Genomic DNA, 72,089 nt, shown 5'->3' with positions numbered 1-72,089 from the left:
GATCTTTCGTTTGACTTTCTTTCTTTTGTCATCCATAGTGGCCATTCTGAATGTGGAAGTATTATGGGCTCTTGTCATGAGTAAAGTGTTGTTTCTATCATGTTAAATTTGAACCTTTGATAGTATGTGCAAGGGAGGACACCACAGAGAAGTGCACTAGACTTAAGGAACAATTAGATAATGTTAGTATCGGTTGAATAAATGAAATATGTTAATGAGATGAAATGTACCAGTAACTTTTAGGATTTTATGGAATGTTAGATAGAAATGCATTTGGATTTGAGAAGTATGTAATATATGAAATAGTTTAAAGGGAAATAATTGTTCACTTCATACCTTCAATGAGTGCTTATGTGTATATGTATCATGCATAATTAATGGATTAGAGTTCCTTAAATAATTTGATTGGATGAAAGATGCATGAATGTCTGTATCAGAGTATCGTAGCGGAAGTGTGGTAGAGACTAAGTAGTTTGAATACTGTAAATCCTATTTTTTTTGAAACTATAGGATCTAGATTTTGGGTAATTATAAGATTCTATTGATCTTATTCTGTCTGGAAGGAAGTTTATTCAAATTTTCCTCATATAGGTGTACGACATGTGACTTCTTAAATAATATAAGAATGTGCCTATGAGTAAAATATTGTGTAAAATGCATATTTATCTTCTTAATTGCGTGTAACTAGATGTTAAAGGACTGCTGCCATGCTTGAATGGTGTGAGTTATTGTGATTTTTGTTTATAGATGCTAACTCAGAGATATGAATTATAGTTTTAGTCTTTCAAAATATAGTTAAATAAAGTTCTCTTCAAGATATTTTAAGGATTTAGCATGCTTATTGTAAATAGTAAGAGTTGTGTGACCTGTTTTATCTCTTATGTAATGCATTCCCTTGAATAATTGAAGCACAGTAAGGAAACTCTTGTTGTCATTATCTTACTTTGGGCTAGGAAATGTTTGAATTAAGAAGTTTTGGGTTGATGTGTGTATGCTTTCAACTTAACCCTTGATGATTTCCACGAGTAAGTCGAGCCCAAGGGGGGAGAATGTAGTGCCCCTCCCCGATTCATCTTGTCTTTTTGTACATCAAAGGAATATATTGATCTAGCTTAGTCTACTTTATGATGTTTTGATGGTTTCATGTTATGTACTAACCCTATTTCATGATTGTATTGGATATTATGATGGATCTATATTTGATCATTATTTATGATGGATCATATTGTTTATGGGATTTTGATGACATTATGATTACGCTAACCCTACTCTATGATTATGATTACTAAGTTGATGCAACGATGTTTGTGATTATCTTCTAGTGTCTTCGTGATTAGAGATGATGTCATACCACTCATTGTGAGCACGATATAATGTAGCGATTATCTATCACTTGCCTGATCATTTATGATGTATATGTGTTGTATATATATATATATTGTGTGTTTAGTGGTGGATGCAAGATTGCAGGTACCAGACATCGACTCCACCTGGTCTCACAGGTTTGACCATGTCTTTATCCCAACGGAAAGTTGTTGATGGCATGTGTTTCCCTCTCATACTCTAGGCTTAAGTTGATACCCTTTTGAATTAGTGTCTTGGCTTGAGTTGTTGGTCTGTGTCATGTGGTATGTTGTTCAACCTTATGTCAGGTTGCCTTGTGAGTTTGCGATTATTTATTAATTAATAAGTAACCGGTTTATATAGTTTATCAATATTAAATTAAATCAATGGATTACATTAATATTTAATATTAATGTGCAATTATTATTATTATTATTAAAGAATTATTATTCATTAATGTTTATTTTATGGATTTATATTTTATTGGTTTAATGGAAATTAATTAATCAAATTACTGCATATAGCCATTGACGTAAATTATTAAATAATGGATAGTACGAATACAATATATTTATACATATTTATTTACTGGGAGTTTATAATTAATTAATAATTAAATTGGTGAAATTATATTAATTGAGTATTTATGCTTATCAGTACATCCATCTATTTATTTATTATATATTTGATTATTTTATATGTATTTGTACATTTAATTATTTGTTTATTGTTTATTTGTTTATTTATTTTTAGCTCATCTATTTATTGGTTATTTATTATTGATTTATTATTTGAGCTTTTGATTTATTGGATTATTATTTATTTATTTATTGTTTAATTAGTGGATGGGTATTTCTATCTATCCGTACATTTATTTATTTATCTTCTTTATTGTTTATTTATTTATTTATTGTTGGATTATTTATTGTTTATCTAATTATTTATTGTTTTGATTATTTATTTATTTGCATTGTTTTATTTATTTGTTATTATTTATGTACCTACCCCTTGTTATGATTGGCCCTCTTGGGAGCTGTGATTGCGAGGATAATATTATTCAATTATTTATTTATTTATTTAAATTATTTATGGTTTTATATTTAATTGAAGCATTTATTTATATTGCCTTTGATTTATTTTATTGGTTGAGATTTGAGGGTAAGTAAATAATATTATTTTATATTCTTACCTCGATTTTTGGAAGGGGGTTGGTATAGAATATATTGTATTGGAATATTTTGATTGGCATATATTCTTCTGTAGTTTTGAATGAAGTTCTATTTATTGGCTTTGTGAGCATTTTTGTGGGTGTCCTTCAGGATATCTTTCTGCGACTTTTGGATTTTAGAATTGCTTGTAGTGAGAATTGTTTGGTTGGGTTGAATTTTGGAAAGCTTGTTGGTTGGATTTTTGCTCTTCTACGATTGCATTACCATCACTCTACTTCCAGGTTGGAGATCTTTTTCCATTCTTACATTTTGATTTTTGAAAAGAGATGTTTTCTCTGTGACTGCTAAAAGATTGTTTAGGGAGATTTGGGAATGAATGATTACTCTATTATCAGTAATTGGGAGTAATATTTTGGAAAAAAAAATTATATATATATTTTGAATCTGTGTGTTGTATTGCCGGAGAAGGGCATTTGTGTATGTTGATTATAAGTTGGCTATGAATGTATTGGGGTAATGGTTGGTTTTGTGAGGTTTATTTGTTGTTGCATACCCTGTCTTATGTCCATTTGGTTTGATTAAATCTGGAGTGGCTATGTCTGTAATCTTTTCTATGCAAGTTGTTTTCAGTATAAGTTTGAATTCTTGGATGCGTTGTATTGTTGGCCTTAACAAGGCTTTGTTTTGGTTTCTTATTGGCTTTTAGTGACTTCTGGATCGTATTTGTGTCATTGTAAGGCTCATGCCCGAATCTAGGAAAATTTGAGTATCTTTGTATCCCTTTTTTTTGTGAGTTGGTCCCTTGTTACAATAGTGCTAAAACAAAGAATAATAGCACTATTCTAGACTATAATAGTGCCAAAGTAGTGTCAACAGATTTTTGGGTTAGTTTTTGAGTCCCTCAGTTGATTTCTCTGTGGGGTCTTCATTCTAGAGGCTTGTTGTAGTATGTTTGATGGTTTTGTGGCACCGTGCCATTCATTTGTGATGTGTGTTAATCCATTTGGGCTCTGGCAAGTGGTTTTGTGCTTGTCAGTTGAGGTTTTGATATGTTGCTTCAACAAGTTGAGTGATTCCTTACTGTTGAGGACAGTTACGTTGTGCCTCACTGTGGAGGATCATTCTATGTTATTGGATTCATGTATTTCCCCTATTTATGTGTATTTGAAATTCTTGAGGCTCTCTTTATTGTTTCACTTTGGCATTATGATCTTATGGCTTGATCCTTGCTAAGTGTCTCTTGGTTGTATGTTGATGACTATCTTTGTGATTCAATTGTATATGTTTTGTAATGACTTTTGGATGCTTTCCATATTGAGATTCATGTTACTATTGTGTTGTATTTTGTTATGTGATACCCTATGGCTTGGCATATGATTAGGGGGAGTGGGCTTCCTTGTGATGACCGAGGTCACGTGAGTTAGGTTGCTTGGCACCTAGACCACCAGGGCACATTGGGAGTTTTCCTTTTTGTAATTCAGTGATAACATTTAATAATTTATTGGGTTTGGATTTCACCTAATAAGATAATTATATTTAGTTTGGGCCTTATGAGATGGCAAGCTGATCTCCCTTGCACTCACATAGGTTGAGATGGCTCCACATGTCTATTAATGGATTGTTTTCACCCTTCTTTGGTGAGGGTAACTTGTATGTCTATTAGGAGTATGGATTTCTCTTCTTTGTGAGGATAGCATACATGTCTACTATGGGTGTATATCTACCTTCTTTGTGAGGCTAACACATAGGAGCGTGACTAGTAAAGATGACCATATTCCCTTCTATATGAGGACATCATGTGATGACACTCCTTTGCTACATGTGACCATGTCCATATGCCATGATTTAGTGTATGCCTCTGGAAGAGTTTATTGTTGATTTCAACCTTGTGTTGTCATATGATTATTGTTGTGTTGTGTTCATTATGCGCTATGTTGAGTCCCATGATTGTTAGGTGTCAACCTAGGTTTTGAGTGAGTGTTGGAACCCCATGTCATCTTCTAGAACAAGGGGTGGTTCCTATTTGGTTTCACATGATCAGGTGGTTTGATGCCTTCTTCCATTAATATATTCTTCTTCTTGGTTGTTAGCGTGCATGGATTGGATTCTTGGATTCTTTATTATGTGGATATTCTTTGGTGCCAATTTCTATGTACTTGGAATAGAAAACATTTTATCATGATGATTTGTATTTGTAGATGAGATTATGTGCCCCTAAGTTATGTATCTTCATGTATTTGTTGATGTAAATTGAAAGGGAATATGATGTAGTAGTTTAGGAGGAGTTCTCATTGTATATTAATTGATGCATTGGATACTCGTTTATGTAATGTTAGAGTATAGTTTTATGTGAACTAAAGAGATAGTATTTGTACATTTGTATTGTGTGAAATTGTAAGATGAAATTATATGTATGACCTTAAGGATAATTTAAGATGAAAATAAGATGTGTTAAGATTTTGTCAAGTAGTGAGGTTGAGATACCCTAGGGATTGTATTTGCATTGTATGAGTTTATATAGATTTATGTTAATGGTTAAATGTTTATTCCGCTTGTGTAATATAATTCTATTGTTATGTTCTTATTTATTTATGTATTCCTGTATATAGTTAACGATGCATTAATGAATAATGGTAGTAACATTGCATTAATAGCGTAGTTGTAATGGTTATGTTAAAAGCAAAAAAATATCTCTTTTTGTTAGTAGATTTTGGTTTATTTCTCTAGGGTATTTTAGTGGGCATTACACAAGCAATTGAATTGAATTATTACATAATGGAAAGAAAAAACACACGCTTTGGTTAAAGCAATAAAAGAAATTCGATCTTATTTGGTTGGGAAAAAAATAGTTGCATACGGTCCACATGTTGTGAAAAATATTTTCACACAATAGAGTTCACATGATGAATATGTAGATGGATCAACAAGATGCAAGAGTTCACTTGATGCAGTCAAGGTTGGAGAGTTTAGAATGGATTGTCCAGCCTTGCAACTCAAAACCACACACAAGGCACAATTGAAAATGAATGCAAAAAAAAAAAAACTTTATTTGAATATAATAGAATGATTACATGCCCATAAACACTCACATGTCAAATACATTCATCCCATTGGCCCCATATGATGGCACATAGGCCACCATGAGATTATTACAAAGCAAATACTAAAATGGAAGTCTTCCAAATCTACCTTCCCATAACTACTACTCCCTAACTAATAATGATCATCTCCCAAGGGTCTTAATGTGTATATATATATAAATTTTAAACACTAAAAATGATTTGCATCAACCTTCCTAGGGTTCTAGGTCCAATAGTTTTTGTAACATGCGTGTCAACCCCAGTTGCTTGAAGAAGGTCCAAAACTAGATGTAGATGGGTGTAGGCCCATATGAAGTTTATGTAGCTCCATATCCATCATGTGACATATTGTACAAGCTTTGAAAGGTTCAATAAGGTTCTGCACACTCTCTCCTTTAGGTTTAGTCTCCAGCTCTCCGGGATTCTCCTGATTAGACCCTCAAACTTATTTGAATAGTGTGCCTCACATACTACTAGTTCCTAATGTAATTTAAATCACTTAAGGTTCACTTCTGAGATCCACATTGAACCTTTTATCGGCTTACCCTTCCACTTGCTACTCTTTATACTCCCTATTCCAGGTGTCGGGTCTAGTCCTATTGTCTAGAATTTTTTCTATCTTCTCTAGCGGTACTTGTGATAGTTGGTCCTGAAATGATTCTTATGTGTCATCCTCTTTTTTCCATATTCCATGAAACTGGTAGAGATCCATGACATTGAATATCGATGAGATGTCAATGCCTTCTAGTAGCTCTACTTCATAATAATTCTAAGAATAAAACTTTAAAATGATCTTAAAAGGTCCAAACTTCTTCATCTTTAGCTTGTTATATGTACCTACTAACCTCTCCTTTCGAAGGTACACCATGAATTCATCTCCAACCACAAACTCCTACTATCTTCTCTTGATATCCGCTTGTTCCTTATTATTCATGGCTTGCAGATGTTACTTGACCTCCTTGTAGATGAATTCTATGTGTTCTACAAAATCCTCAGTATCTACACTCCTATGTTCTAGGTTGATGTCTTTGGGTTTGATTACTCCTTTAGGATGAAATTCGGTAACAATTTTAAATGGTGTCTTTTTGGTACTTGGGTTTACTAAGTTGTTGTATGCAAATTCTTCCTGTGGTAAGATTATGTTGGGAAGTTCATGGTTTTATCTCCCACCAAACATCTCAACAAGTTCCCCAATCTTTTATTCCTTGCCTCTATCTACCCATTGGTCTAAGGGTGAAAAGTGGAGTTGAACTTCAAGTTTTGTTGGGTGAATTTTTTTTAAATTGGGGAAGTTCACAAAATTGTGGTTTTAACCATAGTACGTGGGATTAAACCTCTCCTAATTATAAGGGAGGGCTCCCCCTTTTCTTACTACTCTTCTCTATTTAGAACAAAATTTTAACTATGAATCCTAATCTAAACCTAGGCGGTACATCATCTTATTCTCTCTCTTTTTAAAATAGTTGTTATTATTTTCTTTCTTTTTTTTTTTTCCAAAAAAGAAGTTACAATTTGAGTAGTAATAATTTAGACAACTTCAAAGTTACTATGGAATAACTCAAAGTACACTAATAAAAAATACAAATATCAAGAAGCAAAGTTTTCATGAAAGCACAAAGTCTCATGTTGCTTCTTGGGGATGAGAAAATAGCACTTGAGCTCAAAGTCTCCAAAACACTATAATCCTATCAACCTTTAATCAATAACTTCTATAACCCAAAATAGACTTTCCAAGATAACAAGATAAAGCACAAAGTCTTTGAATTGATACCTATTTAGAAATTTATAAATTTTCACTTAAGATAACAAAGTAAAGCCCAAAGTCTTTAAATGGTTATCTACGTACTAATTCTACCTTACAAATTCTGAAATGTAACACAAAGTTTACAAAAAAATATTTGTTCTACTCTTTAATTATACTTTCCACAATGCTTTTACTCAACCAAAATAAGATTTTACAAGAAAAATGACATAAGAACAGTCTCACCATAAACCACAATGACTCTAATAGAATACTTGAAAGCCAAAGATGTTCTCTTATTTGATCAAATTTGCAAAATAACAATATGAACTCAAAGCTTCACTTTTCTCTTCAGTTCAACAGAGTTTCATTGCATAAGATTAAAGATGAAAATTACAATGAGAACCCTCATATATATAGGAGAGTGGCAAAGAGCTAATCTAGGAAAGCTACAACAAACTATGACTAAGTAAAAATGAGTCCTACTTGATTTAGAACTTGTGCATATTCTAGATGCAAAACATAAATACAAAATAACACTTGAAGTGTCCGATACTAATTATAAAAATGCACCTACAACTTCAGAAATGCAAAACTACTAAGTGTCATCAAACACTCCATTATGATCTTGTTTCATGAATTTCTCATATTTTAGTAGGGTAATCTTCATTTGTTCTTTATGAGGTCCTTGAGTATGACTCGTGACAACTTTGAATCAAGTGATAGAATCTCCAAGGCCAACATAACATATTTTATGCTTCTTCAGAAGGGAAGCCAAGTTGTGTAGATTAACCTGAATATTTATCAATTTATCAATTGAGGACATAGAGAAAATTTATTTATCAGTTCCTCTTCTGCAATGAGCAAGCTGAATTCTTTGATGATAACATCTTCATGAAGAGGCCTCTAATTCTCATCAAGGAATGTACAGGGAAGTTCTAATACTTTTTCTATAATTTCCATCCCTTTATCATTACATTCTTTTAGTGTCTTTTGCATATGCTTGATGATAATTTCCAAAGTGTTCATTTGATGTTCTAATGCTTCCCTTTGTTCAATATGCATGTCTCCTGAAGGGAGCACTCCATTATCAATCAGAGCATCAAATTGAAAATCTTCTAACTTCAACCATGAGTTGAAGTCTTTCTCTTGCATCTCCAATTACCGTGAGAGTAGATCCAATGTTTTATCTACCTCATACTTAACACCCTCCAAATTGTTAATCAAATTAACTGCAAAGTATAAAATATGTGTTCCTTGACTCAACATTCTGTCCATCCATTCACCCACTAATCTCCCTCGTGAAGTAACCTGCTCAAATTGTTTGATGACTTGTTCATCAACTAATGAAGTAACTAGCTCAATTACCTTTGAAGACTTTTTTATCTTAATTAATATAGAGGTGAGTTGTTCCACTTGTTTCTTATGTTTATCCTTCTTTACCTTTTCTTCATTGTACCTCGCCACAAGATTATCAAAAGATGTTTAAGCATCCTCCACAGTTCCCTCATGAGTTTTCTTGCCCAATTCAATTCTATTAATGACACAATTAGAAGGTTGAATCTTTTCAATATTGTGTCTAGAGGAGGTACTGCAAGTTCAACATTCTTTTTCTTTGATTTATCCACTTTAACCTTAGACAAATTCAACCATTTTTGTAATCTTGGGCTTGATAGGAACCAGCTGGCTAAAGTCAAAGCCATCTAGGGAGATGGCTTGCTTCTTCCTCTTAGGCGTATTAGATACTAGCTAGGGTGGTAAAGGTGTGTCATCTTCAACTCTTGTGACCAATACCTGAGATGCAGTTCTTGATTCTCTACATTTGTAGTCATAATGGGAGGAGTAGAAGTCACAATTGCAAGTGGGTTCTCTGTGACTGAAACTTTGGGTGCAAGTTTAGTATCTGACATGAATTTATGAAAATCCTCTAACATAGAAGAAGACACTTTGAACATATTTGGGAGAAACACATTTTCAATATTGTCCTATGGAGTGTCTAAGGCTGACTCACTAGTTGTTGTGGAAGGAATAGAATGAAAAACTACACTAGGAGCATTAGATGTATAGGAAATAGGGGAACAAAAAGGAATAGGATTAGAAAAGGAATATGAGGAGGAAAACTACCTGGAGCATTGTGGGATGTATCAGGAATGGATCTTTGTGTCCTTCGGACTAAGAAGTACTTGGAATTTCAAGTAATCCTTTCGGGTGATCCGATAATACTGGGTTACACTTTTTGGCCAAACTTGACACTGAAATCAACATTTTGCACTAGATCTTTATTTTCTAACACTTATAGCAGGTAAATCATTACAAATTTGAAGATAAAGTAAACTACTGATTTGTGAGATTTTTCATATAGATTCTAAATATAAATTTTTAAAATAATTAGGAATGAATTGTCCATATTGTTATGTAACTTAAGAACTTAATATTAACAATAATAAGCATTTTTCAGAAGTGACATTTATTTTGTAATGAATAATATTTTTTATAGAAAGAAGAAATTCTAATTTTTAAAATATACATTTGTCACACCAATATCTAGTGGATGGATACTTTCCCATATTTTTTTGTTACATGTATTTTTTTTAGTTAATTTTTGAACTCAAAGTAATTGTAATTTGGAGAGAGGTGTATTCTGTAATGCATAAATTCTTTTGTATGTATTTGAATTAACTTCTTCCTTTAGTGTTGAAATGAGGATATCAATACCTAGGGAAATGATATATTTTACAATTTTTATTCTCTATTTTTCAAAATTTCTACAAGTGTGAAACACAATCCTTAATGTTCAATGCCAAATCTACATTCATAAGAAATAAAAAATAAATATATTAAAAATTATACTATTTGGAAATCTTATAATAAGGACTTACAGACTAAACCAACAATTTTTTTAAATGAATTCATTTGACCCCCCAAAAGCTAATGTAAAAGCGATCTTTTATCAACATTTTGATAGGTGCGAGGGAGACTCTATTGCAAGTATGATTTAAGAGTAGAGAGGTTCTATCCAAGGGATTTTAATATAAGAGGCTTTGATCTAATTCTCTTCAATTAGTTAATTCAAATGGGACCTCTCAAGGCTTAAATCAATGTATTTTCTAAAAATGTATGATTTTAGTAAAAATCAAGATGTAACAAAAAGTGTAACCCAGTCATTTCCTTTTGTGACCATTGTATGAGAGGGAGTGGTTAATTTTCAATCTTATTCTTTTCATACATGGATCCAGAATGTTTCCATCATCTTTGAGAGCCTCAAGAATATCAACAAGATTTAGGTTCGCAATTTTCTCAACAGTGAGACGATAATAATCAAACTTTCTGATATCTTCCTCTGTTATGCAGTCTATCCAGATATCTTCTACATAATGAACATGAGCATACATTTTCATAAACTTGTTCTTCATGCCCCTGTAGTGAAAATATTTCCTATCCTTGAAGAGCTTCATTGTAACCCTTCTCATATCCTCATCCATGGCCCTAGCCTTGTAAATGGAATTAATTAAATATCTCCCAATGGTGAGAGATAACTTGAACGCAGGGTCATGTGAACTTGACTGGCGTTCATGTATCACTAACATCTGACAAGCCAACTCCATGAGCAAAATTTTGTATGACAGTTATCTAGGGAGCATGAAAGGCTCATCATCATAACATCCTACTCTGAGGTAGTTGAAAGTGGGGAATTGTAGGAACATACACCCATACTAATTCACTACATTCCAGGCTTCATCTGGTACCCTCTTCTTCAGGAGATCCTTATCAAACATGCACATGTAGTGATAGAAGAAAGCATCATTCACTTTCCTGAAATGGTGTAAACTATTCTTTAGAGTCAACTGAGAGTAATATTGATATACTAGAATTTGGCTCCTAGCCCTTGTTGTAGATAACCCTAGAAAGTGCCTTATTGAGGTTGCTGCATACACTAGAAATGAAGTCATATAAAACTTAAAAGTAGTTTGGACCTTGGTAAGTTGCTTAGATAAAGAGTCACTTATCTATTTACCCCAATAGATCCTTTTCTTATTTTGATGGATGATATGGATGTATTGATACATCCATTCATGACATGTATTTGAAACATGAAGCCCTTTCACCCTACTAAGAAGAGTGATCAAATCATTTACCTCTTCAATGAAATCACTTCGATGAATGGTCTTAGGCCATATTACAATAGTGGGCCTTGGAGACTTCAATCAATTATCGTTGATATTCCTCCTGCACTTGTTTGAATTATTATCATAATATGTCTGAGTTGACTGCATGTCAATATTGGCATATTGATCAATGTTTGGACATTTGGAAATTGTGTCAAAAAAGTCCTCATCCAATTAAATGAGAGTTTTCTTTCATTTTGCATCCTTGACAGATCTACTTATAGCATCAAACCTATTACCTAATGCTAACACAAATTCAGGGTTTTGTGCTAACATTGGAAAAGCTGCAACTAAGTGAATTCCATTGTTAATAGTTTCCTCCATCTTATAATATTCAAGTGGTTCTTTAACTCTCTTAAGAAACTCTTCAAGATCCACATGACCGATTTCTGTGTCTCCAAAGTTGTCAACATTAGATGACACGAAAGAAGATGGGAAGACTAGATGAGGATCCTGCTTCTTAAACTTCATGATTCTCTTGCTTGGAGATGGCTCAGTCATCTGAGTGTGATTGTAACTACAACATTTGAAAGAGAGATCATCACCATGCTCAATTTTCCAGATTAACTTCATTGGGGTTCCAAAAACTCTAATTCATTGGTAGCACAAGATTGTGTTTGGGTGTAAATCAAATTTGTAACCTCGATTTACATGTGTGTGCACTTGGTGCAAATAGGGTTTACAAGCCCAATTTACCCCTAGAATAGGTGTGGTTTAATAAGTGCATTTCAGACTTATAAGTCCAATTTCCATTTGGGAAAAGATGGCAAATTGGGTTTGTAAGCCCAATCTACACTTGGGAAGTTTACACAAAAAAGTGGTGTAGATCGAGCTTACAAACCCGATTTGCACCACATAGGAAACAATAGTGAAATGATCCATATTTGGTGCATATCAAGGTCATAACCTTGATATACACCTTAAAGGAGAGACTTGGTGTAGATCAGGGTTACGACCTCGATATACACTTCTACTTAGCACCATTTTGATTGAGTGTCGATTTTTGTGTAAGGCGGGGTTATGGCCGTGACTTACACAAAAAGGGAAGGGCTTGGTGTAAGTCGAGGTTGTAACTCTGCCTTACACAACAAAGGAAAGACTTATATATATTTTAGCATATGTTGGGGACATAGTCCTGACATATACCAAATGGTGGGATTTGATGTATGTCGGGACTATGTCACTGATATCCACCAAACTGTGGGATTTGGTTTGAGTGCATTCAATGTATGTTGGGACTGCAACCCCACCATGCACTACATAAATAGAACTTGGTGTATGATAGGATTTTAATGCCAACATCCACCAAAAGAGATGATTCAAATCAAAAACACTTTATGGGAAAGGAAAGATCGAATAGTCAGGTTAGGGAAGTGTAGCATCGTAAATTGTACACCCTCAATTAGGGTTGTACAATTCCATGATTAAGTTAGCACCCACCTTAGTGTGTCTCATTTTATTTTTCATTTTCAAGGTTCTTTTATGTATTTAATTATTAATTTAATTAAATCTAAGGTCCTCTCTCATCAATTCACATATTATAAAATTGGGCCCTTATCCCTAAGTATGCCCCTTTTATTTCATTTTAATTAATCCTATTAAAGTCCTAATTTTGAGATTCAAAGCGCATTTTCACACATCTAAACACCTTGGATTGACGCACCGAGCTAGATTTGACTTTGTAATCACAATATTTTGCTTCCCTAGAAATTTAAAAAAAAATTGGCTGGACCAGAGCGACCACCATACTAGTATCGACTTTTTCTCCTCAAATTTTGAGAGCTTAATTTGGTGGTATTATAATGTTCAAATCCTGCTTTGTGTGAAATTTCATCAATTCTAGGTCAGCCTATGATCAAAATTAAAGTTAGGGTTTCATATATATAACCTTTTCTTTCCTCATTTGAAGGATCCATTCACTAGAAATTGAAGGAAACTCTTATGGAGTGAAAGTGTACATTTTATGTGAAGTCTTCAATCAACAAATTCATCATTCATGCAATGTTCATCAATCTTTTTCAGCATCCATAGAAGCTTATGAGATATTGAAGAATAATAAGGAGATCATTGAATTTTGATTGGCTTGTACCTTTCCCTTAGGGTTTGGTATGGTTTCATGTTATTTTCATATCTCTATGTGAGTAATCAGATCTATATATCACCCATTTTAGATTTACATTATTACTTTAGATCCATATTGCATTTTTGATTTATAGCATTTACATTATGCTCATTCAGGGTTTTACTCCAAACATAGAGTAGAAATCTAGTTTGCATCTTATCTCATAGAAATCTTACAAACATACGAGATTCTAGGGCACACACACTTTTCAATACTTTATTGGCTATTTGTGGAGGTGGAAATCACCAAAACAAGGGGTTTGACCAAGGCAAAACCCTATATCTACCACAAACACACCATTTTTCATCTTGCAGGTGTAGTTAAATGTTTTTTATTAGAGCGGGCAACTTTCAGGATATATCAGCAAGGAGGAACATGTTCATTTGCAAAATTTGGCCTCAGACCCTTAGGATCGGAGTGCCCAATGCCCCGAGCCTCTATAGTTGGTAGCAGATTTTGGCAGTTCTGATCCTGATTACTTCAAGTTGCAGATTTCTAATTTCTGGCTTAGTACAATCTCTAGGACTAGAATGCCTAGCACCCTAGTCTTGCTAATTCAACCTCAAATTTCACTCATAGGTGCACATTAGAATTTCGTTCTTATATTTGTAATTTATGTTTTAGTTTCATCTCTATACCAGTATATTATTATTACTTTTCTAGTTACTTTCATTCATCCTATTAGCATAGTTTTGCATCCTCCCACATTTAACACATTCCCTTTCATACCAGCAAAGGAATATAAACCCTACAAGTATTCCTTGACTCTCTTTCACAAGAGTTAGTCAAAGTGAATCACTTCCTTAGGCTCTTTTGTATTCCAATGTATGTATGATAGTGGGATTAGGTCATAGTTTACCCAGTTCCATTTTTCACCATCATAGGAAGAACATAAACCCTAAAATAAAACAATAAATTTAAAACAAGAAAGAAAGGGATAAATATATACCAAAAAAAGGAAGATTGAAAATCGACTTCGACTCCTAGATCTCTACAACTTGACAAAGCTTTAGGCCCTCAGGAAAAAATGGAATGCAAAATAACCAAAATGAAATACAAAGAAGGTTTAAAAGGAAGATAAAATTGAATTGGTTTCAAAGACAAACAATAAATGAGATTCAAATGTGCAAAATAAAAAGTGTGTTTTGGGGTTGTAAACCTAAAATACACCATTATGTGTATTTCAGGTTTACAATCCTGAAATACACCTTTAAGGTACATTTCCATACTCAGGTGCAATTTGGACTTATAAGTCCAATTTGCTCCTAAAGGTAAAAAGAGGTGTAATTCGGACTTAGAAATCTTATTTGCACAAAAAAAGACCTAGATTAGTGTAGTATCAGAGTTTAACTCCAACATTGCAACACTTTGGAAAAACTTTAGAAAGACAACTTTAAGTTAATTTTTAAAATTAACAACTTAACTAAGATCGAGGGACAACCAAAAAATTCCCAGTAAGACCAAAGAAGCAAAAATTTTCCTTGAAAAACAAACTTAGACAATTACATTACGAATTCGAACAAAAATTCATAGTGGTTATCCAATTTTTGTATCATAATAAAAAACAAGGATAACAAGTTTGTTTGTATTTTCTTCCACAATGTCCTCCAAAAGTATCTAGTGAATTTGGTATCCTAGTTTGAAACAATGCTCTTTGGTACTCTGTGTAGTCTCAACACTTCTTGAAAGAATAAGTCAGCAATATGCACTGCATCTTAAGTCTTCTTGCAAGGAATGAAATGTGTCATTCTGGAGAATCGATCCACTACTATAAATATAGAGTCTTGTCCTCTCTCGGTCCTCAACAACCCTAACATAAAATCCATATTGATATCCTCACAAGGTCTTTCTAAATTAGAAGCTGTTGATACAACCCAATATTTTGACTAATTCCCTTAGCTACTTGATAGGTCCTACACTCTTGAACATATTTTCAGAAATACTTGTAGACTTGAGGCCAAAATAAGTTCTCACTCACCAAAGCCACAATTTAATCGATTCTAAAATGCCTTGCCAACCCTTCGAAATGTTTCTCCTTGATCAGGTTTTCTCGCATAGAGCTTTTCAGATACACAATTGATTTCCTTTAAACAACATGTTGTCTTGGATGAAGTACTCCAACTACTTACTTTTGTCAATCACCACCAGTTCACTCGCAAAGGCAGGATCAACATCATACAAATGCTCCAATTCTTCAAATCTCATTACTGTCACTATCATCTACATCATCAGGTTTATTCTCCTACTTATTGCATTCACAACCCAATTTGACTTCCCACTTTGGTGCTTCAGGACAAATGTGTAACTTTGCATAAACTCTACCCATTGCATATGCCTTTCATTCAACTTGCCTTGACTATTCAAGTATTGGAGGGCTTGATGGTTAGTATAGATTATGTACTCCTTTGGTAGTAGGCAGTGTCTCTATTCCTTCAATGCTTGAATTATGGCATAGAGCCCCTGATCATACATTGAATACCTTTTTTGGGCATCATTCAACTTATCATTGAAATAAGCAACTAGTCCTCCTTCTTGGCTTAGGATTGCTCCTATGACACTACCACTGGCACCACAATCTACTTGAAAGAGTTTTGAAATATTTTAAGGATACTATTGGTTGATCCATCACCTTTTTCTTTAGAAATTCAAAACTCCCTTATGCTCCAAACCTCCACTTGAACTTTTTCCAGTCTCCCCTCACTATCTCTATCATTGATGTGCAAATGATGCTAAGATTCTTGATGAAATTTTGGTAGAAAATCACCAAGCCATTAAAAGACCTTACCTCCCAATTTCTATCAGTGTAAGTCATTTTGCAATCTCTCTCACATTCATTGAATCCATCTTCAATCTCTCTATAGAGATAACAAATCCTAGATAAACTAGTTCTTTCTACATGAAATTTCACTTCTTGTTATTGATCAATAAATTCTTTTCCTTCAACCGTTGGAACACTTGTCTGATGTGCCGGATATGTTCCTCCCTTGTCTTGCTAAAAAATAAGAATGTCATCTAGATAAATAATGAGATACTTACCTAGGAACTCCTTCAATACTTGTAGTGTCCCAAATTGTACCCGGTGCATTTATGACACTTGTGCATGATGCCTAAGGAATTTATGCCAACCCTATGATCAAAATTGTAACATTTTGTCATCATAGGACCTTCATCCCAAAGATCATTGTTTAGCGCTATCATCCCTTTGGGACCTATTCCCAACATACATCAGCGTGAGGTGGGGATGTTTGCACGCCGCGCTAACATCCTGAAAATGGTCGGATTTTAAAAGTGTTGGTGACTCAGATGCGCGCCTCTGTGTGTCCTTTGGCCTACGTCATGTTGTAATGGATCTTCGTGCTTGTTTCAAATTAAAAAACCCTTTCCAACTCATTTGTGGGGGTTCCCACTTTGGGTTCTTGGTTCATGATCTTTGCACTCTCTCAAAAAGATCTCTTTGGCAAGCTCTTGACTCATGCAACATCAACACCAAAAGAAAGCTATCAAATACCAACATCAAGCTTCCCGACCTTGTGGTGGATTCTTACCAATTCATCTATCAAGTGGGCTTCATCACGCTTGCGGTGCCAAATATCAAGGAGGGTTTGATTTCCAACCTTACTCTCTCTATTTCACTTTCATGTAATGAGTCCTTTGCATTTATAAGTGTATTTACCAATATTCCAATATTTATTTGGATGCAATAGGAATTAGTTTTCTTTTTGCATCTATTTACCAATTTACTAATTTACCAATTTGTTCCAAGTTATCTATTTTTCAATATATACCAATCTTGCTGTCCGTGGTGGTGGAAACACCTAAGCGAGGGTCTGATTGAGGTAGGCCCCTATACAACCCCAACATTTTCCCCCTTTTTCTCTGTGTACAGGTACAGGTTTGATCCAGCACATGGACTCTAGGATTTATCATTTTCTGGATGTACAGATGATAGCATAGCGTGCTAGCGTCCGTGCACCGCGTCGACATCCTAAACTTGAGAGCTTCCCAGGTTCCCTATTTGCTCTATCCTTTCTGCTTCATATTTCCAATTAAGCGGTCCACATATTATTTCACCCATATTCTGTAAATTCTATATTTATTCATTCATAGTTGGTTAGCTTGTTAGATAGTTAGTAGTTTAGTTAATTATGCTTCTATTATGTGTTCTATCTATAAGAACTAGGCATCTTTGTCTAGCTCTGTGTTCTGTCTTCCTAGGACACTAGCGCACCGCACTGCAGTCTTGGGCCCATGCTATCGTCTCGGTTACAAAACCTTGTAGAGTTTTCTAGAGGTTTGTCTCAGTTCTTTGATAGATCTAGAGCATTCCTTTTGCTCCTGGCTCAGCGTTGCGCCTGTTCAAAGAGGTAATTAGACAGATAATTTGTCCTTAGGGATTCATCTTTCCTAAGGTGGAAAATTCCATCCATTACATTTTGGTGAACCCTATGTGAATGGTCTAGATGTCAGACCTCTTCCTTTCAAAGTTTAATGCCTTTGATAAGGCATTTTCAAAAGATGATTTTGATATGTTGGATGAAGTCTTAGATGACTTCCTTGATGCACTTCCTCCAAAAAGGAGTGCAAAGGATGAGTCGCCTTCCTCAACATCCTTATGCGAATAAAAAGCATTCGTGAATATTATTATCATCTCCACAACCCCTCAAAGGCCTAAGAGACCTTTCATTCATGTGACAACGACTAGTCCTTCCCCCAAGAAGGTTAAGTCCATTAATGGAAAGTGTTTCAAAGGAGAAGCTTCTGATCTATATGCTAGATTTATGCAATCTATACAGTCGTCTTATAACACCATTGCACACTCGTATAACACTTGTAATAAAAAGCAAGTTCTTGGACAAAAACAACAAATTTCTTTACCACCTTCTCAACCGACTCTTCCTAAGGCACTTGTGTCGGCAGATAAGCAACCGAGTGATTATGATCTTATCAAGCAACTGAAGGTTACTCTAGCTAAGATCTTACTGTGGGATTTGCTTCAAACCGCCTTGGTATACCAAGGTATGTTGCAAGAAGCTTTGCGGAAGATCTTGCTACCTTCCTCTATGAGATCGGCTAACGTGAATGCGTTGATGGATCATATTCATGCAGATTGGATGAATATTAATTTCTATCCACATGAACTTCTGACTCCCAAGGTGAGGAATCTAGTGGAGCCTTTGATGATTATTGTCCATGTGAATGGTGTGGCTATCAGACAAACTCTAATTGATACTGTATGGATCTGCACTTAATATTTGTGGATTGGACTTGCTACCAAAGATCAAAGTAGATCTGAAATCTTTGGCAACGTCCTCTCTGTACATTCAAGGTTTTGACAACTATGGAAAAACCTTTGTAGGAAATATCATACTATCCTTGAAGGTTGGACCAGTAACCATTCCAACCCTTGTGCACGTTATGCCAGGTCCTTTATCATACAACCTTCTTCTAGGTAGACCTTGGCTTCATGCCTCGGGAGTCGTATCTTCTATGCTTCATGGAGTGGTAAAATTCATAGCTGGTAACCGAGTTGTCATAGTTAGAGTTGACCCCGAGGCTATGCAATTATGTCAAATTTTTGCAGTGGGTCAGGTTGCTGCTACACCCTCGTTTCATAATTGGGTACCAAGCTTATCTTCTTTGGTGATAACTTCTGCTTCTATCACCTCCCCTAAAAAGGAAGAGTGTAAGAAAGATGAGATCCCTAAGGGAGTTGCTAAAAAGGAGAAGTCATCAGAGTCTCTCATGATTGGCACTCCTAAGATGGAAACACTAGAACTGCCACCTAAGCAACAATCTCCAGTAAAGTCATCTTCTCCATCGAAAGTCAATGCATGGTTAGGGAACGACTGGGGTTCTTTGGACTTCACCAATTCCCACATTGGTGAATACAAAGTAGATCCTATCCACTTGAGTTTTCCAAATATAGCATTCACTTTGACCACGAAGGATGATTATGTATTATGAAGAGATGCGTGGCATTGATGAGTCAATTGTGGTACACAACATTGTGCTTAGTCTTGATGCCAAGTCGATGAAACAAGAGATTCAAAAGATGAATCCTAAGGTATCCTTGTTGGTCAAGACCGAGATAGAGGAGCTCTTAAAAGCTGGCTTTATCCGGCCTATTGATTACTCACCTTGGATCTCAAATAGTGTACCGGTGAGAAAATATGATGGGAGAATCTGCATTTGCATTGACTTTCAGGATGTGAATAAGGCATCTCTCAAAGATGACTTTCCCCTCCCGAATATTGATATGATCGTTGATTCGACCGCAGGGTATGCTTTGCTTTCATTTATGGATGAATTCTGAGGTTATAATCAAATCCACATTAACCCAGAAGATCAGTATAAGACCACCTTCATGAACCCATGGGGGAACTTTTTTTATGTTGTCATTCCATTTGGGTTGAAGAACGCGGGAGCAACCTATCAACAACCATGACTTTGATCTTCCATGATTTCATCCAGAAGGTCTTAGAAGATTATGTTGATGAAATTTTGGTAAAATCCCTAGCATGAGGAATGCATGTTGAAAATCTACGTCTGGTCTTTGAAAGACTTTAGTTATATAAAATGAGGCTAAACCCTCTTAAGTGTGTCTTCAGTGTTGACGTAGGGAAACTTTTGGGGTTTATCATCTCTTGCCGAGGAATTGAAATAGATATAGATAAGATTGAGGGTATCGTTAACATGCCTCCACCTAGAAACATCTCTCAGCTTCGTAGTATGCAAGGGAAAATCCAAACCATTCGTCGATTTGTGGCGCAACTGGCTGATCAGACTCTCCCTTTCACATGATTGCTAAAGAAGGATGTTCACTTTAAATGGAATGAAGACTTCCAAAAGGATTTCAATTCCATCAAGGATTACTTGGCTAATCCTCCTATCTTGATGCCGGCTATGTCTGATAGACCTTTCTTCCTATACATCTCTGCTACATCTCATGCTCTAGCAACATTGCTAGCTCAACGTGATGATGAAGGCTGAGAGAGAGCTATCTATTATGTTAGTCGTACATTGATAGATTATGAGACCCGATATTCTACCATAGAGAAATAGTGCTTAGGTCTCATGTTCACGACCCAACAACTAAGACATTACATTCTCCATGCAGAAACATAGATCATTGCCAAAAATGACATCCTCAAGCACCTTTTTTCTAAATCTAATCTTTCAGGACAATTGGATAAATGGGTAATGCTGCCTTCTGAATTTGACATAAAGTTCATCTCTCAGAAGTCAATTAAGGGACAGGTTATCGCTGATCAGTTGGCTGAAGCTCCCTCAATCAAATCTTTTCCCACTCTAGACCTCTTCCCCTACGAGGAAGTCTTGATCATTGATCAAGACCCTATATGGGACATGTATTTTGATGGTTCAAGATGTCAAATTGGGTTTGGAGCAAGTGTAGTCCTTATTTCACCTGAAGGAAAACCAGTTCCCCTTTCATTCCGCCTTGAATTTAATTACACCAATAATATTGCTGAGTACGAGGCCTTGATTGTAGGACTCTATGCCACGATTGCCATGTGTGAAACATATCCACATCCATGGAGATTTTGAACTCATTTTAAATCAAGTGACAGGTGCTTATCGTGTGAAATAATTGAAGTTGTCTTAGTATAAGTATTTATTTCTGACTATACTGAAAGAATTCACTACTTACACGATCGATAGCATCCCCTAGAGATAAAATCGTCATGCAGATGCAATGGAAAGCGTGACTTCCCTTGTTGGCCCCGATTTTGTCTAGGATGAGTACCACTTTATGGTGCATATCAAGACAATCTCATATGTGCTCATCTCTACTCAGGAGAATGGTTTGCACATATATTTGATTATCTAAAGACCGAAATCTTTCCTGAAGACGCTAGTAAAAGTTTGTGTGTGCAAATTCGGAAACTAGCTACCTATTATATCCTCTTATCAGACATACTATACAAGAGATCATATAATGGTTCCCTATTTTCTCTATCCTTTATGCTTCATATTTCCATTTAAGTGGTTCATAGATTATTTCAGCCATATTCTGTATATTCTATGTTTATTCATTTGTAGTTGGTTAGCTCGTTAGATATTTCGTAGTTTAGTTAATTCTGATTCTATTTTGTGTTCTGTTTTTGTAAGAACATACATCTTTCTCTAGCTATGTGTTCTGTCCACCTAGGACACTAGCTCACCATGTTGTAGTTCGCAATCTGCATTGCAGTCTTGGGACTATGCTATCATCTCGGTTACAAAACCTTGTAGATTTTGCCAGAGGTTTGTTTCAGTTCTCTGATAGATCCAAAATATTTCTTCTGCTCTTGGCTTAGCATTGTGCTAGTTTGAAGAGGTAATCAGACAAATAATTTGTCCTTGGGGATTCATCTTTCCTAAGGTGGAAAATTCCATCCATTACACTTCTTTCATGAAAAACATGAATGTGCTTGGTGCATTAGTGAGTCCAAAATTCATGACCACACACTCATAAAATCCATCATTGTTTTTAAATGAACTCTTTCATTCATCTCCTTCCTAGATTCTGATATGACGATATCCACTCTTGAAGTCAATCTTGGTGAAGTACTTTGCACCACTCAAATAGTCCATTATGTCATCCATCCTCAGCAAAGGAAACCCATATTGGATTGTGATCTTATTGATGACTCTTGAGTCAATACATATCCTCCATTCTTCGTCTTTCTTTGGTACTAAGATAACATGCATCACACATGGGCTCAAGATCTCCTTGATCAATCCTTTCTCCAACAACTTGTCGACTTGCTTACTCAGTTATACATTCTCCATTAAAGTCATCTGATGTGTCACTTTGTTAGGAAAAATTTCCCTCATTATGAGGTCTATGTGATGGCTGATACTATGGACTAGTGGCAATCCTTCTAGAACATCCTTTGACACAATGTCTTGGTACTCTTTGAGCAACTCTTCAACCTCCTTCTATGGTATTTCCAATTTTGTGCTAATTCTTCTAACATCTGTGTTGCCACATTTCCTAGGGATGAATGCTAAACAAGTTCTCTCATACTTCATTCCATCTAAGAACTTCCTCCCATCCTCCGGATAGATCCTCACACTACCACACAATATTTCTTTCTATTCCTCTTCTAGGGGAATCCGAATGTGCTTCTTTCCATTCAATTTTATAGTGCACATGTTCTTTCTTCCATCATATAAGGGTCTTCTATTATATTGTGAGGGTCTTCCTAAAAAAAATGACAAGTATCCATCGACATGATATCACATAACACTTAATTCTTATAAGAACCAATGTGAAAATTGACAAGGAATTTCTCACTTACCAAAATTTGTGATCATACTATATCCAAGCAATCTGGTATGGGTTTGTGTTTAATCCTATTCAAGTTCAACTTTCACACCATCTCTTATGATACCAAATTGTGTGTATTGTCGCTATCAATGATAACCTTACAACACTTCCCTCTCGACTTGCATTTTATCCAAAACAAGTTTCTTCTCTATGTTAGTTCATCTTTGGTTTCCTTCTACAACATGGCTCTCCTTATGACTAACGATTCTCCCTTTTTTGGATGTCTTATAGATCTAAATGATCTATCATGCTCCTCCTCAACATAAATATTTTTGGCTAGGAAATCTCTAGGATTTCTTGCACTTTTATGGTGGCATTCAAAGGCATGATGTCCAACTTCCCCACACTTAAAATAGGTTCCCTAGAATGGTCCTTGGTTCAATCTCCTCTCATTAATCTAGTATCTATCATTACAAGGATAGTCTTCCCTTGTGTGTTGTGTCCATCCTTCTTAATATCTCCAGTTCTTTCTCCTTGGGCTCTGCTCTCGTAGCTAGCTTTTCTTTTACCTTCATTGCAAATTGGTAGGCTTATTATATGGTGTCATTTGGACCAGGCTCACCTCCTCCTAAATGTTGGTTCTGATACCATTAATGTATTATGCCACCTTCTCTCTTTGATCCTCATTGTGTCTATTCCTAATGATCATCTTGTTGGACTCCTCAGTATGGTACTTCACTATTTTCTCCCTTTGTCACAAGTTTTGACACTTCTTCAACAGTTCCGACTCATAATATATGGGTATAATTTAAGTTTTTAGGTTCATCTTCATCCTCTCCCATTTTGTGATCCACTCTTTCCCTCTTCAATTTCTATCCAATTTCACTTCCATCCACCAAATGGCAACATTCCCCTTCAGCTTGGTTTTGACAAACCTCACTTACTCTGAATCTTCAACCTCCTCATATTCAAAGTATTCCATCCAATTTACCCAATTGATCAAATCCTCCAGATTCAAGCTTCTAACATAACTATGAATTTCAATCCTTAGTTTCTTTCTGATCTTGGAAATCACCTTCATCAGTTTGATCTAATTTGACTCTTCTTCTTCTTCTTCTTCTTCTTCTTCTTGGCTATCATTCCTTGATCTTGTATCCTTAGCTCCTCATCATCACTCTGCTCTTCTAGTATCGAATTTATGCCCTTCTTCTAGTTCTTTTCCACGACATCCAACTGGTTCTTCCTGGTGCTCATCATAACCATCATCTCCTCTATCATTCCAGTAACATTGGTCATTGTTGGCATTCTTCTTCACAATATATTTTCTTTGGATTAAGTGTCACTATCTTAATTCGATGATCTGGTTCAGGGTTGCAACTACCTAAACTCTTCACTCTATTGACAACACCCACAACCTTCTTCCCATCGATGCTCTATCCACACTAGGGTATTTTGAAACACATCTCCACAAGGTTCAAATATTTCTTTGATACCACTTAACGTAGTCAAGGTAGGAGGGTCTATAATGGACTATCCAACCTTGCAACTCAAAACCACACACATGGCACAACTGAAAGTGAATGTGAAATAGAAATATGACCTTATTGAATATAATAGAATGCTTACATGCCTAGAGGCCCTCACATGTCAAATACATTCGACCCATTGGCTCCACATACTAGTGCACAAGCTGCAATGGGCTTATTATAGAGTGAATACTAAAATATGTTGGATAATGACAACAATTAAAAATTAGAAATAATAAAATTCAGAATTTTCTAATTTCTTCTCATCTTTAGAATAACACTTCTTGTTTATGAGAAAGTTCCTATTTTGTTTTAAGGAGTTGAGTAGTTTATTTCTATGGTTTGTGGTGGTTGCATTTAGAAGATTTTCTATATATATCTATGTTTCCTGTGAAGGGAAAATTGGTAACTGTTGTTGTATTTATAAATTCAAACTATAAGAGAGCAACAACAATGAAGTTTGTAAATGTTTTCTCCTAAGAAATAAGAATACCGATACATTTCCCCGTGGATGTTTTCTTGGCATTTTGTCAAGGTTTTACCACGTAAATTTGTTTCTTGTGTGTTATTTTTTTATTCTATTTATTTTCATGATTATTTATTTGCATCTAATTTGTGTTATAATATTTAATAATCTAGAATCTTACTTCCGCTTCCATAATGTGTCTTGAGTTTCCATATCTAAAAGTTATTTTTGCCATTAAATTTCTCCACCTCGAATCTAGCATTCAAAACCTTTGCCATTTGATGCTGGAAAAATCAAAACCAAATTCTAACACAACCACTACAAAAATAATTGCTTTTATTTCTAATGATGGGGAACAAAGTTGCTATTAGGAAGTAGTGAAATACAATGATTTTTCTAAATAGAAACTAGTAATGAAAGAGGAAACACATGCATTCGAGAAGAATAAGACATGGGACTTGGTAGGACTTCCAAAGGGTAAGAAAGTTCTTGGTTGCAAGTGGGTCTACAAACTGCAGAAGAGTGTTGATGATAAAATTGTAAGGTACAAGGCAAGACTGGTAGCAAAAAGATATTCTCATAAAAAGGTACTGATTTTCATGAGGTTTTTTCACCAGTTGTTAGGCTTGTTTCTATTCGGGTTGTATTAGCATTAGTTGCATTACATGATCTTGAGTTAGAGAAACTAGATGTTAAAACAACATTTGTACATGGAGATTTAGATGAGGAGATATATATGGAACAACTAGAAGGGTTTGTTCAAGATTGCAACAAAAAAATTGTTTGCAAACTCAAGAAGTAATTGTATGACTTGAGGAAATCACTTAGGAAATGGTACAAGAATTTTGATTCCTTCATGGTGAGCCAAGACTTTGTAAGAAGTGAGTATGACCATTGTGTTTACTTTAAATATTTAGAAAATGGTTTATTCATTATCTTGGTGTTATATGTTGATGATATGCTTGTAACAAGTAAAAGCATGGTTGAAATCAATAAGTTAAAGGATCAGTTGGCTAGGACATGAGGTATGAAGGATCTTAGAGAAGTAAAACAAAATTTGGGCATAGAAATACATAGAGACAAAAAACATGGTAAGCTTTGGTTATCACAAAAAAATATGTGGAGAAGATACTCATAAGATTCAGTATGCAAAATGTGAAACCTATAAATATCCCTTTGGCTTCTTATTTTAAGCTTTTTTAAAGTTTATGTCCTAGTACTAAGGAAGAAAAGGATTATATGTCTCATGTACCATATGCTAATGAAATAGGAAGTTTAATGTACGAGATGGTATGTGCAAGACCATATATTTCACATCTAGTTGGTGTTGTCAGTAGATACATATAAAATACAAGTAAAGAGAACTGGCAACAATAAAATGAGTGCTTCGGTCTCAGAGGCACAAGTGATTATTATATCACCTATAATGGTTGTAGTGGTTCAGTGTGTGGTTATGTTGATTTTAATTTTCTACGTGATTTAGATTCAAGGAGATCTACATCAGTTTATGTCTTTAATCTTGTAGGTGGAGCTATTTGTTGGATGTCAAAGCTTCAAGAAACAGTTGCTTTATCCACAACTAAGGCATAGTATATGACTATCTCACATGCATGTAAAGAGGAAATTTGGTTGAAGGGTATTTTGGGTGAGCTTGGAAAAGTGTAGGACAAAGTGATTGTATTTTGTGATAGTCAAAGAGCTATTAATTTGGCTAAAAATACAACTTATCATAGTAGAACCAAGCATATTGAAATCAAGCAACATTTTGTAAGATAAATTATTGATGGAGGTGGAGTAATTGTTGAGAAAGTTCATACACCTAAAAATAGTGTAGACATGTTTACTAGAATAGTATTGGTAGAGAAGCTGAAGTGGATTGTGGCTTCTCTTGGCTTGTAAAAGTGGTGGTGAGTGGTTTTAGGCAGCTATCAAGTAAATTATTGTCAAGGTAGAGATTGTTGGATAATGACAACAATTGAAAATTAGAAATTAAAAATTCGTAATTTCTTCTCACCTTCAGAATAGCACCTCTTCTTTGTGAGAAAGTTCTCATTTTCTTTTAAGGAGTTGAGTAGGTTATTTCTATGTTTGGTGGTGATTGCATTTAGAATATTTTCTATATATCTATGTTGACTGTGAATGCAAAATTTGTAATTTTTGTTGTTGTATTTGCAAATTCAGATTTTAAGAGAGAAACAACTGTGAAGTTTATAAATGTTTTCTCCTAAGCAATAAGAATACTGATACCTTGCCCTATGGATGTTTCCTTGGCATTTTGTCAAGGTTTTATCACTTGAATTTTTATTTTGTGTGTTATTTTGTTATTGTTATCACTAAGGTCTGCACCCTAGCTAAGCCTAGACTCAGCTAACCTATGACACATGGGACTACCTCTAGGATGTGGGTACCCTATTGTGGAAGTAGACCTCCAGAGAGGGTTGGTTCCCTATGAAATCTCCTAAAACTACTAATTCTTGACAAAGAAAAGGTAAAGAGGATACTTTGAAACTGAAATTCTACTACTAGCTTGAGGTGATGCACCAAGATGTTTTGTTTTTTGATGTTTTGAAAAGACCGATTACAATTATATCAACTCAGAAAAACAACTATTGTTCACAACTTATTCATTCTTAAGTGAACCATAAACATTTCATACGAAGGATGGCCTATTTCAACTGCATATAGATGATGAATCTCATACAATATTGCCTACGGAAACAAAGTTACTACACAACATATAACCTGATAAACACTTAAGGCTAATTTCCAATAAACATTGCATAGATGAATGAAATGAAATCAAAGGACTGAAATATTCACAATATATTTCATAAAATCATACAACACAATAAGATATGAAAATAGAATGAGTAGGAACAACAATCTTTCTCATTAATTTTGCAGAAGAATCATATGCATAACAAACATGAAAGTGTGTCGACTTGAATTTCATCATCATAATACTACCTGCAACATATTAGTTTCAAAAAAATACAAAGGAAATGCTATAGGAAATCCAAACTCAACCAATGAAAGTACATGAAATTGATATAAAATAAAAACACTATTTTTACCTTCATGATTTAAGTCTCATTGTGTCCTAACTCCACTGTTCCTGGTTGCTGAAGATTTGCTCTCAGACAAGCACTGGTAGCTTCCAAGATGGCATATGAAGAATGGACTGATAACTGATAGTTAACTGATACTATGATATGCAATGCAAATGAGTTAAAGCTAAATGATTATGCTAAATGAGAAATGCTAAATTGCTAAATTGCTTCAAAATAAAAACTCACAGATGCATAAGTTTTCTCAAATTGTTTAACTTGAAGACTAACTCTTTCTCAACTCAAACTCATACTTTTATAGACTTTTGAGAGGATAAGATGATGTGTCTTGAGATTAACGGTCATGATCAGATCTACAAATTTGGATGGCTGTGAGAAAAGGTGAAGGTTGAGAGAAAGGGGGAAGGAGAAGACAAGTGTCACTCATCTCACCTTGATTGGGTTGCTGACTGAGGAAATCTAGGGATGGTTGGAGAAGATTTAGGCATGAGAGAACAAGTGGACTCAAGTTCTTCCTAAGATGTAGGGATGTTGGAGAGAATATAGAAGAAGGTTAGGAAATATGTGTACGTACACAATATTTCATTTATTTTTGAAGTTGAAGATAAGTGGCTAATAAATGTTTTATTTATTTTAATTTTGTTGAATTAATTTAGCCACATGATGGATGAGTTGTCAAAGGAAAGATGAAGTGGAGATGGAAGGATGAGTTGGAAAATGAATTAAATAATTAAGAAATTATTTAATATTTGAGAATATAGGATAGAAGAATAACCATTAAATATTAGATATTTAATTGATTGATTAGAAGAATAATTAAATATTAAATATTTAATTAATTGATTAGAGGAAAAGGATAAATGAATTAATTAATAAAATGTTTCAATTAAATTAATTAATAGAAGGACATGAAATGAATTATATGAATTAATCTTTTCAAATTAACTATTTAATAGAAGAATATGGGAGATAGAAAGGAAATGGAAAACAAAATGAAAGATTTTGGCAGCAGAATTGACAGGCTGGAGCACAACGTCAAGAAGATTGCTAATCAAAATTTCCAAATCCTCAAATCTTCAGTGGACAACATGAACATCTTTATCAATAGCTTCGAGAATAATGCAGAGAAAGATGGTGATAAAGAGAAAGTGAGCAAGAAGGGTCATGAAAGGAGGACCAAAGCTAACACAAAGAATAAGGACGGCATCGAAGGTCATGAGCTGGAGGATATGAAGACCTCAACGAACAATATGAAACAAATGGTTGTTCATGCTAAGGAAATTCTGAATAGTATTTAGTTTCAGTTGCTGTCCTTGGTTCTGTCTCTTTGTTGTCTTTGTGCTTTCCTTTTGTTGTCTATTCCGAGTTTTTAATGTAATGATGTGTTAATTTGTTCCCTTCCGGTGGGTTCATTTTGTCTTTTTGAAGTGATCAGGCACTTTTTTTAGCAGTTCTATTTCCTGGCTTGTAAAAGGTTCAGGTACCTTTCAAATACCTGCTTTTACTTAATCAAAACTATTTAATAGAAGAATAAATATTAAATAAATATAAAATATTTATTTAATCGCTCATATCCATTTTTATGTGTATACATTTTGCCCCTCTTTGAAATGATGTTGAGACAACATTGTTTCAAAGATTAAATCAAGTCTTGATAATGCACCTGATGGCGATAAAAATCCTGATTGTGTGCCCCCTTGGGAGATTGATTGTGAAATTATTGATAAATTTGGATAAGCGAGTGATCTCACAATAATTGAAAAGGTCCGTCAATTAAATTTATTTGTGAAAAATAAATAAAACTGCCCCACTTAAAAGCATTAATTACCCTTCTAAATGGTAATTATAAAATTAACCTAGGTTAATTTTATTCTCATTTGCATCCTTGTCAACTTGTGAAGTGAAAAGCATTGTCTTGCTGAGCTGGCAAAATGGTGATTCCGTTCGAGAACCATCGATTTGAGTGCATACGACGGTATCAGTGACCTCCTGAGTATGGTTATCCGATATGTACCTCATCCCAAGCTTGTTTACAACTTGCTGTACCAATTTCCTTGCTTTTCGACACGTTTTATGTTTTGTTTTTATTTTTCCGATTTTCGATTTTGTGTGTTAGTGCTTTTTATTTCTTGGTTCTCGCTTTTGCTTTGTAGATTCTCACTTTTGTTAATTTAGTGCATATGAATGTTTGGTTACCGCTTTCATTTGGGATGTTAGCGCTTTTGTAGAATTCATGCTTTTGTTTCATATATTCACACATATGTGAAAAAGGTTTGCGCTTTTGAATGATTTAACGCTTTTGACTTGTCGGTTAGCGCATATGTTAAAAAAAGGTTAATGCTTTTGAATGATTTAGCTCTTGTGGTTAATAGAATAATGCTTTTCATGAAAAGGTTAGCGCTTGTGGTTAATAGAATAATTCTTTTCATGAAAAGGTTAGCGCTTCTTCTTTTAGATGAATTTGTTTTATTTTGTCCATATTAAAATTCATTGAGATGATTAGATTTAGGCATTTTGATGCGCAAATGTGATTGATAGGTATTCAATTGATGTCTTGATTGATATAAATTTTGATAATGTTGATTGATAGGATAAACAATTGATTGATTTGATTGGTAGATTGATAGATTAGCTCTAAGAGACCGATTTAGTTTTTGATGAAGAGCATAACAGAGTTTGATTGAACTCATTGATTGATAAAAAACCATGATTTGATAGTTTTAGGTTGATTTTGATAGCCTGATTTGCTTCATTGAAAAAATGTATCAATTGTTGATTTGATAGATTAGCGATCTCTTTGATTTGATAGATAGATGATTGACAAAGATCGAATTCTCTTGTTAAATAGGAGAAACTTGATGTTCTCCAGTGTTGGGAGAAATTATCGGCCATGTGCCACTTAGTGTTAGAGCTTACATAGGCTGAGATTAGACATATAGATGCCTGCAGATTATGCCATTTGTTATACATGCCTAATATTACCTATAATAGGGGATTGTTGACTGCCTTAGCAGAGAGATGGCATAGCAAGCATAACACTTTCCACCTACCCACTAGTGAGATTAGTGTGACACTCGAGGATGTCTACAAGATTCTTCACATCCCTGTGACCCGTGAGTTAGTCCAGTATGATTTTAAGGATCTTGGAGGGACAGAGGCTTGCAGAGCCGTATTTGGTGATGAGAGCATTTCTAGAGGAGAGATCCGATGGGAGGATATGATCATGTATTACGAGACTCTCCCAGTGATTCTTACAGGTTTGATTGGCAGATTCATTTGTCCAGACATGAGATCTCGAGGTTTCACTGTTGGTTGGGGTGAGATTCTTCAGAGCATGATGCAACATCGGATTCGATATGCATGGGGTGTTTGCATGCTTTCTCATTTGTATCATGATCTTCATCAGGTTGTTTTTGATGATAGTGCGAGTCTATCTACATGATGCACACTTTTACAGATCTGGTGCTCGGAGCACATTGCTATTACTCGGCCTATCCATCATAGAGTTCAAGGTGAGAGGCAACCATATGTCTATTTATATGTAGGTATCCTTACTCAACATAAGCTGAGTAAGATGGAGTATTGGTGTTGGGTTATAGATTCACTGGATATAATCATTTGGAGACCTTATATCGATTGTGATCCATGGATGGATGATGCACAGACATTAGCATATATCATGCAGAGTAGATATTTGATTGGTCGTACTCCATACATTATTGAGCGGTAGTTGATTAGTCGTATTTTGAGACAGTTTGGTATTATTCAGCACGTGCCTACTAGTGTCACTATATATGCACGATAGGCAAGATTGGGGACCTTCTTTGTCTTTTGAGAAAGCATGCGCAGAGTTTTTGGCTACTCCTAGGGTAGCTTATGATTTGAGATTACAAATTCTAGATTCTGGGGTGACTGCAGAATATGCTCAGTACATGCTTGCACACCCTTTTCGTCGGATTCCTGATCCAACAGACCCTCCTCCTAGCTCAGGAGATGAGGAGGCTGATTTAGATGATCCCATCATTAGGATATAGAGATGGAGATGAGAGCTTAGAGCTTCTCGAGAGGCCGAAGGTGGGGGAGATAAGGGAGGAGATGGAGGCGGTAGGAGACCCAGATAGAGAGGAGGTCGATTGAGAGTCTGTGGAGGACCTTTTGGAACGGTTGGCAAGGTTGGGAGACCACTTCCCATGGGTGGGAGAGAGGCAAGATGGATTGGGATGGATACCTATTACAAGGAGAAGCAAGGAAGCAAATAACAGATAAAACAAATACACAAAAAATATGCTCAAAAAGATAAGATCTCAATATTCACAAAAATATGTAATGTGATAATCCTTACAATACAATGAAATAACTCAACCTTTAATAGGTCAAGAAACCTTAAAAAGGAAAACTTAGGTTTGCACATAATAATTAATAAAAGAATTAATTATTATGCACCTAAAGTTAGCTTAAGTGTAAAAGAGATAAAGGGAACTTAAATAATTAAATAAATATTGTTTAATTAATCAAGTAAATACCCGAATACTCTAACACCCCCCCTTAAGCTAGACTTAGGGAGAAGCTAAAACCTAGAACAGATACTGAAAGAAGGAAAGATGGGTCCCGACAACAAGGCCTGATCCCTTTAATAGGTAAAGAAACCCTAAAAAGGAAAACCTAGGTTTGCACATAATAATTAATAAAATAATTAATTATTATGCACCTAAAGTTAGCTTAAGTGTAAAAGAGATAAAGGGAACTTAAATAATTAAACAAATATTGTTTAATTAATCAAGTAAATACCCGAATACTCTAACACCCCCCCTTAAGCTAGACTTAGGGAGAAGCTAAAACCTAGAACAACTACTGAAAGAAGGAAAGATGGGTCCCGACAACAAGGCCTAATCAGGTACCCAAATACAACCAAATCTCTATGAACTAGAGAAATAGAGAAAACCATGTGGGAAAAAACTCTACTCCAAAAAGAGATGGAAAATAACACCACTAAAGCATGAAATAGATGCAAACACTATCGATGAGAAACTGCTGATCTGAAGACTCCATTGAAATAGAACATGACCAGTTAGAGAAGACTGTAATCTGTATGAGTTCCCTCAAATGACACTACTCGAATTAGATGGCAAACAAGGCAAACAACTGAAATCGAAGATACAAATGGAATGAAAAAACCAAAGCCTGAAGAGCTGATCAATCGAACCAAGGAAGCATTAGAACCAACAGGACAAACCTCCCCATAATACTGAAAAGGGAGAGGGATAGGTACACTGAAAAGAACGACCAACAAGAACTGCACAATGAAGAACCAGGAACATCAAAGTTGCTGAGAAAGTACATAGTGTCGTGGAAGGAACACTCACTTGACACACATCATGAGGTGAATGTTGTGGAAGGAACACTCACTGGACAATGGTAGATGGCAAACAAGGCAAACATCAACCCCCTCATGGCACTTTATAAGTAGTGCATGTACAATAAGGCATAAGATTTGCAAGATCTCAAGTAAACAATGCATGATGGCACTTTATCTTAGTGCGTTTGCATAAAAGAATCTACAATGATAAGAAGACTAGAAATAGAAAGGAGAACCAAAATAGAGACATCATACTCAGAGAAGAGATCCCAGGACCTGAAATAACCAAGATATCCACAAAGTGCTGAAAAAGCAAAAAAATGAAGAAAATATTCCTGGAGCAGAATATGGAAATAAAATTCATATGGCTGGAAAGTACACAACACATGCTTTCCAAAAATATTTTTTTTTTCGAAAAAAGGAGTTCGGATGCTCATTCTACGGCTCCCGAAGTGCAAAAACGAGACCCCACTTTGACTAGAAAAAAAAAAGTTAAACAAAAAATTGGAAAATATTTCCAACATCACGAGGTCCGACTCAAAACCACCTTTCTGACGCCTATTCATTTTTGAAAAAATGACTCTATATGCCCAAGATATGGCCAAAAAACCAAACCCCCCTTCAAAACAAGAGAGAAGGGTAGTCTGGTGGCTAGAGCCAGGCAGTGGTGGCTTGTGGGCGCCGCAAGGGTAGTGGCCTAGCGGTGGCTGAGCGGTTGCGGCCAGTGGGCATGAGTGGCACAGGGAGGCTGCAGACGAAGCGACGGTTGGGCGTGGGTGTAGTGCAGGTGACGGGCTGGGGGTTGTAGCGGCGACAGAGGTTGGGAAAGGGCCGCAGGTAGGAAGGCCGGTGGGGCCGTAGGAGGCGTAGCGTAAAGGTGGCAGTAGTAGGGGCTGTAGGTGGTAGAGGCCGGGGAGCTGCAGGCGGCGAGGCCGGGGTCGGTCGAGGCCGTCGGGATGCCGAGGGGCCGACGTGTCCTGTGGCGGCGGGGACTGGGAAGGCAGGGCTGTCGGGAAGCCGAGGGAGACTGGCAGACGATGGCGTGGGGCCTGAGTTCAGGGCAGGCGACAATGACCTATGCAGTACCAGGGGCCCCACGGTACCCTGCGTACCATGGGAACCCCCAATTTTATTTTTTTTTGAAAAAACAACTTCGCCCTTTTTTTTTGAAACCCTTTTCGCCTTTGATTTTTTTTCTTTTTAAAAATAAAAAATAAAAAATCGGCCTGCATGCCATAAAAAGGGAAAAAAATTATTTTTGAATTTTTTTCTCGAATCATGTGCCAGGTCCATAAGACTTGGCACTGGAGAAAAAATACTCCTAGAGGCTGAGGAGCCAAAAATGGTCAAGTTTTATATGACTATAGGGGTTTTTGGGCCTTCTGAGCACAATGGTGAGGTCCGTTTAGGCCCAAAGTGCTAAAAAAAAGGCCTATCCCTAAGTACATAAATAAACTTCCCGAAACCCCAGATCTACTTCTAATGCAAAAATTCTTAAAACAAGAACATATAGCTGCAGATTTGAAGCTCTGATACCATATTAGAGTTGAGAAAATACAACACCGCAGGAGCCCAAATGATCTCTGCAAGCTGAAAAACCTGTTACGAGAAGCAAGGAAGCAAATAACAGATAAAACAAATACACAGAAAATATGCTCAAAAAGATGAGAGCTCAATATTCACAAAAATGTGTAATGTGATAATCCTTACAATACAATGAAAGAAGTCAACCTTTAATAGGTCAAGAAACCCTAAAAAGGAAAACCTAGGTTTGCACATAATAATTAATAAAAGAATTAATTATTATGCACCTAAAGTTAGCTTAAGTGTAAAAGAGATAAAGGGAACTTAAATAATTAAACAAATATTGTTTAATTAATCATGTAAATACCCGAATACTCTAACAGATACAGGTAGGACATGTATGAGATTAGTGAGAGGATTACTCCCTATAGGAGGAGGTAGGAGCATTGGACTGGATGGGGGTTGCAGGAGAGGCATTGATTTTGGTCAGATTCAACCAGACCCTAGGGTTTTTACAGCTCATGGTGGAGAGGAGGAGGATTAAGAGGATCATGTTCCTCTCATTAAATGATGGGTTCTGAGGGCTACTTGGGTTTAGATTCCAGCAAATGGAGAGGGAGGTTGAGATGAGGGGATTCAGGATCATGTTCCTAGATGTGCCAGAGCAGGATACCTTGGATAGTCTAAAAGCATAGATAGATCAGCTTAGAGCACAAGTGCAGACACTCATGATAGAGAGAGACATGGTTGTTAGGAGACAACATGATACTCAAGGTCTTCTTGATCACATTCAGTAGGTTGGATTGGGCACTCTCTTAGCCGATACCGTCAGAGCACTATTTTAGGCTGGGAAGGAGACAACACACTGGCAACAATTATATGAGGATTTAGTCACAGAGATTCAGAGGGCAGGTAGCTATCATACTACTATGAGGATGGATACTAGCAGTGGTGGGGTCATGGGACCTCCTCAGAGGAGTGGTGATCATGGGGGATAGCCATTTGGAGGATCTTCTCGCCCACAGCCACAGAGACGAATGAAGTTAGGTGGTAGTGGCATAGGATAACCTTGACTTGATTTATATTGATGAGGCACTTGTATTTTTGGTTTGATATCATTGTATACTTGGACTTTTTACTATTTTTATGATGATCTATATGTAGACATGGACTCTATATGATGATCTTTGGTTTATTATGCATTGATTACATGGATGATGTTATGATGATCTCTTCTTTTCTTTTTCATGATGATGATTCTCTATATGATGCTATGATGATGGAAATGCAAAAATGCATTTGTTTTTTTGATTTTAATGATCATGGATGCAAATGAAATTAATTACTAACTTAAATGATGCAAATGCAATGATCTATATGAAATGATTTTTATTTTTATATGTAATGCTTATAATGATTAATGAATCTAAGTGCAAAGATGCAACTAAATGACCTTAATGGATAAAAAGAAGTACAATGATAATGATTCTAATGCAAATAATAATGATGATATACTACATGATTAATGAAATGCAATTGAATGCAATGATTGAAATGCAACTAAATAAAATGAATGATGGTTGAAATGATTCTAAAGATAAATGAACCTACAATGATCAAATGCACATTGTTTTTGTTTGTCCAAGTATACTCAATCTTTATTTATGACCGTTGATCTCTGAATAGAATGAAATGCTTATAATGCAACTGACAATGAATGCTTATAATGCAGATGAATAATGGACTAATCTGAAAATGATGTAACTAAAAAGATACTTCCAATTTTCATATGTTGTCTTGTAACAGTGCTTGATTTCATCATTGAGCTTTAAAAATATTGTAAGAAAATACAAGCAACTTAACATAGTGATTCAAGCTGACCCGAGTATTTCTTACATGGATTTTGATATAGAAAGTTTATACAAGCAACTTAATATAATAAATCAAGCTGACTTGAGTATTTCTTGCAGAACCGACAAGGATTATCTCCTTTCATGCATGACTCAGAATGTCCTCCTTGATCTTTTGCCAATCATATCCCTAGACAAGTACATACCTTAATAAGAGATAAACTGTAGACAACAAATAAATAAAATAGTCATGCCCCATCATAGCTTCTCTAGTCATGGACATATTTGAGTCACATCGAGTACATGATTAACAATAAAATCAAGATATAAACACTGAATCTTGTATGTCATTCACATGTTCTCATGGTCATTAACTGATATAATCATCTAAAATGATCATTGATAATCTTTTATTACTTGCTAGTTGATTCTTCATTTTTTGAGTTTCACACTTCAGTTGTTATAAAATGACTTGATCTTCGTTGCCTTGTTGCTCGTTATCTGTTTCAAAATCTTATGTGTTTTTGGTTTTTTGAAGTTTTCCGAATGTTTTCGATTTTTAAAGATTGAAAAGATCACCTTAGCAAAAGGAAATAGGATTTTGCCCGCAACGGAAACAAAAATGTATTATGGATGTATGAATTGATCAAGATCCAAACCATGGAAGGATATAATGCAGATATGATTAATTTTGATAAAGTCTAAGACAGTGACTATGATAAGTATGTCAAAGATTGATAATTGTTGGTAAGCTGCATATTTCTTGTTAAATGGTTCAAAGAAATGGATACGAAAGATGAAATTGATGAGCTAGGATAGATGGAAGCGATAGATGCGATGGGATGGAGTGGATAGGTGCACAAAGCAATCTCATAGATGGAAGAACTCACTTTTAGATAACGCTTGTTTACCAGGTTTTCACTGTCTAAATTTATTTCATTTTTTCCATACTTTGATTTTTTTCTTTTTTTTCTGTTTTCACTGTTTTATGCTTTTTAGGGATTTTCTACTTTTCTATTTTTTACTAATTTCTTCAGGACTTTATATGCTTTTTACTGATTTTTTCAGGACTTTATATGCTTTTTACTGATTTTTTTTAGGACTTTATATGTCAAGCATAAAATTTATTGAGATGGATGGAATTGATAGGTTCATCAAATCAATCACCTTCAAGGGTAGACAAATTGTATGCTCCCAAGCCATATGCTGCTACTATGACAAAAGGACCTAATCAATTTGGTTCAAATTTACCCTTCTTTTCTCGGTCTTGCTAATTTCTCGGATTCTCCCTTAAAACTATATCTCCAATCTGAAAAATGCGTGGCTTGACTCTGTGATTATAAATTTTTTCCATTCTTTGTTGATATGCCTTCAAATTATCTGTTGCATTTTGATGATGTTCCTGGATCAGCTCAAGTTCTTGAAGTCTAGAGACTCATTCTTCTTCTTCTAGTATAAGACCTTTCAAAGAAACTCGTAGAGAGGGTATCTCTACTTCTATTGGTAATATGACTTCTGATCCATAGACTAAGAAATATGGAGTTGCCCTCGTTGGTGTGTGGATGCTGGTTCGGTATGCCCAAAGAGCAAGATTTAACTGAATGTGCCAGTCTTTACCAACTTCATTGACTATTTTCTTTAAGATTTTCAAGATAGTCTTGTTTGATGCTTCAACTTGACCATTTCCCTATGGATAATATGGTGTAGAAAACCTATGTTGGATATGGATAGTCTTGTTTGATGCCTCAACTTGACCATTTCCCTATAGATAATATGGTGTAGAAAACCTATGTTGGATATGGAATCGCTCACATAGTTCCTTCACATCTTGATTCTTAAATGGCTGTCCATTATCAGTAATAATAGTCATAGGGACTCCATAGGGACAAATTATTTAATTCAAGATGAATGATGATATTTGTTTTCCAGTCACTTTTGTCAAAGGTACTGCTTCAATCCATTTAGTGAAATACTCAGTAGTAGTCAAAATGAACTTATATCCATTAGACGATGAAGGGTTTATCTTACATACCAAATCAAGACCCCATTGAGAAAATGACCATGATCCTGCCATAGGATGCAATTCTTGTGCTGGTACATGGATGGGATTCCCATGGATCTGGCATTGTTTGCATTTCTTGGCATAGGTGAATGAATCTCTCTCCATAGTAAGCCAATAGTAACCCATACGAAGAAGTTTCTTAGCCAATGTTAATCCACTTGAGTGTGTGCCACAAATACCCGTGTGAACTTCATTAAGAACTTTCTCATATTCTTCTTGTTTGAGACACCTCAATAAAGTAATATCTTGATCTCTCCTATATAAGGTATCAACATTAATAGTATAGCGGGATGACTGACAGATAAAATTTCTTCTATGATTGCGAGATAAGTTAGGAGGCAGGATATTCTCTTTTAAGTATTGATATGTTTGGCCGTGTAAGGATTGATCGGTTCCAGATATATGGAAAATCATGTGGTTATGCTGGGATTCAATGGTAGGTTTCAAGATATCTTCCACCAGGAATTCATAATATTGTTGATTCTCCCAATTCCGCAAGAGAGATGCTATTGTAGCCATTGCATCTGTTGCTTTGTTCTCATTTCTTGGGATCTGAGTAAATGTTATTTCTTCAAAATGTTCTTTAAAATTTTCAACCAGTTGTTTGTAAGGCATGAGCTTGTCATCCTTAGTTTGATAAACATCATTTATTTGGTTGATTATAAGCTGTGAATCACCATAGACATGTAATTCCTTGATATTCCATTCAATAGCAATTTTGAGCCCAATAGTCAATGCTTCATATTCTGCAGTATTGTTTGTGCATGGAAACCACAATCTATATGATTTTGGAATTGTGTGTCCGTGAGGTGTGATGAACAAAATTCATGTTCCTGATCCATATTGCGTATAGGAACCATCAAAGTACAACTCCCAAAACTTTGTACTTATTGTCAGAATGTCTGCATTAGAAAATTCAATGTGCAATAGCATGTCATCTTGTAAGGGTGCTTCAGTTAATTGATCAAAAATGACCTGTCCTTTGATAGCTTTTTTATCAACATATTCTATATCAAACTCACTTAGTACCATAACCCATTTTGCCAGTCTGCTTGTCAAAGTTGACTTGTTCAACAAATACTTTAGTGGATCTATTTTTGCTATCGGTTTCACAAAATGAGTCAGCATATAATGTCACAATTTCTGAGTTGCAAAAACAACTGCTGGGCATGTCTTCTCTATTGATTTATAGTTAAATTTATATCCTACAAGTGTTCTACTGATGCAATACATTTCTCTTTCTTTGCCTTCTTCATCATGCTGTGCTAAAAGAGCTCCTCTTGATACATTTGTCGTTAAGATATAAAGCAACAATGGTTTCCCTTTGATTGGTGATACAAGTACTGGAGGATTCATCAAATACTCTTTGATTTACATAAAATCCTCTTCGCACTTATTATCCCATTTGAATGGAACATTCTTATGTAAAAGATGAGTGAATGGATGACATCTATCTGCTAATTGAGAGATGAACCTTCTGATTGATTGCAATCTTCCTTGTAAAGAACACAATTGACTTATGTTTCTAGGCAACTCCATTTCCATGATAGCTTTGACCTTTTCTAGATTTACTTCAATTCCATGAGATGATATAATATACCCAAGAAGTTTTCCAAAGGTTACTTCAAATGCACACTTCTACATCTAGGTCTTTTGAAAATGTTGTTTCCATTAGAGCTTTTTCCAAAATTTCCTTATGCATAGGTGAAACTTTGAGAAGCTCTCAAATTGATATTTGAGCGGGTATTCTTTGCAATTGTTCCACTAAGTTATATTGTCATGAAGTGGATGTTGATTCATTTGTTATACCCAAAAATGTAGCCTTCACTTTGCTTCTTGTAATGACTTTGATTGGTTTTGAAGGTGGGTTATCTTTAACGATGATGACATTTACCACATCATCATACGTATAAGCGTAGTTTACTTTGGTTTTGCCTTTTTCATATTTAAATTTAGATTGTTCACCTTTTTCATAATTTGGAAGTGGAGTTTTGAAAGCTAGATGTGATTCATTTGTCTTATGACTATCCACTGTGATATTTCCATTATCGATTAAATCTTGGATATGGTGCTTCAATGTTTGACAATCATTAGTTTGATGTGCTTTATTCCAATGGTAATTGCAAAAATGTTTGTCGTTCCACTAATTAGGTTTGACTTGTGGTTCATAGTTTCTTGCTTCTAGTAAAGTAATCAGTTTATTCACAAGAAGAGTTTTCAAAGCTGATTCCAAGGGTTCTCCAATGTTTGTGAATTTCCCGCGAGGATTGGAGAAGAAAGATTTGGATTTACTGTTCTCTTGATTGTTATTGTTTGGGATTTGACTTGATAGATTAAAGATTGTTTTTTTTTTTGTAGCACTATTGTCATCATTTCCTCCATTGATGAAATTCTTATTCTTTGACCAGAATTTAGGTTTGTCATTGTTATTGTTGTTGTTGTTGTGATTGTAGGAATTATTGTAAAGCTTTCACTTTCCTTTCTTTACCATTACATCTTCTATTTTTAGACCATTCTCAATCATCTTGGCAAAAGGAGGACATTGCATTTTTAAACGGAAACTCATTTCACTGATGAGGTTGTTGATGAATATGTCCATTTTTTCTTGATCAGGTACATCTCTTGGATACCTATTAAACATTTGTTTCCATCACTGTAAGAAGATCATGAAAGATTCACCATTCTTTTGCTTAACATTGCATAAATCTAGCATTGTTATCTCATTTCTTACATTGTAGGAGTATTGTGAAATAAATCCATTCACAAGTTCTTCAAAATATTTGATTCCAGATGGTAGTCTTGAGAACCATTCCATCGATTGTCCATTTAAACTCCTAGGGAATAGACACACCAAGTAAGTTTCATCATGTGCAAATTCCATACTCATAGTACAAAATTCCCTATTGTGATCTTGAGGATCAAATCTCCCATCGTATTTATCATATTTACGGATTTCATATTTAAATTTTTATCAAAAGGATATGGGCAGATATCTTCCAATGAATACTTCATGGAACTCGTTCCATTATGCATATCATGTTTTATTGTTGTAAGGTTTACATTTATTGAGTGAGATTTAACAAAGGATTATCCATAAGGTTTCTCCTTGTATCTTCATAAGTTCTTCTATCACTACACTCTCTTCTTGTGTCATCATGTTCTTTTCTTGTTTTATCTCCCCTTATTTTTTCATGGCTTTTTTTGTTTATATCCTCGTTATTTGGATCATCTATGTTTTGAGTATTACTCATCTCTGTATCTTGTTTCAAGCCTTCTATGTTAAAGTATTGTGGCAATTTAGCTCCCGATTTTGCCAACATTAAAAGATATTTTTCTTTTTGCTTTGCTAATAACTTTTCCATTAGTCTATCAAACTTGAAATCTTGCTCAAGGTCTCTAATGGTGTTATTGACCGCTTCTTCATCAACAACCGTATACTCAAAAGTTTGGAACAATGAATTATATTCTTCCATTTGTTTTTGTTGTTTTATGAATTGCTCGTATTGAACTCTAGTCCAAACTAGCATGTGATTGCTTCAAAATTTTTGAAGTTTTGACCTTCTAAAAATAACTCAATAGGTGATTATTTGTTTAGGAAGGTATGCTTTGTTGATTTTATCACTGTTATTTGTTTGTTGTGATAAAGTGTCTCTTTGTTGAAAAGCACGTCCTTGTAAAATTTCTCTATCAAATTCTATCCCACAACCACGTAAATAGTGACGAAAACGGTGTAGGAATGTCCTATGTTTTAACAAGATCTTGCGATTGATATACAAGAATCTTATTCTCTTCTGAGTAGCTATATAACTAGGCTTTCTTTTCTTAAGGCGATATTTAAAAGTCATATAAGCATATGATAGTTTACAAGTTTGTGTGATTCCAATGTGAGTGCAATTCTAATTTTTGATAAAACCTAGGTTCAAAATAGGAAAGATATATCCAAAATAATGAACAAAAGGTAGATATGATTAAGTTGAATCGTGATGGAGGATTTGATATATCCTGATGAGAAATTGATAATGATGTTGATTTTTGCACTTAAGATGGTTGAATCACTAGCTTGTTGAATGTTTTATGCTTATAGAAACCTTTTTGGAAATAGCCTGTTGGATTGATAACCTAATTATCAAACTAGTTTGAAGACAACTGTTGATACTGACTTTGAAATTTTTGGTCTGTTGTACTATGTCTCAGATGCGAGAAAGCATTTGCACTAACGTTTTGGTCAAAAGTGCTAACTAATAGGACAAATACGCTACTCTATTGCTTGAAAGCACTACTCTGTGACATTAAAAGCAAAAAACTGTGTTATAAAAGCGCAGTTTCATGTTTAAAAGCGCTAATCCACTGATCAAATGCATGAATATATGACATAAAATCATTGTACTATTGTTCAAATGCACTATTTTGCATAATAAATGTGCAGTTCTGTGCCTCAAAAGTGCTGTTCTGACTGTGTTACCAAGATTTTTTCAATTTTTCAATTTTTTCCCAACAAGTTATTAGATTTTTGCTCATTTTTGGATGATGATTTTCTTCAATTTTTGACCATTTTGAGCACGTTTTAGACATAGAAGACACGATTTTTGAAAAACAAAATGCACAAGCAAGTACAAATCCTATGGCAGGTTGAGACAATAATTGTTGAATCTCACATGGGGTTTCCCCCGAGGCTATGCTATTCAGAGTGGATATTTAGATGTTTGATCCCACTAGCTCCAGCCTCGACACTCACTTCTCTAGGGCAACCAAGCACCAGTTTCCATGAAAAATCCCCATGACAAACTTTATATCTCTACTAAGAACCATATGTGTGTGAGCCGCTTCAGAGGTCCGACCTCCTATGCCAATAATTAGAAGGATTTTGGCAACTGGTACAAGTGGCTTTTAGTAACGAATTTCGATCATGTGGCCATACATGCGGCACTTTTAGCTCTGTAAATACAGAAGGTTCCCATCCTATAGAGGTTATGCTCCATAGGGTTTATGGGGAAACATAGTGTCGGTATAAACTTATCAACACATGTTGTTTATGAATTTCATCACAAACACGATTTATTTAGAGTGGATCAGAAGGACTCGGTATTAGCCCGTTTCCACTTTGGGTCATTCCCCTCTCACTCGCCCCCTCAAGGCAGCTCGGGAAGGTAGGCCCTCTAAAGATCACACATAAAAGAGAGTTGATCTGGTTTTCTGATCACCGTATGAGGGTGAGAGCATACTTACCTACTACTTCATCAAGCACGAAATACATAAGTTTATTTTAGCCTTCTACAATATATGTTCAACTACTTTAAAGAAGTCACTTAAAATGCAAGTTGCATGCTATCAATTTGTCCCCTTAGTTAAGCTAAATGAGCAAGATATGATGTGTTACTTTCCAAAATAAAACTCCTAATTAACTATGTGAGGAAATGCATAAAATTTGCTGTAAAACAATCCTACACACAGATATGTTAGTAATTGAGATTTTTAGTTCTTGGACATTTGAACATGCAGAAAAAGTTTGTTAGTTGCAAATAAAAGTGATATCCTAGCAAATCCGTTGTTTTCCACCTCAAAAGCGCTGACCTAGAGGACAAAAGCGTGAACTTGCGATACAAAAGTGCTGCTCTATAGATTAAATGCGAGAATTCACAGACAAAAGCGCTAACCTAAATGACACATGTGTTAACCTAGTAGACAAAAGCGCTAATCTGAGAATTAAATGCGTTGATTTGCAAACAAAAGCACTAACCTAAATGTCAAATGCGCTAACCTGCGAGACAAAAGCACTAATTTATTAAATGAAAGCGCTGTTAGAATTCACACAAGGGTGAATTTGGATTACAATTGCATTAAACTTATGTTTACAAGAACTAGACAAGATATTGGAAAGATATATGCGAGGCTCCAACCCCACGGTGGGTGCCAAAATGTGTCGACTTGAATTTCATCATCAGAATACTACCTGCAACATATTAGTTTCACAAAATACAAAGGAAATGCTACAGGAAATCCAAACTCAACCAATGAAAATACATGAAATTGATATAAAATAAAAACACTATTTTTACCTTCATGATTTAAGTCTCATTGTGTCCTAACTCCACTGTTCTTGGTTGCAGATGATTTGCTCTCAGACAAGCACTGGTAGCTTCCAAGATGGCATATGAAGAATGGACTGATAACTAATAGTTAACTGGTACTATGATATGCAATGCAAATGATTTAAAGCTAAATGATTATGCTAAGTGAGAAATGCTAAATTGCTAAATTGCTTCAAAATAAAAACTCACGGATGCATAAGTTTTCTCAAATTGTTTAACTTGAAGACTAACTCTTTCTCAACTCAAACTCCTACTTTTATAGACTTTTGAGAGGATAAGATGATGTGTCTTGAGATCAACGGTCATGATCAGATCTGGAAATTTGGATGGTTATGAGCAAAGGTGAAGGTTGAGAGAAAGGGGGAAGGAGAAGACAAGTGTCACTCGTCTCACCTTGACTGGGTTGTCGACTGAGGGAATCTAGGGATGGTTGGAGAAGATTTAGGCATGAGAGGACAAGTGGACTCAAGTCCTTCCTAAGATGTAGGGATGTTGGAGAAAATATAGAAGAAGGTTAGGAAATATGTGTACGTACACAATATTTTATTATGTTGGAAGTTGAAGATAAGTGGCTAATAAATATTTTATTTATTTTAATTTTGTTGAATTAATTTAGCCACATGATGGATGAGTTGGCAAAGGAAAGATGAAGTGGAGATGGAAGGATGAGTTGGAAAAGGAATTGAATAATTAAGAAATTATTTAATATTTGAGACTATAGGATAAAAGAATAACCATTAACTATTATATATTTAATTGATTGATTAGAGGAATAATTAAATATTAGATATTTAATTAATTGATTAGAGGAAAATGATAAATTAATTAGTTAATAAAATATTTTAATTAAATTAATTAATAGAAGGACATGAAATGAATTAAATAAATTAATCTTTTCAAATTAACTATTTAATAGAAGAATAAATATTAAATAAAGATACAATATTTATTTAATCGGTCATAGCCATTTTTATGTGTATACAGAAAGAACTCAAAAGATTTGAGTTACAAGGCCTATTTCACTATTGTTCATACAGAGAATGGCAAGAACTCCTTACAAATGAATGAGAAAATGTCTTTTTATTAGAGTTGTTCCTGAATTTTGAATTTCAAAATATTGGCTCCCTCTCACCTGCTAACTCAGCTGGCTTGTTAAGTGTGTTGGCTGCTCCTTCTTTGAAATCAGGTGACTAATTGATCATGAATTTGAAAATCAGTTTGTGCTGGGCAAGCTAACTTGAAAACTCCTCAAAATTAGGGTTGAAAATGCAGATTTAGAGTTGATTTGCTTCCAAAATACCCTTTGGAAGATGACTCACCCCCTAGGGTCTTCAAATTAGGGGTAGGACTGCTGATTTGGCCTCCAAATCCCCCCAAAAGGTGGGATTTTGTCTTTGGACACCCCTATTGACACATTTTGAAATTTGAATTTGGACGCATTAATGACAAGTTTGAATTTGAAATTCAAATCTTGTTCATGACAGTAAGACCTATGATTCCCACATGACAATAAATCCTTATCACTTGTATCCTCCTCCTTTGATGATGACCTTCAAGCCCATTGATACTAAAAGATTTTCCTTGCAAGTGAATGTTGCTCTAGTTGCCTAAGAATGGTTTTGGCAATGATCTCTTCACTGTTAAGATTACATTGAATACTCAAACCTTTCCTTTGACAGTGGCTACCTCTTTGTATGTCTGCATCATGTTGTTGTGAATGCTTCTTGAACCCTACAAACTATGAATGCTGCTAAGACCTTCTCCTTTACTCTTCATGCCTTTTAGATCTACCCTAACTACATTTTGAGTCTGCATTATTGATTATCTCTTGGACTGTCTCTGTGACTGATCTTTGGGATGTTCATGCCTTATTGAACTTAACAATGGACTACAATAAGAGGGCTATAAGACATACCTCAGGGTTTTAAGACAATGCTCTTTATACTGAGAAGTTTGATATTGATAGGGAGCATTACGAAATGACAAGATATTGCTATTATTTTCACTATAATGGTGCCTCTGCATGTATTAACTGTTGGCATTATGTGAACCGATATGAGGACATGATGACATTGTATGTTGTTATTGATGTCAATATGTTGAAGAAGAGAGAACCGATATAACATTGTGAACCAGTATATGTGCCAAAGTGAAGCGATGTGTTTGTTCAAGGTGAACCAACATGTGGTTATGGGAACCGGTACATGGAAGCTTTGTATGACTACCGGTTGGTAGTCTCAACTTCAGGGTTTCCGGTTCAAGTACTTCAAGCCTGTGTGACTCAACTGGTGACTTTGTGTGATGAGTTAGTATTGTAACAAAGAACAGATCGTGTTGCCATGTCAGCCTTGTACACGTGAAGGATCTTGCATGGAGAAGATTGTTCCTATCTACCTTGGGAATGTGCGAAGTCTGTAAATGGTGAAAACGCGTGATGGGTTATCAGCTGCCATGAAATTAGTGGAAAACGAATGATGGAGAACATCTTGAGATTGGTTCAAGACTGTTGCATTTAATGCAATATGCTCAACAGCTAGGATTGAACCGTTTGAATTGCTTAACCTAATAGGTTTAGGGTTTAGGGTTTATGCTACCGACCTATCTGTTTCCTATAAGGTCGATGTTGTGTTTCTTTCTGAGGTTGTTGGAAAAAGTTGTATGTGTGTATCCAAGAGAAGATATACGTGATTCTTGCCAGACCAGAGGAGAGAAGTGATACCTACAAAGTGTAAGTGCAGAAGGTGAAGAGGAGCTAAAGCGGATCTGCATTGGCATTGAGTGTTGTTACCAGATCATTGTAATACCTATTGATCTCTAACCACTTCAACAGTTGGGAAATCCCTTAACAGAGTAGTTTTAACCGACTTACTGTAAATCCTTTAACAGGGTGACTCAAAATAATTGAGTTCTTGAAATCCTCTAACAAGGTAACCTTTAACAGGGTTTAACCGTTAACCAGGTATTCTAGCCATCCCTTAACCGGGTGATCCCTAATAGGATCAGTTCCTAACATAACCTATTGTATCAGTCTTTAACTGGACAAGGCTCCTAACAGATTGGACTTCTAAAGAGTTCAAAAACAACTTGTGGGTATTCATCCCCACCATGGTTTTTCCCAATTGGGTTTCCACGTGAAAAATCTGTGTGTCATGTGTGGTGTTATTCATGTGATGGTTTAAGTGATTTGTGTTTGAAGGTAAATCATGTTGATCTAGCTATTTATATATCTTTGATGATAGATTACCTATTCATGCACTAGGGTGAAATGGAAATGAAGTATTAGAATGTATGAAAAGATAAGTGTCAACCAGTTTATGCTTGTCTCAATTATTCTGGGTTTTGCCAGTTGTACTCTGTTTAAGACCGATGTTACTATTTGTCTGCCAAAGGTCAGTGTCTACTGACAAACCGGTTTCGGATTGTGTTTTTGTCTGTACTGATTCACCTCCCCCTCTCAGTACCAGTTTGGTACTATCCATTCATCATTGAGTTATCAATTGGTATCGGAGCGTCCTCCAGGTCCTCTGTGTTATAAGTTTAACCGCTTGAGGAAAAGATCCCAATCTAATGATGAAGAGGGAAGGTCCAAAGTTCAACGTAGATAATTTCAGTATATGGAAAGACAGAATGAAGATATACATCAGAAGCATGGGTGCTCAACACTGGAGCTATGTTGAGAATGCTTATGTTGCCCCTACCGGTACTCTCACCGATGACCAAAAGAGAGAGATGCAGGAGAATGGGCAAGTCATGGATGCCCTAATTAGTAGTTTATCTGACATTGAGTTTATTGATGTCCAAGATAAAGTAAATCCCAAATAAGTATGGGATACTCTTGAAAATATCTATGACGGTGATGAGCATGTAAAAAAAGCTAAGGAAGAAAGCCTTAGAGGGAAGTTTGAAGACATGCAGATGGTTGAAGGTGAGACCATTCAATAGTATGGAATAAGAATCAAAACTGTTGTCGAAGATATCAAGAGTGCAGGTGGTAAAATGGAAGATTCCACTGTGGTAAGCAAAGTTCTGAGATCCTTATTACCGGTCTATGCAATAAGGGTTGCTGCTATTCAGGAGTTGAGATCAATAGACAAGACTAAGGCATCCCTAGACTCCATCTTTGCAAAGTCGATAGCCTATGAGCTAAATAGTTTTGATGGCAGTGTTCAAAAGACTGAATCAACTTTTAAAGCTTCTACTGTACCATCCAGAAAAGGAAAAGAAGCTAGCACTAGTGGTGAACCAAGACAGAGCAGAGAAATGGATGATGAGGAGATTCTGATGGCATTTGAAGCTCTTCTTGCCAGGAAACTTCCTAAAGGAACCAATAAATATAGAGGTAAGCTCCCTTTGAAATGCTTTTCTTGTAACCAGATAGGACATATTGCTGTAAACTGTCCTAATGGTGACAACAAGGACAAACCGGAAAGGTTCAAGAAATTCAAAGGAGGAAACCAGAGAAACTGTTTTGTGGCAGTTGATGAAGGTGTCACAGATGAGGAGTTAGAAGATGAAGAAAATGAAGATATTGTGTTTGTTGCTATCAAGGAAGATGTGTCAGACAAGAAGGCTCTTGTCTCCCGCTTTGATAATTCCAATGAGTGGATTATTGACAGTGGCTGTTCTCACCATATGACTGGTGACCAGAGCAAGTTTCCATCCTTGGAAGAGTATGATTGTGGTGTGGTTCGCTTTGGTAATGATGCACTATGTATGGTCAAAGGCAGAAGGTCCATCTCTTTGAATGGAAAGAGTAGTGCTGACAATGTGTATTGGGTTGATGGTCTCAGACACAACCTTCTGAGTGTTGCCCAACTGAATGATAGTGGTCTCACTCTGGAATTCAAGAATGGAGTGTGCAGAATCAAAGGAAAGAATGGTGAATTGGTGGCCACTGGTATGCAGACCAAAGGTAACCTATTTCAACTGAATGCAAATATAAGTACATATCTTGTGGCTAAATTTGATGATAGCTGGATATGGCATAGGAGACTCTACCATGTAAACTTTGATAACATTGTGAAGGCTAGTAAGATCAAGGTAGTTAGAGGGTTGCCGATGCTGAGGAAACTGGAAAATACCTTGTGCAGAGAGTGTCAACTGGGGAAAATGTCTTCCTCAACCTTTAAAGGTAAAACTTTCACTGCTGACAATTTGCTTGATCTTGTGCATACTGATTTGTGTGGTCCTATGAAAACTAGGAGTGTGCAAGGTAAGAGGTACTTCATGATTCTCACTGATGACTACTCAAGAATGATGTGGGTCACATTCTTGAAAGATAAGTTTGAAGCTTTTGTAAAGTTCAAAGCTTTCAGAGCATTAGTGGAGAAGGAAAGCGGTAAAAGGATCAAGTGCCTGAGAACTGATCAAGGAGGGGAATTCACTTCCGGTGAACTCAACAAGTACTGTGAAGAACATGGCATCAAGAGGCAACTGTCTGCCCCCCATACTCCATAGCAGAATGGCCTAGCAGAGAGGAATAATCAGACTGTGGTTGAAGTAGCAAGAACAATGTTGATTCAAGGAAAGGTTGCTCACACCTTTTGGAGAGAAGCAGTGAGCACTACAGTCTACACAATGAACCGGGTACTCATCAAGAAAGGTAAGGATAAAACTCCTTATGAGTATTGGACCGGTAAGACACCCGTGGTTAGCTACTTTAGAGTGTTTGGTAGAAAATGTTACATCAAGAGGAGTGAACACCAGATCAAATTTGATGCGAATTGTGATGAGGGAATATTCCTAGGGTATTCCACCAAGAGCAAAGCTCTCAAGTGTTTCAATAATAGGACTTAGAGAATTATGGAAAGCATCAATGTAAGAGTTGATGAAACCTCTGAGAAAACTGAGGAAACCGACAGTGAGAAAGCGGTAAATGAACCGGTTGTAACCTTCTGGGAACCGGTTGCCAGTCAACCAAGTTCCAGTAACAATGTTCCTACACCGGTAGATATAGATGCTAATACTGATGGAGATGAGGATGAAGAAGAAAAGCAAGAGGAATCTATTAAGACCATTCCTTGGTATGTCAAGCTGAATCATGATCCTAAGCAGATCATAGGAGATAAGGATGTAGGAATCCTTACAAGAAGAAAGGTCAGAGAAAACTCATGTATGATCTCTGAATTTGAGCCTAAATCATTCAAAGAGGCACATAAAGATGAAGACTGGTTCAAAGCAATGGAAGAGGAAGTTGACCAGATAGAGAGAAATGGTACATGGTCTTTGGTACCCAAACCGGAGCATAAAAATGTCATCGGTACCAAATGGGTTTTCAGAAATAAGCTGAATGAGGATGGCACAATGATTAGAAACAAAGCTAGACTGGTGTGTAAAGGATATGCCCAAGAAGAAGGAGAAGACTATGGAGAAACCTTTGCTCCTGTATCCAGATTGGAAGGAGTTCGTATGCTTCTTGCATATGCAGCTTTTAAAGGATTCAAAGTATATCAAATGGATGTAAAATCTGCATTCTTAAATGGTGTGCTTAAAGAGGAGGTGTATATAGAGCAACCAGATGGGTTTGCCCTATCTGAAGACAGTGACATAGTGTGTAGGCTACATAAAGCCTTATATGGTCTAAAGCAGGCACCTAGAGCATGGTATGAACGCCTGCACTCCCATCTTGTGAAGATTGGATTTGAGAGAACAAGCGAAGATAGCAATATCTACTTGAAGTCTGAAGGAGATCAGATCCTAATCTGTGAGGTATTTGTTGATGACATTATCTTTGGTGGAGATGACAAGATGAGTCATGAGTTTGTAGATGAGATGAAGAAAGAGTTTGAGATGTCACTCATAGGGGAGATTAAGTTCTTCATTGGACTATAGATTTAGCAGATGAAAGATGGAATCTTTATCACTCAGTCCAAGTATGTCAAAGAGGTGTTGAAGACCTTTGGCATGGAAGATAGCAAACCAGTTGGTACACCGATGGTGATCAGTTGTAAACTATCCAAAGAGGATGACTCAGCATTGGTTAATGAGAAGGAATACCGATCAATGATTGGTAAGTTGCATTATGTAGTGCATAACATACCAAATATTGCACATGCAGTTGGCATTACTTCAAGGTTCCAGAAAAGTCCAAGAGAATACCACTTGGTTGTAGTCAAGCGGATTCTTAGGAATCTAAAGGGAATGATTGATTATGGATTGTGGTATCCATATAGCAAGGATTTCAACTTGAAAGTATTCATAGATGTTGATTGGGCAGGTAATATGGATGACTGAAAGAGAACAACCGGTGGTGCATTCTTTCTCGGTGGTAGACTAGTCTCATGGATGAGTAAGAAGCAGATTTGTATCTCTCAGTCTACAACGGAAGCAGAGTATGTTGCATCTTTCATGAACTGCACTCAGACAATTTGAAGGAAGCATGTATTAAATGGCTTCAAAGTTCCTATATCTGAACCGGTAAATATTTTGTGACTATAGTAGTGCAATTAACATCTCCAAGAATCCGGTTTTACATTCTAGAACCAAGCACTTTGAGCTTAAGTATCATTTCTTGAGGGAAAAGGTTCAGAACAAAGAGATTGTGATGGAACATGTTTCTAGTAAGGAGCAATTAGCAGACATATTCACCAAGCCTCTCCCAAAGGCTATATTTATGTACTTAAGAGGTGAATTAGGGGTGCTGCCCCTTCAGGAGATAAACTAAAGGTATATGCTCCACATCAGTCAAGTATTGCATAGTCAAATTTTTCTTCAGGATTGATGTGTTGAAGGATGCTACTCCTCAGGGGGAGCAACATAATGGAACAGGGAAGCTTGTGCCTCCACTTTGGCATTGTTGTCAAAGGGGGAGAAGAAGAAAGAAGTGAAGCGGAGAGATACCTGTAGAAATTGGGGGAGAAGAAGTGAAGCAAAGAGATATCTTTGTATATTACCATCAATGCCAAAGGGGGAGATTGTTGGCATTATGTGAACCAGTATGATTACATGATGACATTGTATGTTGTCATTGATGTCAATATGCTAAAGAAGAGAGAACCGGTATAACATTTTGAACTGGTATATGTTCCAAAGTGAAGCAGTGTGTTTGTTCAAGGTGAACCGACATTTGGTAATGGGAACCGGTACATGGAAGCTTTGTATGACTACCGGTTGGTAGTCTCAACTTCAGGGTTTCCGGTTGAAGTACTTCAAGCCTGTGTGACTCAACCGGTGACTTTGTGTGATGAGTTAGCATTGTAACGAAGAACAGATCATGTTTCCATGTTAGCCTTGTGTGCGTGAAGGATCTTGCATGAAGGAGATTGTTCCTATCTACCTCGGGAATGTGCGAAGTCTGTAAATGGTGAAAACACGTGATGGGTTATCAGCCGCCATGAAATCGGTGGAAAATGAACGATGGAGAACGTCTTGAGATTGGTTCAAGACTATTGCATTTAATGCAATATGCTCAACGACCAGGATTGAACAGTTTGAATTGCTTAACCTAACAGGTTTAGGGTTTATGCTACTGACCTATCTGTTTCCTATAAGGTCGATGTTGTGTTTCTTTCTGAGGTTGTTGGCAAAATTTGTGTGTGTGTATCCAAGAGAAGAGATACGTGATTCTTGCCAGACCAGAGGAGAGAAGTGTTACCTGCAGAGTGTAAGTGCAGAAGGTGAAGAGGAGCTAAAGCGGATCTGCATTGGCATTGAGTGCTGTTACCAGATCATTGTAATACCTATTGATCTCTAACCACTTCAACAGTTGGGAAATCCCTTAACAAGGTAGCTTTAATCGACTTACTGTAAATCCTTTAACAGGGTGACTCAAAACCATTGAGTTCTTGAAATCCTCTAACAAGGTAACCTTTAACAGGGTTTAACCCTTAACCGGGTATTCTAGCCATCCCTTAACTGGGTGATCCCTAACAGGACCAGTTCCTAACAGAACCTATTGTATCAGTCTTTAACTAGACAAGACTCCTAACAGAGCAGACTTCTAAAGAGTTCAAAAACAACTTGTGGGTATTCATCCCCACTGTGGTTTTTCCTAGTTGGGTTTCCACGTGAAAAATCTGTGTGTCATGTGTGGTGTTATTCATGTGATGGTTTAAGTGATTTGTGTCTGAAGGTAAATCATGTTGATCTAGCTATTTATATATCTTTGATGATAGATTACCTGTTCATGCACCAGAGTGAAAAGGAAATGAAGTATTAGATTGTATGAAAAGATAAGTGTTAACCGGTTTATGCTTATCTCAGTTATTCTGGGTTTTGCCGATTGTACTCTGTTTAAGACCGGAGTTATTGTTTGTCTGCCAAAGGTCAGTGTCTGTTGACAAACCGGTTTAGGATTGTGTTTTTGTTTGTACTGATTCACCCCCCCCCTGTCAGTACCGGTTTGGTACTATCCGTTCATCATTGAGTTATCATTAACTGTAGGCTACTCTGAGACCTAGAGGACTACATTCTTATTGATGGCTTTGTGTGTTGATTCATCATTGATTCCTATCTTGTTCTAACTCATAAATATCCATTATAACCCCCTTCCCTTATACATTCTGAGACTATATTTGACTGTGAGGCTCTCATCTTATACCTATAACCAATCACATCTCCTATCTTCTCATGCTATGTCAGTCTGCTTATAATACGATCTTTTTGTGTTTTGCTAGTCACTATGTTTTTATTACTGCACAATAGCTTAAGAACATATTACCAACAATGATCAAAGGCTGACATGGTTGTCATACTTTCTTTTATTTGTATTCTCAACTACTCATAGATGACTATCTTTTATCCAAGTCACTGTCTTTTTGTTGATCACTATATCTCTCTGTTTTGATCTAATACAACCATATGCCCTTTACTTATGCTTTTACTTTACTATCATTTTCTATATTTGCTAAAGGAATACTATGTTCATGAACTGAGAGTCATAGGTTTTAAACATCCATGGTATTGTGACTTCTTTATAGGCTGTCCTTTTCATATATGCTTTTATATTCTGAGCTTACTACTCTCCCAAGCCTGTCAAAAGGTTGTGCATAGGTCTCAAAACCTTATCATTATTTTGTGATATGACAGTTATAAGAACATATCTGCTTCTTATTGGCCTTTTGACACTCTTTCATTGAATGCAACTCTAAGAATGGTATTTTTCCACAACAGTGATTGTGTTTTCTTTTGAAGCTTTCATGACTGGTATCCATTCTTATAGTCTAATCACTGTCCAAGACCTATCTTTACTGTCCATCATTGCTCTGTCAGCTAATGATTACCTTGATGGTGATCTTGAAACCTCCCAAGGCTATATTTGTTACTCCTTTATCTCGGGACCCTAGGTGTCTGCTACATTTAGCTCATGATAGTCACTGTAACGTGGTCTTTTCTTTTCATAACAATGAATGCAAATCACTGCGTTATTGACTTCTTCTTTATATAATTGTCAATGTGCACATTATCCTAGGGTATGCAATTTTATAAGCATGTAGCTATTCCTTTCTCTTTGTGCACTGCTAGTGGATATTTAAAGCTTCAAATCTTCTCTAATGCCTGTGACTATAGCTGCCAATCCTTATCACTGTCCTGTTATGACCATAGATCCATAAGGTTGTCAAAGAGTTTCAACAAAATATGATGATTTCCTTCTAATATTGCCATATTTTGCTATTAAATATGATTTTGGAGTGATGAACGTTGTCTCTTCTAAAAATGACTACCTTTTGAAACATGAATTGGATGAATTACCAAGGGTGCGGCTAGCTTTTATGATGATTGTAATCAAACCTTTAGGCACTGGTATTGTTGTATTTGGACCAAATCCTTTGTATGATATTTGTTAGATATTTGATGCTAGATCATGCTCTTGGTAAATAAATAGTTCACTGTCCTTTTGGCCTTAATATTGTCTTTTATTTCACTACTAAAACAATGAATTACATGTGTATATTATTGGTTGTGCTACAAGTTCTCTGCGATAGAGGACTGCCATAAGGAAGATTTGGTCTGATTCTAACTTCTTTGAGGTTGTGCTAGGTTCTCATGGCTGCCATTATCCTCATTTTGATATCATCATTCACTGTTGTGATTTGGTAGATGTCTTCTGTACAATCCTTTGGACTGTATTTTTCTTTGAAGCTCATCTAGAATCTCAAAGGGCTATCATGGAGCTCTGTTTGACCATGATCTTCTTGACTGGAACAAATGTATCTGCAACACACACTTTTAAGAATTTTCTATCAAGTGCCTTGAATTCCATGTGAAAGGACTACATCTCTTACGGGATCATGACCACTATGATGACTACGCCTATCTCTGCTTAATTGAGAATATTGTTTCTGGGTTTGAGGCTCCTTATGCTGTCACTATTGAACTCCTTGGTCATTTCAACTTTGTCTTTACCTTTGGAAATTTCAAGGATACAAAACTTCATTGTAAATCATTTCTTCAAACTCATCTCATGACTGATTCTTAATAACACCTTACTATTAAAACTTGGCTTGTGCTATGATGAACACTGCCTTTTCCTCATCCTCCATCTACCATTCCTTATCACTGTTCTCTGACTTTATTCATATTCGTCTGATTTTGACACTCAATCTTCAATGTCTTTGACAGCACTGGGTTGCTATTCACTGGCCTCTACCTGCAATATTGAGTTGTAGCTTCTACAATGACTGCGACTGTTGTATATGAGCTTTTAGTGGTGCTGAATACTCTTGATAGTGACCAAATCACTATGATTTCTTGAAGATTCTCTACTTTGATAATCACAAAAGCTATAAATATGATAGAGAATATGAAAGAGGCACTTGATCATTATTATCCTTTCTTTTGCAATAGATCTGTATTATGATCTTTGTTTTCTCCTATACCTTAGGCTACTCATGTTATGATGCTTAGTAAAAGTAATGGATTAGTAGCAAGACTCAGACTAAAAAAACCCTTCAAGATTTAAAGAAAACATTACAAGGTCACATCGATAACAAACACTCTTCTTATTACACACTTTTTCTTTGATGTATTCTATCAAAACAATCTTGAGAGGATATCTAAAGGGTTTACAATCAACATCAACCCATGAGAATAGTGATCCAAAAAGAACATGATCTACTAACAAAAATCAAAGGCATATGGAGGAGAACCTGTTAGAGCATGAGCATCAAAGGGTGTGTGACAACTTGCACAGATAAGATTAAGTTCATTTTATTTAAAATGTGCAACAACTTCTTCTCTTTTCTTGGAGTCTCATTCCACGTGCTCTCTGTTTATATTGTTATGTCTTGTTTTCTTGTTGTTATCTTTGAATGAAACTCATCATCTTTGGTGGACATTGGAGAGCTGAAAAGAGGAACTAGGGTTTTATTGCAGTCAAAACTCAAACTTTCCTCCTAGGGTCATGGGCTGAAGTTGAGTTTGGGAAATCAGAAACAACTTAGGTTTGCCTCCCAAAAGAATACTGTGTGAAACTTGAAACCCAAATTTTTTCTAGAACAACAATGAAATTAAACTTTCTATCATAGTTTCCCAAACAATAACACCCCCTATAAATAATAATCTAATTGCAAGCTAAAATCACAACCTCATATGGAACCCAAGAAGCACCATGAAACTTTAGACCTCCTTAGACATCTTCACAACATGCTTATAAGAATGAAACCTTGACTAATATCTTCAATTTGACTCACAACCATCCTAAAAATATGACCAAATGTATCTTATAATAAAAATGCAGACTTTAGGTGACCAATTTAAACTTAAGACTTAAATTGGGTAACAATTATTCCATCTATTTTCTTCATTATTTGTTTACATCTAATTTGTGGTGCAATATTTAATTTTCTATATTTCTACTTCCACTTCCATAACAAAATAGAAGTCTTCTAGATGTACCTTCCCCTAACTACTACTCCCTAATTAATAATGATCATCTCTCAAGAGTCTTAAAGTGTATATATATCAGGTCTTGTAGATGGTGTAAAATTAAGGTTAGGGTTAAATTAAGATAATAAAACCACTAAATGACCTAATTCACCTTTAGATTAAGGAGGAGAGGAATCTAATAGATCTAGCCTTGATAGACCAGAATTTTGATAAGATTTTAGGCTCCTTTGATAGGGCTCTATCCTCCTTGAATTGAATTGTTGAATATTAGGGCAAGATAGTGAACTATTAAAGCAATTTGATAGAAACAATGAGATACAGATGTCGTATGGAGCCACCAGTTCCCAAAACAAGATGATTTGGATATGTTCTCAGAAGTTTGGCCTTATTTTTTGGGACCAAGTAGTATCAATTCGCCATGGTCCTCCGAATTTCTTGTGGTAGAAAGCTAAACATGTTCGTCTCTATGAATCATGTCTATCCTCCTAAATGTAGCTTTGTACCTATTTCTTGCACACAGAAAGAGGGGGGAAATTGTTGGAAATAGGGGTTTGCCTTAAGTCAAACCTTAGTTTTGGATTAACCATGAAATTGAATTGAAAATGTAAATGAAAGGCTACAGTAAAATACTTTCCTTTTGAGGGAAAGGATGAGAATGAATGAAACACTAATGATATACCTTTAATAAAGTTTTGGTTGTCTCCATAAAGGAATTAGGATTTCATGTAGATTGTCTTAATAAAACACAGAACATGAATATCATCTCCAATGCTTGAATCTTGACTTCACTTCTCCTCCAAAGCTTGATAGAAGACTAATTGCTTGCCCACTTGAATTTTCTAGAGTGTAGATCTTGGTTTTGAATTTGTTAGGTTTAAAATGAGAGAGGTAGATCTCCTTTTATACTTGCTTGTCAAAAATAAATTTAAATTTTTGACCTAAGTTGACACGAGATCTAATTTATTGCTCTCACTAGGTGACCATTAAGAGGGGCCAATTTGGGGCCAGATTAGGAGGCCCAAGGTGTATATGCCTTGGTCCTTATTTTGGATCAACACATGGTACGTTCTAGTCCTAATTTGGGACCAAGGCACAATACACCCTGGTCCTATAAATCAGGACTCCAATCAGGGGGTCAAGCTGGAAACATGGTGAGAATGTGAGGTAAATGGGTGGTGTGAGCAGAATTAGTGCTACAATCAGGCCTTGGAGGATGAAATACCAAAGTAAGGCCTAAGTGAGGACAAAATTGTAGGTGAGTACAATTTAGGATGCTACATTTAGCCTCCACTTTAGCAAGAGTATGAGACTAAGCATACTCACGACAAAGTACAAAGGTTTGTATTGAAAGCTTTCATCAAAATATCAAAGAGACAAGACACATTAAGCCCCCAGGGACTTTAGGATCTTACTAATCCAATATTAAGATAAAAGGAATATCATAAGAAAGAGGAAAGAGAGAGAACATGACTGCTAGCCTAGTAAGGTTTTCTTATTATGAGTCATGAAAAAGAAAAATACCAAATTTTAGAGAAAAAGGATTAGTTTGCAAAGTAACGAGTATCGAAACATGTCATGATGTGTGCATAAAGTGTAACATTGAGTGGAGTGTATGCCCCTATGTTAAAGTGATTTCATATGTCTTACTCAGAGAAATTGCTTTAAGGTAGCATGCATCCAAAAGACAAACATGTTACCACAATGAGATGCCCCCAAGAAAGGACAAATCAAAGGATAATGATCACAAAACATAAAACACATAAGGGATCCACTAAATCTGGGGTCATTATGCTCTCATGGTAAATAATGTATATCAAGGATATTTTCATTGAATTGACTTCATCTCCCAAAGGTAGTGGAACCACAAGAACAATGGAAGAAGGGAGCATGTGTCTTTTGAGTAAACATGGAAGAGACCAAAAGAGATCTCAACACTTTGCATCGTTTGCAAGTAGACAACACAAGGGACAACAAATAGAAGAATTTAGATACAAATAGAAGAATGTCACAATAGATTCAACCTCTTCATTACCTTGTACTAATGGAGTAAAAAGGGTCATCCAAAGAGAACCCAACATAACACAAGAACACATCACGTGGGAAACACATCACAAACAAACAAGAGAGGATCTACAACATGAATGAATCTAACCAAGCAAATCATCCACCTCCTAATCTTGTTGAACATTATTTTGAAGGTGGACAAGATGTAAGAGGAGAAACTTCGAGCACAGTAGATAGACCTACTACAAGTTCTAAACAAGTATCATTCTATAATGATGATTCACTTTGTTTGTCACTAGGAGCTAGGGTTAATGCTTTTGAAAAATGTGAAGATAGATCATTATTAACGTCAACAAGCTCATACATATCATTAGAATAGTTTGAATCAACATTGTTAGCATGAACAACATCATCATCTAGATTAATAAAAATAAGATCTCTAACACGAAAAGAGCATGAACCATCATTTTTCTTAAGCATTTTAAATCTTGGTGATTTAGGTCGAACTTCCTCCCTAGGGTTAGGCAAAGGTTGGACAAAGGAGACCAAGTCAACATTTGATGTCTCCGGGTAGGAAATAGTTTGAGAAGCAAGTTCACTAGCCTTAGCACGACGTCTTCATTGGCGCTCTCTCACACAACTATTTCTTTTAGTTTTAGCCGAGGGTTGTGAAGGTTGAGGCTCAATAGACATAGGCTTTGTTTCTTCCTTTGAAGGAGGAGGAATGAGAGAAGGCACATTAGGTTGAGACAAAGAATATGCCAAACCTTTTTCTTTGTAAGACGTAGGAGGTGGGACTACGAAATATATAAGAGGAATAGGTGTGGGAGGGATACTAGGTCCATCATGAGGATGAGAAATAGGCCTAGGATCTCTAGGCTTACTCAAGGATATGATCATCTCATCTTCCACTTTTGATAAGATAGAAGGAGAGCATCGCTTCAAGGCATAAGAGACTCAAGTTGTTTAGGCCAAAATTAATAAAGGGCGAAATTACCATGCTTCACTATGGGTTGGTACATGCTATGATTAATTGTTATGATAGTGCCATTATGAGGAAATTTCAAAATTTATGAATAGTAGAAGGGATCGCTTTCATGGAAGAGAGCTAAGGATGTCCCAACTTCACACGAAATTGATCCAATGTAGGAATGATATCAATTGTCACATCATACCTCAATGGGGAGAGTAATAGAGCCAATAGTAGGGAAAGAGAAACCATCATACATATAAACTATAACATCAGATGTATCATATGTTACTTAATACAACTGTAAAATGTAAAGATATTCTTCTGTGATCATATTCACCATACATTGTGGATCAATGAGAACTCCTCATGAGATTTTGTCTTTGATCTTTGAAATGATATATAATGGGCCATCAGGTGCAACAATAGTCTCACTAGGATCAAAGGTAATGAATAGGTCCTTAGAAGGTGTAGGTTTGTCAACAAGATGCACAAAATTATTAGATTCAATACTAAGGTGATTGGGAGAAAAGGCAAGAGGCTTAGACTCAACAACATTAGTAGAGTGGGAAGGCAAAGGATTGGTGAAGATCTGGATATTTTGATTAGGAGGAGATATGAATTTATTTCCTGTCATTCACACCGGCTATAGATATGGTATTATTATCAATCGTCTTGAATCTTACTCCTTAAAGTATAAAAATTCTCAGTATCATGACTGGGTTAAAGATGATATTGGAAAATGCCTTTGGGATCATGGTAAGATGGTAAAGGTTTGGAGGTATCAATTGGCTTGATGGGAGGAAGTTTCAACATATTATTATTTATCAATATTGACTTTATACTATGCAAAGACTCATAAAGAGGTGTAAATTAATTTCTAAAGTATTTGGATAAAGGGGCCACACCTGATATCATGGTTGCCACTTGAGTATTGATGTTGTCATTTATCTTGAGGTATCCTTTGTTTTGTTTAAACTTCACAAAATATTGTTGATCACTCTCATTCTTATCAACCGGAGCCATTGAAGGAGATGATTCAAATCGACTCGCTTGAAGCTAATAATTATGAAGCATTGCACACAATTGTATGAATGAAGTAAACTCATAAAATAGAAGCTTATCCCTAATGTCTTTTTGTAAATTAGCAATAAAAATTCTTTGAGCATCTTGATTAGGCATAGGATAAGCAATTTGAGAATACAAATGTTTATATCTACCAATAAAATCAGTCACTTTCTCTTTAACTCCTTGTTTATAATAAATCAAATCAGTCAAAGTAAATTTAGGACCAATATTATTGTGAAATTGTTGAATGAAAGAATTAGCTAATGGTTGAAATGATGTAATAGAATAAGGAGACAAAGAAAAATACCATTGCAAAGCTTTATCCCTAGAGGTTCAAGTAAACAATTAAGTCTTTGGTCATGAGAAAAGTCACTACACAAAGTTTGAGATACTTTCACATGAGTCAAGGGGTTTCCTTTTCCATTGTACAACTCTAATTGAGGGACTTCCATATACTTAGGAGGGACAACATAGACAATGTCATTGGATAATGGGCTCGCTACATCATATGTGGACACATTAAACTTGGATTGGGTAATGGAAGCCAATTGTTCTTGTAGGGATGTAACAGTTTGGGCAAGGTTGTTAATGGTTTCTTTGGTGGATGGATTGAAATTGGACATATTGAATTGTGATGGAGGAGCAAAATTGTTGTATGTAGGTGGAGGTTGAGAGTAAGGAGGTGGAACACTATGATATGTGGGTATATGAGATGATTGAGATACAAATGGAAGACTCACAGAAGGAGGGGTATAAGAATATTGATTAACGAGATTGCCCCCATGACTAACATGTGTAGGATTAACATTTTGTGTGGAAGTAGTCACGATAAAAGATGTAAATGTAGGGACAGTAGTCAAGGATATAGGCATAGGAATAGAATGCTTGGCTTGACTAGTGGGTTGAGAATAACCAAGGACTTCAACACAACTTTTAATAGGCATGATATTAGTGTCAACAATATGAGCAAGACCACGCAACAAATCAACACCAATTTTATCACTTTGCACCATTCTTTTTAATCCTTCAATCAATGGGATTGCCTCACTTTCCGGGTATTTTTGACTCATCCATTGTTTCAGATTTTTAAATTCATTGTCAATCTTCTCCAATTGGGCAACGGTAACCCTAGTTAGTGTTTCATCCTCATCATGCGAATTATGAAGAGAATGGGATAAATTACATCATTTGTTGGATTAGAGGAAGCACCGACATTCTCATGAAATAAGTTATCCAAATTATGCTCCATATCCTTAGTAATTAAACCTTAATTCTACAACTTCTTCTCATGAGAATATTGTAGGTAGGATTAATGACAACAAAACTCATGCACAAAGGAGGGAAATTTGAATGCACAAATTAAAAATTGTGATTGAGCAATGCAAATTTTTGTAAAAGTGATTGATTAACCAATTAATTAAGCACATTGATTTGTGAATTTGAAAGATAAATACTTCTAAATCATAACATAGCATGTTATAAAGATCAGATCTGAAAATAAACTTGAAAAATTATGCAACCTGCAAGTGAATTTTAGAATTATAAATTAGGGTTTTTGTGAATTTGACCTCTAAATTTATCTAATTTAATTGAAAATGAGATCTATGAGTGCAAATTTAAAATTTAAAATGTATAAACAATCAGATCTAAGACCACAAATTAGAAATTAAGGTGCAAGAAGTCGAGTTTGCCAAAATGTAGATGGTGTAAAATTAGGGTTAGGGTTAAATTAAAATAATAAAACCATTAAATTAAGATTTTGATCAGATTCTAGTCTCCTTTGATAGGGCTCTATCCCCCTTGAATTGAATTGAATTGAATTGAATTATTGAAGATTAGGGCAAGATAGTGAACTATTGAAGCAATTTGATAGAAGCAATGAGCTACAAATGTCATACAGAGCTACCAACCTCGATCTAAGCAGAAGAAGATGATTCAGATCTATTCCAAGAAGTTTTGCTTGATTTTTTGAGACTAGGTAGTATAAATTTTCCATGGTCCTCTAAATTTCTCGTTGTCGAAAGCTAAACCTGTTCGCCTCTATGAATCCTATCGGTCCTCCTGAACACAACTTTGTAACTATTTTCTGCACACAAAAAAAGGGGGAAATTATTGGGAATAGGAGTCTGCCTTAGGTCAAACCCCAATTTTTGAATTAACCATAAAATTGAAATGAAAATGTAAATGAAAGACAACATAGTAAAATACTTTCCTTTTGAGGGAAAGAATGAGAGTGAATGAAACACTAATGATGTACCTTTTGTCTCCACAAAGGAATTAGGGTTTCATGTAGATTGTCTTCATAAAACATAGAACATGAATGTCATCTCCAATGCTTGATAGAAGATTGATTCCTTTCTCACTTGAATTTGCTTGAGTGTAGATCTTGATTTTGAATTTGTTAGGTTTAAAAAGAGGGGTAGATCTTTTATACATGCTTGTCAAAAATCAAATTAAATTTCGAAGAAAACATGAGATCTAATTTCCCTCTCACACTAGGTGATCGTTAAGAGGAGCCAATTTGGGGCTAGATTAGGAGGCCCAAAGCATATACGCCTTGGTCTTGATTTTGGACTAGGGCGTGGTACGTCCTGGTCTTGATTTGGGACCAGGGTGTGTTATGCCCCGGTCCTACAAATTAGGATTCCAATTAGGTGGTCAAGCTGGAAATGTGGTGAGAATGTGACGTAAATGGGTGGTGTTAGCAGAATCAATGTTGCAATTACGCCTTGGAGGACAAAATGCCAAAGTGAGGCCTAAGTGAGGACAAAATTGTAGGCATCCAAACACTAGAAATGATTCACGTTGACCTTCCCTGGGTTCCAGGTTCAATTGTTAGTGTAACATGTGCATTGGCCCCAATTGCTTGAATAAGGTCTAAAATTAGATGTGGATGGGTGCAAACCCATCTAAAGTTTGTGTAGCTCCATATCCACTGTGTGATCCATTACATAGGCTTTGCAAGGTTCATTAACATTCTGCATGCTTTGTCCTTTAGGTCCAGTCTCTGATTCTCCGAGATTCTCCTTCATTGTCAATAAAGACATACAAATCATTTTTTTGGTCAAGGTCAAGGATTAGCCAAAATCATGACCAAATCCAATCTGGAAGTTCCTCAGGTAATAGATGAAAAAATTCCTAAATGAAAGAATGTAGATTACATTCTTCTCCCTGCTATAAGGACATTGTTTAATACTTGCAAATGAGTACTTTCAAGTTGCAATATATTAAGCATGCCATATTGCAAGTTGATTTATACTAGAAAAATATAGATGGAGACTTGTTGAAATGTGTGGATGAGGAACAAGCTTCTAAAATAATAAGAGAGATGCATAGTGGAAGTTGTGGAGGTCATTCTATAGCCAAAACAACCACTCATAAAATTCTTAGCTTGAGATACTAATGACCATCACTTTTTGCTGGTACATAGAATATGGTAAGAAAATGTCACATGTGCCAAAAAAATTCAGGCAACCTAAAGTATTATGGAGCATTTCCCTTGAGAATAATCTTTATGGAGACCCCTTTCCAACAATGGGGTATTTATTTTATTAGAGATATTGTTGAAAATTCCAATGGAGGCTTCAAATGGATCCTAGTTGTCACTATTTATTTTAACAAATAGATAGTAATATGTAATGCAATGTGTTTAGGGTCTAAAAAAATTATTAATTTTTCTGATGACCATGGGATAAATTTATCATATTCTTCCCCTTATCATCCACAAGAAAAAGGATAGGTTGAGTCAAGAATTAAAAGATTGATGGAGATTATAAGGTGAATGATAGGAAAAAACCAAAAATCACAAGATACAAAACTGAAAATGGCACTGTGGGCTGATAGATTTACACAAGAAAATCCCCATATGAACTAGTATACAGATTGGATGCTAGAATGCCCATAAACAACTTGTTGTCAATCTACCACTTTATTCAAGATCATGATGAAGATATTGAGGATACTATGATTTTCAAAATCAACCAATTGACTGAACTTGATGAATCAAGGAGATCAACATTGAAGATAAATATCAAACAACAATAGCAGGTCAAATATCTATTTGATTAAAAAACATTATATAAAAAATTTCAAATTGATGATCTTGTGTTAATGTGGAATACCAAAGTTCATGGCAAAAGTAAACATGAAAAGTTTTATCTCTATTGATTTGTCCATTTGTGATCAACAATACTCATGATGAAAATTCTTATTTGGTACAAAACATGAGATCTAAAATTTAGGAATTGCCATTGCATGGACAACTCTTGAAACTCTATTTTGCTTAAAACAACTTTTTCCCATGCACAATGTATTTTATGAATTTTTTTGTAGAATTCATTTTGATTTGTTTGTTTTTTTCTTTCTTGGTTTGCCTTTCTCAAAGATTTTTGGATCCTCTCCCTTTTTTTTTTAAAACATGCATCCCAAACTAAAACCTAGAGCTTATTAAGATCTTAGAATTTTTTCTACATATACAATAAGGTTTTTTGTTTGCCCTATAGTTTTAAAACCCAAAAACCTTTCATGGCTTTGTTGCTTTTCATTCTAATTTTGACATTAACTTGATTGTATTATTTGGTTGCTTTAAGTTACAAGTTATGCCATTATGATCATCGAATTATCAACTCCTTTTCCCTGGTAATAATATATTGCTATCGTCACCTATGCAATGCAAATAACTAAATTCATTTCGTTAGTGCCCCTGATAATCCCTGCCTTATTCTTAGTTGGTGCCAGATGTTGATCTGTCATTAAAGCACATGCTTTAGGCTTATCGTAATCTCTTGATTGTCAAGAAAGGGAAGACCTGCGATGCTTCGAAATGAAGATATATCATCATGTCAGAGTGAGCTTGTGCTCTTCAAAGATTCTTGGTCGTGAGTTAACTCCAACTATGTGCCATGTTGCTTCAAGTGGTGATTTCTAGTTGGTATCGCATGCTTTTGAAGAATGTACCTTGGTGAAGTTGCGACACTGTGAGAAATTTGGATATGTGTCCTAAACCCCATCAATTCTCTTAGCTCTCCTCAAGCATCAGCTTGCAAAGTTGGATCCATGTGGTGGCATATCACTCATTCTTTGTGTATCACAAGTTATAAGGTGGATCCAACTAAGAATGTGGTGGTGTGATAGATTAACGCATATCCTTGTCAGTTCCACATGGGCATACATAACTGTCTTTGTTCAAAAGAAGCCTCTGGTCATGTGGATCCATAATGCAAACATGTAACGTAGCTTTTTGCATGGAGATTTTGGATTGATCAAATACTTTTAATGTACCACATCTCTTGAGAAAAGGATTTTCAAATCTGTTCAGAGAGAATGCTCGTTGTTGATTCTACCTACGCCATCTCAGATAAAGAGTCAACATTCAAACAAGGGAAACAACTAATTGTGAACACTATTCACACGAAAGAGTAGTAATGGTGGAACTGGTTGATATTTGTCCAATTTATCAATGATTTTGCCCAATAAATAGTGCATTATTGTCACCACGATGCATCATTTTACAACGTGTGAAGAACTTGGGTGAATTCATTGTTTCTCGTCAACTCAAGAGCAGACTAGAGTTTTCATGCAATAATCAAGTAGCTCTATTTTCAAGCTATACTGCATGATTTTTTGTTTTTAATTTGCTCTTGTACTTCTAGATTTTGTATAACTACAAGGAAAAAAAAAGTGGGAAAAATGTGTTAAGAGTTCTTTAATTATCAAACCTTAGTTATATTTAGAAACCCTAGTTCCGAAAAATTAAACAATTGAGTCAAACTAGCTCTCAACCCTCATCATCAAAAAGGCCTTTAGATGAAGAACTTATGGTTCAACTGTATGGCTCCTCTAGAAGAGAAATGCACACCCAAAAGTTAGGAATCATGTTAGACAAATTAATAGACAACAAAGATTGCAGAGACACAAACATTCTTGTTATGTCATTGGGTGGGTAGTTTTCGAGCACTAGTACAAGAAAAGGTCACGCAATCCTATTTCAAATGCTTGGGTTCTATATTTGGAAAAAGATAATGGTACCAAGTGTGTTTAAAAATGTATACCTTGTCAAAGTTGTGTCACAAAATTATGATGAGAAGAGCAAGATTGTAAGGGCTAAGAATGGTGGTGAACTAATAAGCATCAATAAATCATTCACTTCTAAGGTCTTTGGCCTAACTTTGGCTATCAACAGTGCTGTTAATTTTGAATTCTTCAATGAGGAGTATGAGAGGAAGAGATTTGGTTATAGAGTTCTATGGTTACCTAAGCATAAGTTTAGAGGATGATAAGATGCTTGTGAGAATTCCCCAACAAGAAACAAAGCCCTTCAATATTGATCAATTTGAGGATTACTTAATTAAGACTTATTACACACAATGTCAAGTATTAGGGTTGATGAAATAACAAATATGGAAATTCCCTTGATGATGATGGTTGTTGATATTTATAATTCGATGATAAATAGGGAGTTTGAATTTGGGTAATGGCCCCAACTACTAATAAGCCTAGAGTAGCAAAGAGCATAAAAGATTTAACTAGTATCCTTATTGTAAAAAGGTTGTTAGATATCACATCTCCCCAAGAGATATCCCTTGCAATTCACATAACAATATTCAATGGAATGACAACTAAGAAGCTTCAAGCAAACTTTGGCAAGTTGCAAGATGACCACATCAAGCTAACGACATAATATAACGAAGTATAATCATTAAGATCATCACCCACACGCATTGCATTGCCAAATGTTTCCACTCCTATCTCAAAAAACTTATCAATATAGGAAAAGAAAGCAATTGCATCAAGAATCAAAGAGTTAAAGAAATAGTTGTAGGAAGCTGAGTAGAAGGGCAAAGGGGTAACCAATTTGGTTGATGATCTGATAGGCCATAGGTTTTCTAAGATTATAAGATTGTGGACACGTGGGAGGATCATTCCAACTTGAAAGATTCATATGTTAAGTATATGCAAGATCATTGAATTTTAGAAGGAATACAAAATAGGTGGATTCCTAGAGCTTCAACCATGCAACAGGTTTAAAAGTGTGCAAGGTTTGATCCTAGTATCCTAGATAATATTGTTATGACCAATTAAATGATAATTGTCTTAGAAGAATTTGTTTCATACATGAGAAGGTTGAACCAATAGATAAAAGGCAAGTTGCAAATATTCAAGAGCACTGAGAAGAAGATTATTCCTAGCATTTTGGATATCAATGGGATTATCAAACCACTAGAGCAATGCAAAAGTGAATTTGAAAGAGTGGTGCCTACTTTGTCCTCATTCATATGTGCTAATGAAGAATTAGATATTAATCCCTTAAATATCACAATGGTCGTTTGCATTAAAAAAAATATTGGATAATTTTCATGAGGAAACAAAGGTAATTTTGGATGCCAAATACATTGTTCACACTTATAGGGTAACAAAATTACTTTCATTTCAGTGGCCTATAGAGAAATTTTATGCATCATGGACAGAAAAATATAATGAATAAATGCATATTTGTATTTCAATTGGTCATCAGGATTTAAGATCAACATTCCACTCAGCAGATGATAGTTCAAATGACAACTTTAGGAATCTTCAACAATATTACAGGGGTACAACCCTTTTGGTTCAGCTTTTATGGGCTTAATCTCCACTTGGGTCCAAAATATGTGAAAAGGAACTAGTAAATGTAACATAAGTCACATGAGTCATGTGACTTGATTCTTGAGCCTACATTCTTACCTTTTTTATAAAAGACACTTAGGTTTCATTTGTAAAGGTTTCTGGAAATTTTTTAATCGGGCAAACACTAGGTTAGAAAAGTCAAATTTCTCTAAGTAATAGGAAAGGTAAGTCTGTGAATGAATTTTTTTGTAACAACAATTTTCAACTCAATTGCAAGATATGAATAGTGTGTATCTATGTGAAATTGTCTCCCTAATGTATACAACAATCTCTTATGAATGAAATGACCAAGGATTTATAAGTTCGTCCCTACTAATTTCTTGTATTGCATGTTTTGTTTAATGCTTCTATTCAAATAATAGATTAATTGCTTTAAATGAAATGTGAAATATAATACAATAGGGATTGATAAGAAGAATTGTAGTAGATTCCTATTGTAAGACATTAATGCAACCAGTCTGTTGAATTGAATTTATTTGTTGAAAAGAGGCCTTCATAGAATCTTGTTTGACCTTGTTACCTTGATAAGACATTGATCCAGGCATTTTGTTTTGTTTATTGTCCTGAATATGTTTTTTATTAAGGAAAAACAAGTTTTAAGGGACCCAAAACCCACTTACATAGCGAAAAGAAAAGCATTAGAGAAGCAAGAGAGGACAAAATGAAGAAAGAAAGGCTGCAAAAGAACAACACAAAGGACAATGACCAGAGAAAAGAATTGCAAAAGACCAGCGAGAAACTAGCACACCTAAAACAAAACTAGAACATTTAGGTGAAAATATTTATGGTCTCCTCAGCATCCTTGACAAGCATCATCATCGCATTTGCTACCTTTTTAAGGTATTTTCTTTCATGCACCTGTTGATTACCTTTAGTCTTCAGCTCCAACTCTTTAGCATTTTGCCTAGTTCCATGTCTGGAAGAATGCTAAACAGAGTTAGAACTCGACTCATCATCAACAATCACAATGTCTTTGTTCTTCTTATCCTTCTTTAGGCATGCAACCAACGCATTCATATTTTAGGAAGACACCTTCAACACAGCCAAAAAATGCTCCATGAATTTCCTTAGAGCACTCTCAGTTTTTTGAATCCTGTTGTTTATCAGTTCATAATTAGACTCACCCTTTTCTTTGAGAGCCCTCACCACATCCTCCAGGTGCTTCAAATCTCCCTTTATGATCTCACCTTCCGACCAGTCATGAATTTCTTTTTCATCCTTTGCTTCACTATTATCCTCAGAATTTTCCTCTTTTCTTTTATCATTAATATCCTTAACCAAATTATCAATTTTAAGCTCCAACTCTCTCTGTTTTTCCTGAATGTTGGTAATATTATCAACCACCCACTTCTGGAAATTAAACATTTCCAGAGAGCTATTTCTAACAACATTCAAAATAGTATCCACATCCTCCATGTCCTGGGTAGAATCCTCAGACCTAGGGTTGCCCTCCTCCATATTATTCGGAACCTCATCCCTGTTGTCTGTATCATAGGGACTCTCCTTCTCCTTTGACTCATCAAAATCCTCTTTACCCTACTCATTATCCTTGTCTCCTTTCTCACCCTCCACCTCCTTCTCCTGCTCATGCTTCGCCTCCTTTTCCACCTCCTTGTCCTACTCCTGCTCGGGATCAATCGTCTCTTCAGCGTCTTCTTCAGGTTTCTTACTAACCCTTGAATTATTTTTAGGGGGAGGATTGGTAGAATCCTCATCAGAATCAGAACTGTAATAATCCTCAGAGACATGGGCATTCTCCACAAAGGGATCATCCTTATTAGCCTTAACTTTATCCTTAAGATACTCATAAATTAATAGAATAAGACTTTGGTGGGCAATGGGGTAGGAATTGGGTTTCTTAGCATGGTCAGCTAGACTGTCATTAAGGGAGGAGGCCAGATAGAAGGGCAATGATATCTTAGAGCCATGGCGAAAGTGATTAAGGATAACAAAGTGATAATTATAGACTTTCGAAAACCTGCCATCAATAGTAAGATACTCCATTAACACTTTCAACATTTTCTGCCAAAAGGAGTTTACTTGGTTAGGAAGATAATAGGAAATATTATCCTTTTTGGCAAGGCGAACCCTTTCTTCTTCGTTCTTGGGAAAAAATTTGATGGCTTCCACTGAGAACTTAGGATCTCTATAAAACTTGATGTCGTCCTTCTGCAAACCAATCACGTCAGCCACCAAATCTTCATCCACTCTCTAGGTTTGACTAAACAGAGTAACTCTGTTATTTTTCCAACCCTTGGAAAAACCACAGGAAATGGACTTCTTGCTCCCATGCAATTTCTCCATATAATCAGTGAAGCCATTTTTATGTAGCCTTCTCCAAATTTTCATTTCACCCTTCCAACTATCACAACTAGTGGGCTCATTACTGTTGAGATTTCCACCCATAATGTAGAAGCTGTTCAAATTGAAACCCTCAGGGGAGCACAAACTAACCAGATGCTGAAGAACAGAGAAGCTAGAATTGAAAACCAAGGTAATTTTCTTGTTTTTCAAGTAGCCCTTTAAAACATGTAAATTAACCCAATACTTAATATGATAAGGCCCTTCACACCTATACTCATTAGCACAACACCTAAGATAGGTCATCATCTGACAATCCACCTCACTCCAAACTCTATCATTGAAGTCCGAACCAAAAAGGGTAATAATGAGATTAATATGTACCATTGATCCTATCATAAAATAATTGCTCTTGGACTTTG

The 72,089-nt window shown here is 35.6% G+C and overlaps 1 protein-coding gene across 1 annotated transcript; it reads right to left on the bottom strand.

Moving 5' to 3' along the window:
* Positions 1 to 33,963: 33,963 nt before the first annotated feature.
* On the bottom strand, positions 33,964 to 70,824 carry LOC131860398 (vegetative cell wall protein gp1-like). The gene is made up of 2 exons (XM_059214805.1): positions 70,645 to 70,824; positions 33,964 to 34,416 (listed from the first exon to the last, which is right to left on the bottom strand). The coding sequence occupies exons 1-2, from the start codon at positions 70,822 to 70,824 to the stop codon at positions 33,964 to 33,966; spliced, it is 633 nt and encodes a 210-aa protein (XP_059070788.1).
* Between the last annotated feature and the right edge of the window lie 1,265 nt (positions 70,825 to 72,089).

Source organism: Cryptomeria japonica, chromosome 11 (assembly GCF_030272615.1).
Source record: "Cryptomeria japonica chromosome 11, Sugi_1.0, whole genome shotgun sequence".
NCBI lineage: Eukaryota > Viridiplantae > Streptophyta > Pinopsida > Cupressales > Cupressaceae > Cryptomeria > Cryptomeria japonica.
Note: the sequence above shows the minus strand (reverse complement) of the source record. Positions and strands in the feature narration are given on the sequence as shown.

Coding starts and splice junctions, on each gene's coding strand:
- LOC131860398 (XM_059214805.1), bottom strand. CDS start 70,824: ATGGAGGAGGGCAACCCTAGGTCTGAGGATTCTACCCAGGACATGGAG. Junction 34,417..70,644: donor AGCTTAAAATTGATAATTTG/GTTAAGGATATT, acceptor CATGGTACGCAG/GGTACCGTGGGGCCCCTGGT.